The sequence below is a fragment of the Chroicocephalus ridibundus genome, chromosome 2 (genome assembly GCF_963924245.1).
Source record: "Chroicocephalus ridibundus chromosome 2, bChrRid1.1, whole genome shotgun sequence".
Classification (NCBI taxonomy): Eukaryota; Metazoa; Chordata; class Aves; order Charadriiformes; family Laridae; genus Chroicocephalus; species Chroicocephalus ridibundus.
In genome coordinates this window covers 126,177,886-126,238,833 of record NC_086285.1, presented here as the reverse complement: position 1 = coordinate 126,238,833, position 60,948 = coordinate 126,177,886, and the positions used below count along the sequence as shown (strand labels likewise).

The window sequence follows — 60,948 nt, the reverse complement described above, 5'->3', positions numbered from 1 at the left end:
CCTGTGTCTGAGGTCTAAGTGCAGTGGTCATATTACCAAGAAATCAAGTTTTACTGTGGTATGAAGAAAGATCAATTTTAAAGGAAAAAAATCTTATGGTGGAAGTATAATTAATCAGCGACACAGTAATGAAGATCCTCCTTGAGTTAAAAAGCACTAATAGAGGTAATGGCCAGGTATAATTTAAAGAACAGCGTATCCTCTACATGGAAAATACAGAGACCCTAGCAAAAAAAGACGTTAACTGTAGACATCTCCAGGCCAGCATCTACATTGGCTGTCGTGATCTGCCCAAACACAAAACTCCCTGACCTGTTTCTCTTTCCTCTGCCTTTCTTGCTTATACGTTAGCAGAATCACTCTTCAGAATAATTTCTAAATAGGAAGTGGTACGTCTATGCCCTTCATCACAGCATGACTGGAAAACTTCACTCAGCAGCCGAAGACAGCAGTTTTTTTTCTCATAAACATGGAAACTTAAGCCTGTAGTTTCTGAAATACTTGGTCTTTCGGTCTGAAAAGTTTCCTGCTCCGTTCGCCTGTAGAGACAAAGCCCAACGTACACAGGCCATGTTTTCACAACAAAAGAAGCAGCTGTGCGGGGTGCTGCACCCCACTGAGGTGTGCCTTCAGAAGAAGGCGCCCGGTGCAGCTCACGAGGTGAGGGAGAGGTGTGACACAACAGGCCGTCACGCCCGTGACGCCACACGACGTGGCACAGGCAGTCAGACCTCTCTACCAGGGGCCCAGGAACACCTGCCCGCTCTCCAGCTGTGGGGAAGAGCCGGCTTTCCCACATAAAATCATACACGTATGTAATGCGTACAAGAATACGTACTCTAAAGATGTACAGTCAATGAAACACGTACAGCCATGCGCACACACGACCTACAGAGGTGCCGGGGTGCCGCAGCTCCCGCCCTAACGGCCACCGCCTCCAACGGCCGCGCGCCCGCCCCGCCCACCGCGCGCCTCCCGCCGGCGGGCGGGGCGCTCCGGGGGTGAGTTGTCCCTCGGAGGCCGCCGTTGTGGTCAGGTGAACGGCGTCACGTGACGGCGGTGGCGAGGCTGCGGAGGGCGGTGGAGCGCAGCGCAGCGCAGGGCACCGCACCGCAGTGGCGGGGCCGGCCTTCGGGTGCGCGGGCTCTCCGGCCTTGCCGGGCTTCTCCCTCTCACAGCCCTCGGCCGCTGGCGTGCCCTTGGGGTGAGTGAGAGCCGCCCTCCACGGGGGCGGGCGGGTGGTCCCGGGGTGGGGGCCCTGCCGCCACGCGGCCTCTCACGGGGGCTCTGGCGGGCCCGGGGGCGGCGTGAAGGGCTCCGCGGCTTCCCCGAGGGATGGGGCGCCTCCGGGCCCCTCAGGAGGCGGCCGTGTCTGTGAGCCTGTGCAGGGAGTGGCAGGACAGGGGTCACGGTCCTTCCCCTCTGCCCCAGGCGCCTTGGGTTCTTTGGCTTGTCTGTGTGGCTTGGGTGCTGATGAAACCCTGTCACCCACCCTGCCCTCCTCTGCGCCTCAAGGGGTATTTAAATGGCGCTGTCTGGGTTCCGTCAGAGCTAGGAAACCTTCAGTGGTCTTTGAAAGCCGTAGTAAATGGTGCCGTCTTTGTGGGCACAGAAGTAGTTTCAAAGGCAGGACAGTGCTGCAGCTCTATTTGTTCAGGGTGGTTCCTTTTTTTTTTTTTTTTTTCTTTGAATCATATTTTCATTCAGTCAAATGAACGAGGTATGCTTGTTAGGGATGGGGCAGAACGTGCCAGTTTGCTCTCGCTTGCTTCTGTACAGGGAACTGAAAAAGTCCAGAAACAGGCTGCGTGGAGAGGCTTGATGCAGTTTAGGTTGTAAGGAATTCCTGCTCTGGCTGGGTCTCAAGCTTTTGCAAACACACTTCTTGTTTTGGCATCAAAGTCAGGTGGAGATTAAACCATAAAGGAAGGAGAAAGGAGAAGTGGTGAAGGTCACTGCTTATGGTAACATAGTATGTTCCGATTACGAGCTTTTGTATTAATTTTTAGTTTGCTTTCTGGATAGTGATAATTTGAATTTTCCTGTTAGGCTGTGTAATATTTTTTTAAATTTTTATAACTTGTGTTTCTCTTCTGAAATTGTAGTTTATGTGTTTCTAATGTCTAAATACTCTTAGACAAATACCTGGATAAAGTCAGTCCTAATGTGTGGGGGTGGCACTGAATTTTAACCCTGATGTGGAAGGAAGACAGCTTCTGTTATCTGTAGGGCTACTTTAACATTGCAGAAGAGTAGTTTTTATTCAAATAACTTTATTCGATTGCTCAAGAATTTAAGAGACTGGGAGTTATTTAGTAAAGGTATATATCTTCTATTTTATCAAACTTATTGGTTAAAGTTTAGCATGTAGGTTTGGCTTCTTGTTTCTTTTCAGAGAGGTCACATTTTAGATACTTTGTAAAACTGGTTTCTCAGAAAGTACTGAGTACAGTTTTAGAGAATTGGATACATGAAAGTAGATTTTCCTTTTTATTTCTTTAAAATAGTGGACAGATACTCTGCTCTTTAATAAGAGGTCTCAAATCTGACTTGGCATTTCTAGGTACACTTTAATTATCAATCGCGATGGATATCCGAGGTGCTGTAGATGCTGCTGTCCCAACAAACATCATTGCTGCCAAAGCTGCTGAAGTTCGGGCAAACAAAGTAAACTGGCAGTCGTATCTCCAGTAAGTAAAAACTTTCCACAATTTTTTTCTTTTTTTTTTTTCCTTCCCTCTTAAGTGTTAGACTTTTTGAGATTTTGTGTTACATTGGAACATTACATTACAGTGAGGAACATTCTGTCTTGGTCCCATGAAAATAGTTGGAAAAAGTCTATGTTAAATGGAAATGGTTGGGGAAAATTTTCTTATGACTTATTACAAGAAAGGGAACTCTACTTCTGTGAACTGAATAGCGTAATAACAAATTATATAAGTTTGCACAAAGGTATGGTAAGACTGTCTGTTTTTTTCTTGTCATCTTTCAAATGCCATTCTCAAACTTATCCTTATTGGATGAGTACTGATGTAAGAAAAGTTTGCAGTAAGAGTTGTCTTATATGTAGATACGTTAAATCTATTGCTGAAGAGTCGTCGTGTGAATACAGGTTGTACTAGCAAAACTTGACTGGTAGTCTAGGAAAATAAGCTGTACCTCAGCTAAAGCAAGAATAGTGCTGGAAAGCAACTGAAAGAAGTAAATCGGGGAGTAGGCCAAAACATCTTCAGTGTGGGAAGAGCTGTGCGTGCCATTTTAGATAAGGTCAGAGTTTACTTTGGAAAGTATATAATGGCACTGGGAATAGTGAGAGAAATGTTGTCCAGAGAGCATATAGGGACAAGCTGAGGAAAATAGATTTATGCATGAGGTAGGGGACAAGGAGAAGAAACAGACTTCTGTATTCTGAAGTGAAATGCAGGATTCTTGCATCCATGCATTCCTCGTGACAGGTACCTATGAAGAATACTGGCAAAGTGTAAATTAGTATTATCTCTTGAGGGTCCACGTATTACTTCAGCATTAGTAGCTTTGTAACTGAATTAGCAGAAATCTTGATGAGTCTAGAGGTACAAACCACGCAGATTCTGCTTTGTGATTATCAACGTTACACCACTTTGCAAAAGATTAGGTTTTTTCAGGTAACTGTGATACATAAATATATACTATATGCTAAAATAATGTTGCAAAACTGTACATACGCAAGCTGAGAAATGCTAACATGGTAGAATCTCATCAATAACTACCTGCGTTGCTCTGTGCTGTGTAGCTCAGTCTTGTCTATTCCATTCATTCAATTGTGTTTTTTTTTTTTTCTCTTTGTGATTGTATGTCTACATGGTAAACTGGATTGATGAACTGATCTGCTGAGGAGGCTTTTTTGTTCTAGCCTATTTTTTCATATGTATCGGTTCCGTGTTAAGTTTGCAGAGAGACATGACAGTGGCTTTGCAGGTGAAAGAAGCTGGTGTGGTAACTTGACAGCAGCAGCTACCAAGTATTTGTCAAGTAATCTAAATGGCTTTGGCTGTTACTGTGTGCCCTGTTATCCATCTGATAGGATGCATGTCCTGGGGAAGCCTGGGCAGCTGTTCCTGTGCTGTCTCAGTGGCAAGCGAACAGCTAGTTTGCAGTTATTTGGGATAAAAGTGGGAGTACAGATGTTCACTGTCAATCTAAGTGAATATCCCAGATAGTCTTTTTCACAGCATCTCCAGTGGTTCAGGCTATAAGGCTGGTGAGATTCATCTGTTGCTTTTGTTAATATAAGGGATGGTTCTGTTTGGCGAGGAGTTGTATTTTGAATGCATATGTGGTATTATTTGCTTGACTGTGCTTTATATGGTCTACCACTTATAATTTGCCTTCATTCTTGGGGTGTTCTCTCTGGTGCTGAAGAAGGATGAAGGAGTTTTGTTTATTGATCTGCCATGAAATTTCTGTGCAACTTTTCCTGACCAGGAGGCAGGGTTGAGGGTTCTTTTTCAGATTGTAGATGTAGAATTTGACTCTTTTGTTCTGGAATCCATGAAAGAAAAATGTACCAGTTATTTCCTCTCTTTGATGGGTTAGCCACGTTTTGTAGGCTACTGTATGTAGTACATCCGGCTAGTGTTTGTGACCCTGTTGTGAGACTGTTCAATGCGTGGTGCCCTCTGTATGTCAGTGACAGCGTGTCCTGTTTATTATTGCTCCAAAATGAATGTAATCTTTGTGTCTTGTATTTACTGATAACAGCCTGGCTGTCTGGCTAAGGTAGCTTCAAGGATGAACTTAAGTGGTGCCAAAGGGATTGTGGAGCATCATGAAAGCTGAGGAGTTTGCTTATCATTAGTTATTGGAAAATATTAGCACAACTTCTGGTGCTTCTAAAGAAGGAATAAAATTATACCTGTTTTTGGACATGTCTCTTTTACAACAGGCTTGTTTGGATGTGATGGTGTCTTTGAGGATTTGTTGAAAAGTCAGTTAGTGCAGCTATATTGACTCACTTCTGGAATGAAGCACATTATTAATGAGTGGAAACTGCTTGCTTCTGATGCACCTGTTAGAGGGAGGTCAGATGGTTTGTTCTGGTCTGTAGAGTAGAAGGAAGATGGGATGTTGATGATTTTGAAGGACGCTTCTCTTGCTTTCTTTTGAGCTCCTGTTCTGGCAGTCTGCATTTAGTTTGGTAAGCTTGCATATAAATACATGGAGGTGTACTTCAAGTCTTCAGACATTTTTACATTAGAGGGAGGATTTTTGTTTGTTTTTCCTAAACTAACACATCAACTCAAGCATGACATAACTTGTGTTCCTTGAACTATAGATAGTGTTTATGTAGTTGGGGTTGAAGAACTTCACAAGAAATTCTGATGAATTTTTCTTTTTTCAAATCTGGCTGTGACAGTTTTATATGTATAAAGATCCTTTAAAGATTGCATCATTCGCAACAGCATTGGAGTCTTGGTCACGCAAGAAGGCATTCTGAAGTTCTCTTCTGCTCTGTGTTCTGCAGTGCAAAAGTAAAATGGGTTGCTGATAGTTTGTCAGACCCTAGTAGCCTGAATTCTCTTGTAAAGTCAGTTCAAGCTAAAGATTAACTGGCGTATTGTTTATTCCATCTCTGAAGGTTGTAACTGTAAACTAAATGTCAAACTACACTAACACAGAACTGCTGACTTCTGATGTTTTCTATGTATACTGTTGGCAAGGAAGTGAAATATTTAGTTGTTACAAGTGTATGTAGTACTAGTTTGCCACTGTGTTCAGTGCTCACTTCAAAATTAGGCTGTGGAAAAAGACATTTTTTTTTTTAATGTTAAAATTTACGCTTTCTTTGTGTTGAATTCCAGCTAGGGTCAATGTCTGAGGGAGAAGAAAGTAACAAAACTTGGAACAGTGGAAGGTGGTGTGTAGGTCTAGCTACCTTCTGGAATCTAAGCATCGTTTAGGCCATTAGTTCTGTACAGACTTTCCTGCCTTTGGATCTTGAGGCTTGTAGTTTAGAGCTGTTGATGCCATCTGCTAGTTAGAAATATGGTGCATCGCTGTTGTGTACTGTGCAGTTGCTTTCAGCATTTTCTTCAGGGTGTCGGAATGCCTTTGGAGGGTGTGTTGGCTTGCTTGAAACAAGTTTGGTTTTGCTTTCTAAGGGTAGTAAATGAGTACTGTGAAAAACTGAACTCGTTTCAGAGTTTAACTTGCATCTTACTGCACTGTACGTTCTTTAGGTATACAGCATTTGACAATATTTCATATTTAATCAGGTGAGATAGCTGATGGCTAATTTCTACATGGTTTCCCATGTGTCTTCAAGTACTTTACATGTATTTTTGTAAATTCTGATGTTAAAACATCTATTTTAGTTTCCTGGAGGCAGGGGAACTTTCTAAAGTGGGGTTAAATATCTCGGACTTTAAAAAGCAAATCTTGTCTTAGAAGAAAGAGAGAAGTTTCCTAACTTGTTGTGTATGTTTGCGGTTCTTTTTTTGGTTGTTTTGTTTTGTTTTTTTAAATTTGGTCCGGTCTTGCAGAGTACATTCAGCCTGTTTTACTGTTTTAATTTTGCAACGTTAAAGCTGTTGAGCAATTGGATCAAATGAATGTCCTTTAGGCACATGCAAAGTAATATAGATAACGGGATAAAAGAAATTATGCCTTGACATGATGGCTTCATATGAACTTCATATTTGCTGCAGATGTAGTCAAATTTTTTTTTATTTAAAAAAAAAAACCCAAACAACAACTCCCCCCCCAGTTAAAAACCAACCAGACAAAACTCAACTAACCTCTGGAATGACTTTTGTTAAGTCATTCAAACAAAAAAAGGAACAAGAGCTGATGGAGGAAATGCATAATAAAAGGAAGGAATCACAAGTTTGTGAATCATCTTGAGAGAACAAGAGGTTTTAAAAACGGTTTTATGAATTCATGCTTTCTAAATCTTACATGGCTTCAGTTTACTGTCCTGTAGCTAGTGCTCTCAAAGGCAGGCCTTAGTATCAAGCACAGCACTTTAAAGTGTGGTTACAGGGCTCCTGGTCTGAACCTGATATATCCAGACAGCTGAAGCTCAAAGTGACTCTTATCTGTTGACAAAAGGCAGTATAGACACATCTGAAAAATAAAAAATTAAATGGCTGCTAGGAAGAGGGAGGGAGGGAAGCTTTGGTTATTTGCATTGTTTGCTTAAAGCTGCTGAGAAATTTCTGTCTCTTTGAAGAAGGGATAAGGAAAATGCGGTAATAGTGTCATGGTAGCCAGTACCTGCTGTCTGAGGCTGGTTTGCATTGTTGTTGGTTTTTTTTTTTTTGTATTGATTGCTAAGGTTTACTATATAATCAGTTATTTGAATTTTAAAATGAGATGAGTGGACATGGATGAATTTGAAATTAATAAAACTATTAATCAGATACATGAGATCCTTGATAAAATATTAACAACTCGTTTACAAAACTGTCAAATCCCTTGTACTCTTGTACGGGTTGGAAAGTGTCTTCGAATGGCACTTACAAAGCAATAAAGTGTAAACTCTGACTTCTTTTCTTCTCAAGGCAACATCAGTCCACACACTTCTTTCTTTTTCCCTGTGGTCTAATGTAAGATGAAAGCAAAATCTTGAAAGCTTTTTTTCTTTGACAGTTGGCATAGCTTTTGTAATAGCCTGGCTGTAAAGAAGCATATCTCTTCCTGGGCTCAGGCTTTTTCAAGCATTGAAGCTAAAAATTAAGGGTTCACCTTATGTCGTCTTTGAAGTGCGTCCTAAATGGCAATATTCTTATAAACATCCTGACCTGGTTACCTTATATCAGTATCATCCGGGAGTCCCTGGCTTGGCCAGTATTGATTGAAACATGAGAGGCTTCTAGTTACGGGTCGTTAAGTCCAGTATTTGCGGTGGATGAATTGTCCTCATCTTTCAACAACTACTCAAATCCACCCTTAATAGGCGAGAAAGAACACAAGTCAATCTAAAAAGCATGTGATAGCAGCATGGTCATCATTGGCTACTTACTTTTTCTTCTATAATTAGTTAAGTTTTAGTAGAAATTAGTTGAGGACTATCTCTTGCTTTATGAACCTTCCATCTAGTAAGTGTTAATTGCCTTTCCTCAGTGCACATAAGAGTATTTCATACAAAGCAGCTAGAATACAGGAATGTGGTACCCGACTACTTATGTTCTTTGCCTGAAAAGTTAATAGGTAAAAGATGACTCTGTGATGAGGTCATCTTCAAGACTTAACCATTTAAGTAAGAGGAAAGATAAGAACCCATTGTAGGTCTTACTATTTATGTTTCTGTGAGCCAGATGAGCCAATTAATAAAAGAAAAGTGAACATGTCCCATAAGTTTACAAGGATTTTAAAGGAACACCTCATCATGGATTGTCTGGAAACGGACCTGGAATGTGGAAAAGATGGATTAAAAGAATCTGTGCTACATAAATTTGCAAAGTGGAAGAGGCATTTGACTCAGTGGAAATGTGAGAGGAGATGAGTCTTGGAAATAACTGAAACAGAACGATGTCTAATACTTTCATCCCCTGTGACTTTTGTGTTGATGATGTGCACAATTTTCTTCTTTCATGAAGCACTCCTAGTATTAACCTCCTAAAGTCTTGGATGTTTTCAGGACTGCTTGATTTAAAATTAGTTTTTTTACCTGAAGAGTACCTGATTGTGCCATTTCAACAAATTTGTTATTTGTTGTGATAGTAAGCTTTATATTATAACGAAAAACCCCCAACATATTCTGCCAGCTGTTCAGCTGATTCAACAGCTTTCTGAAATAGCACTGATGATGGCAGTAACCCCTTGAGTATTAATGTTGCAGAGAAGATCAAGTAGAGATCTGTTAGCTTGTAAGTGTCCACAGCAGTTTACTATATCAAGCCCCCTTGCTGTATGTTTGGATGAGCTTACATGCATATCAGTTTTTAAACTACCAGGAAAAGCTGAGACTTTGTAATTAGTGAAAGCTAAAAATATATTAGGAACCAAGTTCTCTGTAGTCCTTAAAATTATCTTCAGTGCTTATGGCAAACTTAAAATAACAATTTTATTTTTCAGCACTTCTTTCAGCTAGGACTAGATTATTATGCATGTTATATATTATAATTTTGGCATAATGTGCTAGCTGTGTGTATTTCAGTTCTTACATCTGTTTCCACTGACCGTTGCCTTCAGCCTCTGGAAGTTCAAGAATTATTTAGAGAATGCTGTTTAGCAAAGGCAATGTGTAGGTAAGGCTTTAGAGAGATTATTCTGTCATTAGTTACAAATTCTTTGCATGTGAGACCTTTTGCAGAAAGGAGCTTTTTACGTTCTACTGTGGGATGTAGGATTTGTAGGGCGATACTGTTGAGATACCAAGTTGAAGAAAATAAGGCTTGTTCGGTGGGTTGACCTTGACCGGTTACCAGGTGCCCATGAGGCTGCTTTATTACTGTCCCGTCATCAAAAGACAGGGGAAGAAATATGACAAATAGTTCTTGGGTTGAGATAGGGACAGGGAGATCACTCAGCAATTACCATCATGGGCAAAACAGACTCTACTTGGGGAAATTAAATTAATTTATTGCCAATTAAACAGACTAGGATAATGAGAAATAAGAACCAACCTAAAAAACACCTTCCCCCCACCCCTCCCTTCTTCGCAGGCTCAACTTCACTCCTGACTGCTCTACCTCCTCACCCTGAGCAGTGCAGGGAATGGGGGTTGCTGTAAGTTCATAATGCTTTGTTTCTGCTACTGCTTCCTTCTCATGCTCTTCCTCTGCTCTAGCACAGGATCCCACCCACAGGTTACAGTCCTTCACGGACTGCACCAGTGTGGGTCCTGTTCCATGGGTGCAGTCCTTTAGGAACAGACTGCTTCAGTATAGGTCCCCCCATGGGGCCACAGGTCCTGCAAGAAAACCTGCTCTAGTGTGAGCTCCTCTCCACGGGGTCACAGCTCCTGCCAGGAGCCTTCTCTAGTTTGTTTTTCCCATGGGCAGCAGCTTCCTTTAGTGCATATGTACCTGCTTCAGCATGGGGTCTTCCACAGGCTGCAGTTGGATATCTGTTCCACCATTAACGTCCATGGGCTGCAGGGGGTCAACCTGCCTCACTGTGGTCTTCAGCATGGGCTGCAGGGGAATCTCTGCTATGGTGCCTGGAGCACCTCCTCCCCCTCCTTCACTGACTGCAGAGTTGTTCTTGCTTACCTTCCGGCTGCAGTTGCTGTTGCACAGCAACTTTTTCCCCTTCTTAAATGTGTTACACAGAGGTGCTAGCACTGTCGCTGAGTGGCTCAACCTTGGCCAGTGGTGGGTCTGTCTTGGAGCCAGCTGGCATCGGCTCTGTCGGACATGGGGGCTGCTTCTGGTGCCTTCTCATAGAATCTGCCCCTGCAGCCACCCCCCTACCCAGGTGTTGCCATGTAAACCTAATACAGTTTGAAAACTTACTGTTCATGTTGCTTATGGTTTTGTATTTTGCTTTTCAGAGGGCAGATGATTTCAGGTGAAGATTGTGAATTTATTCAAAGATTTGAACAGAAAAGAAATCCAGAAGAAAAACAGGAGTTGCTGCAAACAGAAGGCAATCAAGTAACTTTACTTTCTTTTAATAATCTGTCTTTTGAGGAGGATGGAAGGAAATTCTTCTACCAACTCTATTTTAATGTTGGCTGTATACAGTTAAGATGTTATGGAAGAAGTATAAAACTTGCTATTACATTTTTTTTCTATATGCAGGTTGGACATTCTTTTTAAAATCTATTAAATTATTACTAAATGTCATCTGACTTTGAAGGACTCTGTTGTGGGACAAGCTAGCTCAAGTCTTTCCTCACCCAGTTTACTTAATCATGCAGTTATACTTGAGTCACTTTTTTTGAGCTTTTTTTCCTTAGAGTTTATATGAGAGCTACTGCCTGCGAGGTTTCTGCTTAGCTAGGTGAACGATTATAACGTAGATCCAGCAACAGAGCCCACTGACTACTAAGGCAGATTCAGTTATTTAAACACAGGTGTCATTTTGGGCACTGTAAGATAAGAGACACCTGCACTGGACAGAGCTGATATAAGATTGATAAGTGACCTATGCCGTTTGACTTATGGAGTCTAGGCAAGATCCCCAAAGACACTTTAATGATATTTCAAGCAGTAGAATCTCAGCCTTGAAGCCTGAGATTCTATCAGACGATGTCAGACGTCAAGAGGATTGGTTGAGGCAGAGCGGAAGAGTAGGAGGTGCACTCAAGACACAAAACTTTCCAGCCCTTTTTTCTACTTTAATTTTAGGCTGTTCTGTTTCATTTCCCCCTCCCCCTGCTCCTCCTCCCCCCAAACTGTATTGTAGGACTGCTATGGAATGGACTGTAATTTGCATAATGGCAAAAGCATATATGGTGAACATTATATGCTACTACATAATTACAGTGTAGCAGCTCAAGAGTTCCATTTTTCTTTCAGTCTTAGTTGAATGGGGTGAAGGGGAAGGAGGAAGTGTAAAAAGTAGTGCTGTGACTGTTCCAGCCTATTGTATCTGTTTGTTCCTGAAATTGTAGAGTTGAGTTGTTCAGGAGGCAGAAAATAGCTCAAATATGAACAAAGATTTGCCTACAAGGTGTAGGAAGTGAACAGGTAAGAGTGACTTGTCTTCCCTCCTTCTGCTCAAGTTGCTGAAACTGTCTTATACCATGTCTAAATTTGTTGCTGTTTTGTTAGTTTACTTGGTGGTTCTCCTCGCTGCCATAAAAAGAGATACTGATGGAGATTTTTCTAATCAGTCTTTCAACAAAGCACCTTGCTGACTTACACTAGCGAGTGCTTGTTATTTCATTTGAAAGCCATAAAACAACTTGTAAAAAGGTAACGATCAATGTGACAGAAAATTTTCTTTGTAATATAATGTCAAATGTATTCATCTCTTGCTGCAGTTGAATAAGATGTTGGGTTGTTCAATGCTTATGTAAGACTTAACTGTGAATTAATGAGGTCCTGTTTTATATTATCAAAAGGCATGAAGATAATTTTTAATATTAATTTTAATGTCTCTCTTATTTTTCTAGTGTGCTAAAACATTTATAAACTTGATGACTCATATCTCCAAGGAACAGACGGTTCAGTACATTCTGACTATGGTTGATGATATGCTGCAAGTAGGTCAATAACCTGTCTTATTTTTAAGTCTTTAAACGCATGCTTGAATGTTTCCGTAGCCTAGTTCAGGTCTCTTCAGGTGTTTGTCATACTGTATTAAAAATATTCTTTTAAATTTTTAGATCTTGTCTTCAGAAGTTAAGTGTTAGGACTAAAGTTGTATGGTTATTAGTCTTATATAAATATGTTCATATTCTGGAAATAAAAAGTACCTGTATGCCTGTCTGTTGGCTCTCAACCATGTTTGATGCAAAACTTGGATTTAAGGGGATGATTTGTGACCTCTGCACTTTCCTGTTGTGTAGATAGGGTATGACTTCTGACTTGAAGTTGTTGAAGCTTTTCCTACAGAAGTGCCTATTTGACCACCCTCAGCAAGAAGGTGTAGTTTCTGCAGCTTCGGATTTCCAACTTAAGTTAGACTGTTTAGGACAGCATGTTCTGAAATTCTCCATGGTTTAATTATAAAACAGGAACTTCTGATTCAGTGAAATACATAGCTCTTTGTAGCTATGGGGTACAGTGACTTATAAGAGTAGGCTGTTAAATTTGGTGTCAGGACTGCTGTGCTGACTTGGATGAGTCAAGGGGAGACTTTACTAAATCAGATAATCTCGCTTTTGCATTTCTTCACTCTTGAAGACTAAGAGAAAGTGGTTGAAGTAATGATTTAACAAGATGGGTTGCGTCGTGTAAGGTTTTCACTTGGTATTCACATAGCATATCTGGCTGTTTGACAGTTTCTGTTCTGCTGTTTTATGTTATATTTAATGCAAGGTTACAGTGAAGTGTGTCTCATGATAACTTAATCATTTAGGATATTGCCCTAGGAGGTGAACCATGTGAGTTCTACTCCCAGCAATACCTATAACGTGGGGATTATGGTGTTCTTTCAGGTGCCTGTCTGCACATTAGAGCCATGAGTGAGTGCCCCGACTGCTAGAATAATAGCTGGTGGCAGCAGTTTCTTCATGCCCATCTGCAGCTTTGTCACTCTGACCCTCTCTTCTTTTCTTTAGATCTACTTTTTCTCAAATGTGACACAAACATTAAGAAGCAGAGAAGACAAAAGGGAAGCCTCAGTGTCATTCCTTGGTTAGGACACTAAGTTGGGAGTACCTTGTTTTGGTTTATGCATTTGATGACAAACTTTGTCTCAGTGTGAGAGAAGTCTGTTTATTATGGCTGCTTTTGTAAGGAATTGTTCTCCTTTTCTGTGTGAGACATGTTGATGCCCGCAGAGGTAATCATTTAGTTTGCCCTTCTTTGGAACTTTTTGTGGGTGTTAGTGGGTCTTGTGTTGCTTATGTGCTTTGGCATTAGCACATAGCCTATGGCTGCAATATGCGATAACCGATATAATCTCCTGTGCTGTGGAATTAATGCTCCACAGGTTTCACTGGCCCACTCTAGAACTAATGCAATTGTTTGAGGTGGTTGCAGAAAGTATTTTTAAGTAATCTCTTACTGCCTTATTAGTTCTGTCATATGTGTCTAGATGAACATGTTTTCTTGACTTTACGGTCATGCACTGACATTTCTGTATTCAGGGCCTTGCCCTGCCACAGAAGTGGCATATGTGGAATTCTTAACGTTAAACATGATGACTTTAAATTGTCCAGGCTTTATAGTGATACAGGAGAATAGAGATGTTTGTGCACAGTATATATTTGGTTTTGTTTGAAATTGGATGCCTTTTTCACTTTAGAAATTCTGTTTCAGTGTCTGAAAGGCTGCACTGGCTTTTGCAATGCTCTGTATGACTTGATTATTCAGGGATGTCTCACTGCTTGTAAAGAGGGCTTGTGTGCATGCGTCTGCCTGGCATCATCCCAGGGCTTCCTAACTCTCCGTGCCTCCACTAGGCAAGGCTGAAACAGGACTTCTGTTTTCTTCTGGTTGTGTTCAGATGGTACAACATGCTGTCAGTGATGCCTTATGGGGACTTAGTTGCATATTTTCAAGGTGTTAATTCGGAAAGCGGCATATAGGCCATTGACTCTGTGACTGTGAGCTTAGTGCAGGGTCTCTGCAGACTGCATGGACAGAAGAATCCACAGTAGTGGATATGAAGTCTCCTGTCTTTGTCCAAATAGTTTCAATTCAGTACATGCAAAGATTTTAAGCAAGAAATTGTTCAAGGGCATGGCCTGTCATGGTGCTACTGACTTTTTCAGTAAAACTGTTTTGAGCAAGGCTGTTCACTGCAGTTTCATAAAACAAACAGTATTTGAAAGCTACCTTTTATAGATGAAACTTCAGAAACTATCGCAGGTAACAGTATCCAACTTTTGTCACTGTTGATGATGACTGTCTGTGGTTCTTCTATTGTCTTTCTGTGGTTTTCTTGTGATGTTGTAAATATCATTATCAACTGTGTTGTGAGTACTCCAAAAGCCTACCTGGGTGTCTAGCATTATTCCAGCAGTTCTACTAATGGGTTTGATCATCGTTCTAAGAAAGACTTATTTCAGAGGCTGTCAGAAGTGAAATTAATCTGGTGATTGCCTTAGAAGAATGTGACCATATAGCTTATTTCTCAAGGTAGAGAGTGTTAGCATACTGGAATCCCTGAGGAAACATTTCTTAATCTATTCATATGATAAATACTTGTAACAGTTTCTCTGGATTAGTGACCCCTGCATGGTCTGTTACTTGTGAAATCTTTAAGAACCTGCACTGTAGTTGGCGCAGGTAGCGATACCACCCAAGTGAGTTTCATTATGCTTCTTCAGAATAAATTATTCAACTGTTGATGTGAGAGCTTCAGGATTTCCATTTTATCAGCATAGTCAGTAGCTGCCTAGGAAGGTGCAGCACTACATATTTCAGGGCTGTTGGCAGTTTTCCACTCCTTCCCTGCACCTTAACAGCAAACCAGGCTAGCCTTCTGATTGACAGCATGTTGAAGTTATTTCAGCTTTTTTGCTTCCAGACCTGCCTGTCTCCTCTTTAGTTATGTTTTAAACTGAACTAATTGATCTAGTTATTTTTGATCTTTTTAGCTAGACTCTGTGTGGCATATGTGTAGATGCTAACAGCAACTTATTTGATCAAACTGCCATTTTTCATCAAATTAGCCGTCAGAGTGGAGGCTCTCCAACAAGGCACAGATGATTTTTTTATTATTTATTTATTTCAAAGTTTGAACCACAAATTTTGAGAGGGTTTTTGAGTGCTATTTCACACATGACATATAGAACATTAATCATAGAATTGCCTATGTTGGAAGGGACCTTTTAGGTCATCTAATCTAACTATCAGCCTAACTCTGACAAAAACCATCACTAAACCATATCTCTAAGCACTATGTATACCCATCTTTTAAATACCTCCAGGGATGGGGACTCAACCACTTCCTGGGCAGCCTGTTCCAATGCTTAATAACCCTTTCAGTGTAAAAATTTTTCTGACTATCCAGTCTAAACCTCCCCTGGCGCAACTTGAGGCCTTTTCCTCTTTTTCTATCACTTGTTACTTGGGAGAAGACACCAACCCCCACCTCTCTACAACCTCCTTTCAGGTAGTTGTAGAGAGTGATAAGGTCTCCCCTCAGCCTCCTTTTCTCCAGGCTAAACAATCCCAGCTCCCTCAGACGTTCCTCATAAGATTTATTCTCCAGACCCTTCACCAGCTTTGTTACCCTTCTCTGGATGCGCTCCAGCACCTCAGTGTCTTTTTTGTGGTGAGGGGCCCAAAACTGGACACAGTACTCGAGGTGGGGCCTCACCAGTGCTGAGTACAGAGGCACGATCACTTCCCTACTCCTGCTGGCCACCCTGTTCCTGATACAGGCCAGGATGCTGTTGGCCTTCTTGGCCACCTGGGCACACTGCTGGCTCATATTCAGCCAGCTGTCGACCCACAGCCCCAGGTCCTCTAAGGGTTATGACTGTCAGATAACTAGTGACACCGGACCTTCCCGTCAGTGATCAGGACAGCAGTTCGCGGCCTATGTGGTGCAGTAACTTTGATCTTTTCAGTGAAGGGTTGCTTGCAACTCTGTTGCTTGGTAAGATGCCAGATGTTTGGATCATGGATACATTCAGATCGTCTTGTGCGTAATGAATTGTATTGCAGTGAACAGGCTTGCCTAGCTGATTCTTGGTCCATAAAATCAATAATAGAGTGCTGAATTGATGGAGGAAAGCCCTTTAGCTAGGGGAGTTTGAAAATTAAATTCATTGGGTAGTGGAGACTGAGATACTGTTCTCATGCGAGTTTCCCAATTATAGTGTTTAAAACAGTTCTCCCTGCCTTGATAGGAGTTGTATGCTTTGTTGTAATAGCTTAACTTCAATGGGGAGACATCTCTTTAGAATGAAGGCTTGGTGTCCACCAGACTAGAAATTATATGGAAATGCTGGGGAAAAGCAAGAATCTGGGTATTTGATTTTCTGAAAGACTGTCTATATTCTAAGCTATTAGGAAATGGCAGAGCTCCTCTTTCTCCTTCAGGTTTGCATGGCCTCTTTTCTGGTCTGCTTTAAGGAGAACCGTAACAGCTACTTTTCATGGTGGTTATTAGGTGAAATGCTTGAAGAAACTGTGTGTAGTGCTTGTTCAGGTACTTGTGGTCTCTTGTGGTTCAGCCTAGAAGCCCTGGAGAACAGACTTCTGGTGACTGTGTCCTCTCCTAGGTATACAGGTTGCCTGAAGTAACAGCTGAACCAGTTGCAGCCTCATCTGGGAGAGAAGAGCTCACTCCTCATTGAGAGGAATGGAGAGGCAGGACTATTTTGTGTCTCTGAAGTTTCACTTGTAGCACACACAGCCAAATTGAACAACAGGCTTTTGTGTGGAAGTAGCAATGTGTGGAGAACTTTGTATGGACTTTACTCAAGCATAATTGATTGCATGAAGAGTAGTGTTCCTCTGGAGAATGTCAGTATTTAGCTAGTCTTTCATTTCTCTCATTTTGCTTGCTTGATCAAAAGGGTACATCCAGTTTTACTCAAGTAGGTGTTGGAGTACTGAGATATAACTAGGGTTTCAAAGTTTATTTCCCCCTGCCCCAATCTCTAGCCTTAATGTTGGAATGCTGAAATGAACTGTATCCACAAGTAACAGTCAAAATGAAAAATTTCCATGGGCTGTTACAAGCCAGGGTGCACTCTGATAATGTATGCCAACATAATGAGGAGCAAATATCTGTTTTATGTTGAATGCTTTTACAAGTCTCTCATCTTTTTCCCTCTCCCCATTTTTACAGGAGAATCATCAGCGTGTTTGTATCTTCTTTGATTATGCAAAACGTGGTAAAAACACTGCATGGTCCTATTTTCTGCCAATGTTGAATCGACAAGATCTTTTCACTGTGCATATGGTAAGTCTTAAATGAACCTGTCTGTGAAGATGGTAAAGAAAAATGCTGGTTTTATTTTTCTTTAGGAGAATTTGGAGCTCGAAGCTAAACTACTGCCTGGACTGGAAAGTTTTCCTCGTGCAGTCTAGATGAGTCATTCTTAATAGAAGCTTCACTTGACCACATTTTAGAAAGAAAAGTTACATTGTTTATCCGCATTGTTTTTTCTGGGAGATTAGAGCGGGTTTTAAAGGCTCAGAAAAGCAGGAATTTTAGAATTATTTAAGCACAGTAAGAAATAACTAGAAAAATAACTTTTGTCACAACTGCCATGCTGTACAAATATTAGAATTCAAGTTCTTATCATGTGAAAGGGAAATAGCTTTACCTTGAACCTTATTTTCTCATATGCTCAAACTACTATAATGCCACTTGAAATCTGCTTAAAATGGTTTGTAAGCATACTGAGGAAGAAATAACTTCTGCTGTTGTAGTGGGTAGACCCTGACTGACAGGAAAACTCCCACCCAGTTGCTTGCACAGTCCCCCCCAGCAGGACTGGGAAGAGAATCAGGAGGCCAGAAGCAAGAAAACTCATGGGTCAAGATAAAGACAGTTTAATAAGTGAAGGGGAAAACAGGGAGGAGGGTAGGAACCCGAAATAAATCCAACAAGAAGTGATGCAAAAGCAATCACACACCAGTAGACTGACGCCTAGTCAATATATCTCTTTGGTCAGCTGTCCCGGCTGTGTCCTCACCCAGCCTCTTGGCCCCCCCATCGAGCTGACTTTACTGGAAGAGCGAGAAACAGAGAAGTCCTTGGTGTTTTGCAAGGACTGCTCAGCAACAGCTAAACCATTGGTGTGTTATCAACACTGTGTTTTGGTCACCAGTCTAAACCACAGCATCATATGGTCTGCTGTGTAGAAAGTTAAGTCTGTTCCAGCCAAACCCAGTATAATTATGTGCATTGTATGGTATCTGCTGTGCTTTGAGCCACTGGGTGCTGCTGGTGTATATGGAGTAAGTTTTTGGAATTCTTAATATTCTTCTGATACTGGGGATGAAAACTGGCCATTTCATCTCAGCAATTTTTTTTCCTTGGGGGTGTGGGGGGAAATATGGTTGTGTTATTGTAAATTCCTAATGAAGACCATAGTTTCCAGCAATAAGACTTGTATTATGGCTTGAAGAGGGTGAAAACCGCATGGCTATGAATTGTTCTTCACTGCATATGTTTATGCTGGCACGGTATGGTAGAATCAAATCAGGCCTGCGTTATGTTGTGGTGGTAGTACTGGTGCAAGGAATTCCGGGCAAGTCATGGTGTTTGACCTTAGGTGTGGGCAGTGTGACTGTGCTTGGGGCTGTGCTGTGACTTGAATAGCGAGCTGGCCTGTTCTCAAGAAAAATGTCAGGCTTGATTGTGGTGTGTGTGGTTTTTTTTGTTTTTAATATGACCTGATTCGTTGCATGGCCGTGGAATCAGGTTACTCGGTGCAGCTGGAGGAGGCGGCTGTTGAGGGTTTTTTGGTTGGGGGGTGTGTGTGGTTGTCTGCAAAATTGCAGTCTGAACAAACTCGGACAGTATTTACTTGTCAAGCATGCAGGCAAAGTGTAATTTTTAGACCCTTGCAGTGCAAACTAATTAGTTTCCCTGGAATGGTGGCTTTCAAATATGTAGTACAGAAATTTGTGTCCAGTATTTCTCTGCTCACAGATGTGTTATTCGGATATTGCTTTCTTTAGGTACTGCAAAAATATACCAATCGCTTTACAAGTCACACAGAACCTCATGTAACATGAATCCACTTTAAAACGCTAAACTTGTTCCCTTGTTATGACTTTTAGACTTTTTTTTGTGCATTTTTTTTTTAAAGCCCATGAGTGTTTTCAAAACAAAGTTTTACACTTGTGTTGTTTTTGTTGTGGTGGTTTTTTTCTTTTTTCTTTTTTTTTCCCCTCCTTACTATGCACACTGGAAGACTTTTGATACCACATCCTTGCATCTGCATATACAAATAAAAATACTTGTCCTCTTTGTCCAGGCTCAAATTCTGCTAGGCATGAATGGTCTCTCATTCAGGGGCCAGGTAGCAGTTTTAACCCAGGAGCACGGTAAACTAGAGATCTAATATCTCATGCTTTAAAGAGAAGGGATTTTATAGTGTTACTTGGTTGCGTTCAGAAGTGGATTTGATGCATTTCAGTGTAGAGATTGTTGTTCCAGACTCTTGTAATCCCTCTAGAAATCAGTGGTGGTGGTGCTGTACATCTGAATGCAGTATAGTGGAAAGGTGCCAGGAATAGTCATGGAGCTGTATGCAGGGAAACGAACCCCTCCTTCAGTAGTTTCTTGGTTAGATGGCCTCTTTATATATAAGCTGGCTCAAATATTTCTGCAATTAAGCTGCAGGCTGCAATGTAGAGTTACTTCAAACATAATTTGGAGAGACTGGCATAGAAATATAGTCTTGTTATATACATTCTTGTGCCGTAGGCATAATGAAAATTTTTAACTCCTGAACTTCATTCTTAAATTCTACCTTCCCTTTTGGTTTTCTGCTCCTCTTTTTCTGGGCTTCTCCCATCTTGAAGATGACTTGCTTCATTTGAAGTACAAAAAACTTTAATATGTTGCAATCACTTGTGTTGGCATATGCCGTAGTTGTGTAAAGTAAGCCTGCTCATGTATGTGTTACGCCATTAAGGGTCTTACTGTTGATGGATTTCTGACTTTAATGGTGTCCTACAGCAGTAGCCCATTGATAGCTCCCCTCCACTCCCTTCCAAGTTCTTTGTTGGTGTCTTGTGAACGTCATCAACTACAGGTATCGGATAACATTGTGAAAATACGCCAGTTCCTAGGAAGTAGAAGAAGCAGAAAGCTGAAGAAACAAAAGTACTAGGCATTAAGAGCCCCTTACATAGAAAACAGGTAGATTTCTGTAAGGGGTCATCTTTTACCTAAACTTGGTTTCCAGAGCTTATAGGACTTCTGGCTGAATTCTGAATGTTGCGTTTGAAAAATCTGTTTATTGCATTCTTTTTCAGGCAGCAAGAATTATTGCCAAACTGGCTGCTTGGGGGAGGGAACTTATGGAAGGCAGTGACTTGAATTACTATTTCAACTGGATTAAAACTCAACTGAGTTCACAGGTAAAAAGCTACTTCTGTTTAAAAATTACACTGACTTTGGAAACTTTTTCAAGAATGCACACGTAGATGTGCAAACAGGAGGTATATTTTCATTTTAAAAAAAGAAAAAAATTTTACTTTGTCATTTTTAAAGCTAAATATCCTTTTTTCAGGCACATAGTTTTTGACTTAATATTATATATTTTCTACTCTAGTCCTTGAAATGTAAATTAAAAATAAAATATAAGGCTTTTTGCCTTTTCTCTTGGTTAACATTGTTTTGTTTTCCTGTATTGTTTTGTTTCTCAGAGCTTTTTGCTGGGAAGAAAAAACACATGGCAGCAGAAGTGAATATAAAAACTTTTTTACAATTTACTGTAGTACAAAGATTTTATTTTTAGTGCTGTCTCTTGAAATTAAATGAAACCTGATTTATTTGGACAGTATTTTTATGGCATTAGCTCAGTATGAACTGCTTTCTGCTGGCTTGTCCGTCAAAGATGAATTATTCTTCTTAGTATTAGTTCTTGGAGACTTTCCCTTCAGCCCTTATTAAAACCCAGTGATTTGTCATTCTCTAAAGTAGTGTTGCAGCAGAAGTGGATTCCGGAGAGCAGAGAATCATTCAGTAGGTTTTGTAACAGTGTATTTTCCATAGTTTTCAAAACTGGGTTTATTAAAAAGGAGTTATATTTTTTTTCTCTGAAAGAAGAATCTTAAAGTTGGCATTCCGTTCAGAAAGATTAAAGAGAACAGTTTTCAAATTCTAAGGTGAAGACAGATGAAAGTCTTGAGTAAATATACACTTAAAAAAAATTAAATAAAATAAAACTTGATTTACCGGGATCAGCTCCAAGCATATTCTTTCAGACATGATGGTGTGTGTGGGAAATAAATACAATATATTATCATAATATATTGACCAGGAAAAGTATCTAATACATTCCTAATCTTTTTTTTCTACGACTAGAGTCATTGGAGAATTGAAAGAAACTTGGTAACAACTATTCTATAAGGATGAAGGACAGCTCTAATTTAAAACATTTTTTTTCTTTTTTTTTTTTTTTTTTTTTAGAAATTGCGTGGTACAGGGGGTTCTGTGGAAGCAGGAGCAGTCTCCACAAGTGATGTGAGTATATCTTTGCAATCTGTCAATTTGCTGTTTTGGGCAGCTGATATCCACTCCTCAGATTAAGGTGCAGAGTTGTTCTGGTGTCAGTAATAGAAAGTGCTTGGAATCAGAACTGTACAACAGCAGAGTGCCAGGTGATGGCGCCAAGAAACAAAAGTACTTTTAAAACAGTGATTTCAGAGAAAATCCTGGCAGTGGAAGTATATATTTTACAAGTTGGTTTGGGTTATTAAAACTGTAGATTTATTTAGCATCCTCTTTTTTAAAACTTGAAAAAATTATATGCAATTAATTTAATATTTGAACACTACTGTTTAGCACTGAACTTTCGGATTTGTGGAGGAAGCCTGAGATTGCCTCTCAACCTCTGTAGCATGAAATTAGGAGTGCTTTCAAAGCTGTGTGCTTTTCGTATTTGAATAGCTTGAATTAAGGGGAAAATGGATTGTCCTTTTTGCATTGGTATTTACTTATGTTGAATTTCATGTAGGTATAATGTCTGTTGAGTTTGGAGATAAACTGCGGCAGTATAGCAAACGCAAGTGATCACTTTAACTGTATTTTCTGTTTTGTTGTGGCACAATGAGGCATTTTATCATAACTTTTGAATGTGGAGTAGAATTCAGCTTGGTCTTTTGTTCCTTTTGCAACCTGAAAGTGTTTACAGTCTTTCAGAAGATTTAAATATGAACCTGGAATTTTTTTTCTTCTAAAAGTAGTTGTTGCTTTAAAGCATTAGCTTCCTGTAGTGCCTCTTAAATTACCACCTGATTGGGGTTTAAAACAGGAAAAGGTGAAAGACTGTTATGCGTGACCATGGATAGTTGGCAAAATTATGGCCTGAGCATAGAAGTTGGAGTATTTCAGTGTTTCATGTGCAGTTCTGCATGCCATACTGTTAGGTTTTTGATAGGCTGACATCCCTCGGTTATACTGCCTTAAAGAGTAAATAATTCTGCAGTGCACACCAGCACTCATTATAGAGCTGTGAGCTCTTCTGACTTGCTTAGAAGTCTGTATTCATTGTACTGTAGCACTGCATGGATGTGCTGGGCCATTGCAGGGTCCCAAAGCAGCTGAACTGATAGTGCCAATATGTTCTAGGATAATTAAGTTAGGTAAGTATTGTCTTGACTTCATTAGTGTTCTGATTTCAGATCTAGCTTGTGCAGGATTTCCAAGCAGGTCCTGACTAATTTATTTCAGAGTAAATTAGAGATGCAGTTTTAGCATTTTACACAGGAAATGAGGCCTGGGATCTATTATGAAATTTCAGTTATAATAGCATTGGAAGAGAATGCTTTTATGACAGACTCTTTAAAAAGAAGACACCAAGTTCAGTAGTAGACAGGTTGGTGATGCAGATAAATTATTATTCGGGGCGGGAGGGCCATGTGTTTGTAGCTGTTTTATTTGCATGGTGTATGAGAGTGAATATCTACCCAGGGAAATGAAATGTTGTGTATAGTGTTTTGGGCCTAGATGTTCAGACTCAGTTTTTACATAAAGGCCTTAACTTTGAGACACACAGAATGAATTAATCTTTATTTTAAATTCTGTTTATTGTCTCTTCTCTTTTCATATGGAATTGCCTAACTTCTTTACTCTATTAAATGTTTGAAAGGTTTGACCTTGTATTATCTGAGTATGTACCATATGACTTTCAAGACACTTAGTAAAGAAAAAGTCGTACAGGAAAAAAAAAAACAAACCAAACCACCCCAACATTTTTAGCAGCAGCACATCTGAGTATGACTGAAGATGATGCCAGAAGTTGAGGAAGAAGAGAGAAAAAATTGCCACTTCTGTTGTACCTTGGGATCTTTCTGTTGCTGTAGTGGGAGGGACAATGTGTTGACCAAAACCCATTTTTGAACTGCAGCCCATCTTATGTGTTACTGCACAGAAAATACATGCTTTTAGAGATTAAAAGCTGCTTAATGATTCTGGTTTTTGTGACTGTTTGTATAGGAGTCTGAATAAAAATAGAATTCAGTGGTGCATCTCTCGGTGTTTTCCTGATGGGAAAGTTTTAGTCTTAGTGTTCTTAGCACAGTATACTGTGCTAAGCTTTTAATGAAAAGAAGAAAAAATTAAAATCTAGAGCTAAACTTTGAGGATGATTTTGAATACTTGTTTTTCGAATGGTAATTTTTTTTGTATAAATATCCATCTCATTATGGATATGCATTATGATAAGCATGTTACTGTGTGGCACATGTGTGGGAAAATATACAATTATAATGACACCACTGCAGTTTTAAGTTGGAGAATGGGAGTAGGAAGAACCTGAGCTCAAGATTCTTCTTTCTACAATGACCACTAGCAAACTTCTTCAAGCTTGGTAACCAGTTTGCGGATTTATTTCCCAAAGTTTTCTCAATGGAATAACAATTGACTCTGTGGATGAAAGGGCTCTGGTACTATAATCAAACAGAAGACAAACTTCATTCATAGGTGCTGAAAGTTGGTATGTTCAAATGGCCTATAGAAGTCTGTTACGGTAATGTAAAATAGTATCACTTGCATAATGCTTTTCTATTCAGAGCTCCTCTCCATTTATATTTTGCTTCTCACCTTTTCTTGTGAGTAGCTTTTTTTGTTGTTGTTGTTTTTTTTTTTTTTTTTTTTAAACAGAGGGATATAAAGCATTATAAGAGTGAGCCTGTTTAACCTGGAAGTGATGCTGAAGACATGTGTGTTGCAGTATGCTAGTAAAGCCTAGTTTGGAAAACGGAACTTCAGCACTTACTACCTAACTCTGCTTTTACTTTTCACACAGAGTTCCCAGTATGTACAATGTGTTGCTGGATGTCTGCAGCTGATGCTCAGGGTCAATGAATATCGCTTTGCATGGGTAGAAGCAGATGGAGTAAATTGGTGAGCATTTATTTCAATTTATATGGATATACTTGCACTTAAAATAGCATGTTCCCTAGTGACCTCTTTTGCAATAGAACTCTCCTGCAAAAGACAGCTGCTCTGTTTGAGTACAAAACCTATTTGTTTTCAAATATTAACACAGGCAAATAGACAAATGAAACTTGCAGATCCAGGTACTGGTGTTGAGGCTTTAATGCTACTTTACTCTTCATGAGGAACCATTTAAATAAATATCTGAAGAGGAATACAGCCATTTGTCTTCAGCTGAAGATACTCTGGTTTTTATTTAATAGAACAAAGACTAATGAAATCAATTTCTGCTAATATTCCTTCTGTTCAATCTGAAAATATTAGTGAAAGGAGAACCAGGTTCTAGAGCTAAGCTCGATTTTTTTTTTTTCTTCTTTTTTTCCCCTACATATGGCTTCAAGTAGGTAATTCTTTTATCCAGATTCTCTTCTTGAGTAGCTCTGCATGAGGCTAGGATGTTGTCACTTATCTTATTTAAAAAATGCTTGTCTGTAATGATTTTTCTGCCATGCGTGCCTCTATTGGGGATGGTGGCTATATGATTTGAACTTTAAGAAAAAATACCTCTGTACTCTGAAATGGAGAAAAGTCAGTTGCCAGTGAAGTGAAAGTTCAAAAGTTGTTCACATGTGTCAAGATAACACTATTGAAGCAAACTTTTTCACCAAGGAAGCTTTTTAATAAACTATTGAAGTATTACAATAAGCCTGCATTTCAACAGGTTTGAATTTGTCTTAATTTTGATAGCAATGATCTTGAAATTGGGTTAACTTTTTTGTAATGGACCTGTAAATAGCTTATTAAATTTTCAAAACTTCAGCTGAACAAAGCTTCTGCATGACTTCTTCTAGGAGATCTTGTGATATTATTTCTTCTCTAGCAGTGCTTCGTATATCTGTGATGTGTTCTATCTACAAGCTGTTTTCTGAGAACTCACTTGTTAAATAATGACTACTTCAGCTCCTTTCAGACACTCCTGCGGAGAGACAAAATTAAGGAAACCAGTTCAATTTGTGTAGATTTTGTTTTGTCTGTTTAGTTCTCTTTCTTAACTCTGAAGGAGCCGCTGTGTGTTTCTCTATTTCTTCTAGAATGACAAATAATGCTCTAAGCATGCCAGTGTAAAAAGAGTCTCGGTGAGCCTGAAGATGGATACAGTACCACATCAGTTCATGTGGGAAAAGCTGCTTTATGGCTGTAAGGCTAAGGAGGAAATAACTATATCTTTAAAAAATGGCTTTCTGAACAAGCTGCTTGTACAGTGATAAATACTGGTGCAGGATACTGTGATGCAGGTGTTACATACTCATCCTCAGCAGCTCTTTCCAATAAGTTCCCGTTAACTATTTCTTTTAATGTTTCAGGGTAGATAAATGCAATCTGTGCAGTCATTACTTAAAAACTAAATATAAACTATGTTAATTTTTCAGTATCATGGGGGTCTTGAGCAACAAATGCGGCTTCCAGCTCCAGTATCAGATGATTTTCTGTGTTTGGCTGCTGGCATTTAGCCCTCAAATGTGTGAATATCTCCGTCGGTATAATATTGTTCCAGTGCTGTCAGATATTCTTCAGGAATCCGTCAAAGAGAAAGTAACTAGAATCATCCTTGCAGCATTTCGGGTAAGTGTCTGTTGACTGCAATTGCACTGCGCTTCCCTCTCAAATGAGTAGGTCTCAAATATTGCTGATGCACAGCTGTTTCTGCTAGACCGTATCAGTAAACTGGATTGAAAGCTTAATTCTCCTTTTTTTTTTGTGAACAGAGTTTTGCTACAGGCAATAGACATGCTGTTACAAGTAATAGACGTCTGCTATTCAATGTTGTCTTGAAATACAGTTCACTAAAAAAAAATATGTTAGCATAGGCACTAGTGACTTCCTTTCTTTAGTTCAAGTTTCTTTTTTTCTGCTGCTACTAGTGTAAAACACTGTAGGTACTAATATGTGTTAAATTTTGCCTTACAAAGCTTTAATAAAAAAATACTATATTAAACACACGTATTTGTCTGACTGACTGACTTAGAAATTATTTTTATCTACTAGTCCAAAAATCTTTTCTTGGTGGCTATGTCAACGTGAATGAGAATATCCATGTAAAAGTGATTAGTTGACTTATGGTGTCCACTTTACCTGAAGATCACTGGTCCTATTTAAGATAATGTGGAATAACTGAGCGCCGAGGTTTGTTTTCATTGTGAGAGTACCAGTTTGTCTTCATGGATGCTAATTGTGCATGTGCATACAGTTTTACATGCATGCTTGTCAAGTGTCTTGTATGTAATACAGCAATGCTATAACAACTTGTAGTCCTGTTTTAAAACAGGACTTGTATCCTCGGTAGGAGACGTAGATCTTGGAAACAGAGGAGACAAAAATGAAGCCAAGTTCTTTTAATAAATAAAGGCAAAGAAAGCATAAGTTGGTTCTGTTACAGGCTTTGGGGGAATGAACTTAGCTGTTTTCTTTCTCCAATGTTAAAGACATGTTGTCATGAAAATGTAGTTATAAATTGGCAGCCAGGAAATAATAGATTAGAAATTAGACATCAGAGCTGTGAGTACTGAAGCAAAATTAAAATAGGTAGCAGAGGCAAAATACCTTTTTTCCTGTGTGAGAGGCCACAGTATCAGATCATGGGGGGATGGGGTTGGGGAATAAATATGTGAATTGCATAAGGACTAGGCTTGGTGATTCCCCAAGTCATCCCTACTGCCTGTGCATTACTGAAGCTGTGCCACGAGTCTTGACAACTTGCATATGTCTTCTCTACTACTCAGTTTCTCCTAATTTGACCTGTTGCACCTCTTTGGCAAATTGCTTGCCTGAAGCATGTAATTGTAATGTAGTTTTTTCTCCATAAAGCAACAGTTACTGGGTACTTCTGTCTACTTTGAATTAATTACTTTCTCTCTTTACCCGTTAAAATGTTTTTTCTTCATTTTTCATACTTTTGTTGTCTTTTATGTCTGTTTCCTGCCTCTAACTCATTTTGTACCTTAAGATTTTTTTTTTAATCACTGAGTAGTTTACTGATACATTCTATTTAATCATATGTTCTTGTTTGTATTTTTCTAACATATCCTTTTGGTTTCACTGTAATAAGCTTGAATATCTCACTATGGTATGAGATGGGTAATAATATTTGGAGTAGCTTCCACATCCGTCTATAAGTCTCTTAACTGGAAGTTCTTTGGAAACTTTATCTACCTGCTCCTTGAACTTGTTAAATTTTGTCTTTTAAGGTTTATTATTTGTTGTTCTGCTCTCATTAGCATTTATAACTCTTAATTTAGCATTACTTTCTGTAAATTACCTTTTACTTCTCATTTCTCTTGCTGAAAAAGCAACTGGATTTTTTTGCACATCAAAGCTAATTGTATGTGGCCATTAAAAGCAGTAATATGTCTTATTTTCTGTATGCAAGTTTTAACACTTATTTGCAGTGTTCTGTCTTACTAATATGATATCTGATATTTTGGAAGCCTTAAGTGTAATGGTTCTGTGACATGAATGAAAGTGATGCAGTCAGATCCTTTCTATATGGTTTCATTGCTATTTCTGGTAGATGTTAAGGCTTATTTATACGAACACATGTTCTGTTTGTTGAGGACTTTGTCTTTTATATGGAATTCATGTTGTCAGCTTTATCAAAAAGTGCAGGTGGCTAGCTCAGATTGAACAACATAATTTGAAGCTGATTAAATTGAGTAGAAATGTAATGAATAAATGACATTGGAACTTGACTGTTACATTCTGTGCTTGTAATTCCAGTCTTACCAACAAGCTTCTGTTTGAATAAAAATGTCTAGTTGGAATATTCCCAAATTCAAAAGAAGCTGATGTAATCCAGATGGTAACTCTTGAGTTGGACAGATGACTTCAGGTTGTTTTTTGTTTGGTTGGTTTTTTTAAGGCTTACCTGCTTTATGCTATTGCTGCACAGAAAGCTAAAATGATGGTCCTACATAAAAGTAGTTCTTTATGTCAGGCTCTGGATTTGGGACATAAGCCTGCCCTTTGACTAGTCTTTGTAGTAAGCCCAATTTGATGTGGAAAATGATCAAAGCAGGTGAATGAATACTTTCTAGTATTGAAGGTATCATACCATCTAGGAGGAAAAAGGTCGAAGTGACCTAAACTTGAATGCAGTGGTGGTTATGCTTTTCAGCACATACAGTTGCGTTACTTCTACCTTGCAACACAGAGGGCTTTTTTTTTTTTTTCCCCTTTCTCTCTGTCTCTCTCTCTCTCTCTTTCTCCTCCCCTCCCCCCGCCCCGTAGTGACAGATACTAATACTCCTCTTGTGTGGTAAGGTCAGTCATAGGCAATTTGTACTACTAAACGTAGGTGTAAAGCCACTGTGTGGTAGACTGGTACTTTACTACTTTGGAGAGATTATTTTGGGAAGCTGTCAATTCTGTCACTTACTAAATTAAAAAGTGCCAATAAGAATGTCTTAAAAATACCACTTTCTTTCAAAGTAGTCTGTTCTTAAAACAAACAAAATAAATGAATTTTTACTTCCCTAGAATTTGTTAGAGAAATCTACTGAGAGAGAAACTCGCCAAGAATATGCTCTTGCCATGATTCAGTGTAAAGTTTTAAAGCAGCTAGAGAATTTGGATCAGCAGAAATATGATGATGAAGACATAAGTGAAGATATCAAATTTCTACTGGACAAACTTGGCGAGAGTGTGCAGGACCTTAGGTATGCTTTGCAGTGTGAACTTTAAAAAATTGCAATTATACGAACATTGGTAAAACTTTTTTCTTTTTTAATGCTAAATAATATACAGAATTATGATATGTAAATGCTAGTTGATAAGTTAGAGTGTATAGAGATGCTGGTTGTATATAAAAGTTTCCTATCCTAAGTGAATATTTACAGGCTGAATAGAAAATAAATTTCACTTTTGGATATGTGATATTTGTAACCGATATATTGTTAAAGGACTGAAGAGGGGTCTTATGGGAGTTTCAGTCTAAGCTGAAGACTTCCTGATTAGAAGACATTTTTGCTGTCCAAATTAACTCAAGTTTTTGCTAGTGTTTACCTAGTTCTTGCTCTTGTCCATAAATTGAACTGCATATTGTAGTTCATGTCAAAGGTTTAATTGGGTGAAAGGCAAGAACTGGGATCCTTGGTTGGGGAAGTTAAAACCTAGAAAACAGGCAAACCAACCAGTTCAATTTCAAAATGTGGTTGTGTGGCTTGTGTATTTCCCCTTTTTTCTTTTTTTTTTTTCCCCCTTCTTCAGGAGTTGTGTTTTGGGGTGGATGGAAGGGTATGTTTTTCTGTTGCCTTTTATGTCTTTCCTAATTTTTAAAGTGTTGAACTCTGAGACAGGGAACAGTTGTCATGCTGTGCAGAGAGCCGACTTCCAAATGTGTTGTGGCAAGTTGTGCTCTAGCTTTGTCTTCCTAGGAACAGTCTTGGGCATGTGGTTCAAACTCTGTTCATAGATGCTTAGCAGCCAATATTTCATTTAGGTCTTTTGTTTTGCAGCTCCTTTGATGAGTACAGTTCCGAGCTCAAGTCAGGACGACTGGAATGGAGTCCTGTACACAAGTCTGAGAAGTTTTGGCGGGAGAATGCTGTAAGACTAAATGAGAAGAATTATGAACTACTCAAGTAAGTTTTTTAAGTCTTGAATCACATAATTCTGTAATATTTTCTGTGTTTAACTGGACTTATATCTAATACAGATTTTAAATTTCAACATGAAGTAATGTCTAGAATGAAAGCAAGTCAGAACATCTTGCCATTTTTAGAACGTATGGTCCTTACTCAGTATGGTTCATTTTGTTCAAAAGCAGAATAGTTTATTTGCTCTTACTGGTCAAAATGTACTGATGATGGTGAGATAGAGGGAGTATCTCTAGCTTAACATGTATGCAAATTTGTGCTGTTGACTCCTTTCATGCTTTTACTTGAAAAACAGTTGTAATAATTGATGTAATTACAAATATTTTTACCATATCTTAGACTTAGTTTTGTGTTGTGTTACTGTTGATCTGAGTAATGAACTCCTGTCTTGCGTAATTGGGGCTTGAAAGTTGCGGTACCGTTCCATCCAAAATCTGACTTGCTGCAATACGTTGCAGCCTGTCTGTTTTGTCTTGGGGCTGTACTTGGTGTACGTACGTTGTTAGGTGAAGTGAAGTTGAAGCCCGTCTTTCCTTTTGGAGTCAGGAGTTTATTTGCTGGCTTCTGAAAGTATGTACTCAATAGTTGTTTAACTGCATTGTCATTAACTGGTAATACGTAGACTTCTTCCTGTTCAGTATTTGCTAGTAAGTGCCAGACCTAACACAAATCAGGAGGTCAAGTGGAGCATGTGAGATGTTTCAAGGCGTGGCAAGAGCAAGCTGATGCCAAACTTCATATGCGTTTCAGTCTGCCTTGAAACCTTACCAAAACAAGTCTGATAAATCCTTCCCTGAGGGCGTATTGCTAAATATGTATGATTATAGCCTTAAAAATTTTAGATGCTGCCAACTGCTACATGAAATTGATATTGAGGCTTAGTATTTCCTGTAACAATTGCAATGTTTTGCTATATTTGCTAGAACTCTTCTGGTTCTAGGTCTGTTAAGTATAAATGTATTGTACTTGTGCTGCCCCCAAGACAGTGATCTACTATAATTCGTCTAAAAACAAACAACCAAAAAAAAAACCCACAAAAAGCAACCCCCCTTCTCCGCCCACGGTGGTGGAGAGATTCTTGCACCTTAGAACTTCTCTTTTGCATTGTAAGATGTTTGACAGGCAATCCTTTCTTTCCTTCAAGCCACATAATTTTATTTTCCATTATCTGCCAGCTAACTTGTTTTCTAACTCTAATACACTTAAGCTTACTGTTAAACTTACTGTTTATTCCTGCCTGGCACCATTATTGATTTCTTAAGCAAGTGATGCTGGACTAGTATTTTGTTCAACAACATTTTACGGATCTTCAGTGTCTTCTGATCAGTGTTATGGTTCAAGTTTCTGCTCCTACTTTTTGTCCAAATTAGAAGTTCTTTTAAAAGGTGAAGTGCTTCATCTGTCAATTTCTGGCCTCTAGGGAGGTGGTGGCTCTAGTAATTTAATTTTATTAGAATGTTCTTTTTTTAATTCCAATAGAATTTTTAACCTACCTAACTATTTCAACTTGTTATGAACTTTCTGTGATTAGAACAAGTTTGTCATTTCAATAAGCGTAGATGAATCTAATTTTAGTGATCTGTGTATTTAACCTTTTAAACTTTTTATTAGTGCCTAACCTTAATATCTATATAATTTTTCCCCCCATTCTCACTGCTGGCTAGAGAACAGTGTTGCTGGTATCCATTTTCCACTAAAGCTGATTAAATTACTTAATTTAAAAATGCAGACAATATTAAGAGTTGAGAATCTGTTTTCTAATTCTTACAGCTCTGTATTTCTGGTCATGCTAACAAAATAACTAGTACATGAAATCAGAGTCAATTACAAGGTATAGCTTTCATCATTGCAGTCTTTGAGTTAGGACAGAACTGCTTTCTAGACCACAACAGTTGACTGAACAGGTGATGTTGTTGAGATAAAATTGATGGTCTTGAACTGAGGGAGGTTCATAGTTGCACAGACCAAAGAACATGGTGTGCCGCTTTGTTCTCAACTGCTAGTATGCCTTTTAACTTTTAAATGACTCTGTATAACAAAGTTCTGTATAAAATTCTGCCTGTTTTGTCTTTCTACCCTGCATTGAGCAAGGCTACTGTTGAGAGGTGAGGGGAGGAATAGGGTTGGTGAAAGGCTGGTAGATAATAGGCTTGTCATACCCCCCCCTGCTGTGTCACGAGCAACGTGGCCTTATCGTGTTCTGAATCCCACAGTGCAGGATGCTGAGTACAGGAGGCAGGAACAGCATGCAGGCATGACTGGGGTCTGTTGTATAACAGAAGCAGCAGCATCTGTTGACCTTGGGTAGGCTTTTGTGTTTGTGTCCCACCCCTGTCCTAGTCTGTAAATATTTATATGTTTGGTTCATACAGCAAATCTTGGACTCAAACCCTCAAAACTGTTGGTCTTGAAGCCAATGTATAAAAAAAAAAAGAAATATTTTGTAAACCTTGGTTTATAGGCATTTGTAGATGCGGCTCACTAAACTTACTCTATTGAATGCTTTTGATAATTCTGTTAATTAGGGCAGGATCTCCATTGTTTTAAATGCAACTGCACATTTGGAAAAAGTTCTATTCTAGCTTTGCTGTTTGGGTGACTTGTAAAGCACTTTTATGGTTACAGGATTTGTTATTTCAAGTTATTGGTGATTTAAAAAAAAAACAAACCAAAAACCAAACAAAAAAACAAGGACAAAGAAAACCCAAAACAAGACAAAAAGGCCCCCAGACCAAAACCTGGGACTTGATTGTTTCAAATCTTTTCCTAGAATCCTGACAAAACTTCTGGAGGTTTCTGATGACCCACAAGTGCTGGCTGTAGCTGCTCATGATGTGGGAGAATACGTACGACACTATCCCCGTGGAAAAAGGTAAGAAAAATGCCAATATGTTGGTACTCAAGAGACTAGCTAGAATATATACTTTGCCTGTGGCTTTTTTGCTTATTTATATTAAAATATGCTACATAGGGATAGCAGGTTATGCTTAAGTTTGATTCCCTGGGAAGGTGAGAAAACACAAACTAAATCAGATGAGCAAATACAAACTAGGTCTTTGACTTAATATATTGCAGTGCCCCTTGACAGTGAAGGGAGCCTATGCCTAAAGAAGTTTTGGATAAGTTGTTTAGACTAAAGCAGAAGACGTGCACGAGAAGAAATTAGAACTACCAAGAATTTAATCAACATAGCATTTTTAGCCTCTTATGACTATTGGACTATAATTAGTTGGCTTACAGTGGGGATGGACTATTTCAACAATGATTAAGTATTTTGTGGCTTAAGATTACTGAGACAAGATTTTTCTCACAAACAATTGCTATTGTAATTTCAGTGATGTTAGTACAGATTCAGTTATCTATCACTCTCTTAGCTACTCAAATCCACGTTTTGGTGAAAGTGTTAATGTTTATTGTAAACCTGAATTTCTGTCAAAATATACAGACAGACATTGCTATTCTTTCTTTCTTTGTTTTGTTTTAAAAACATGTGAGTAAAGATGTTTGTTTGCTGAGTAATTGCATCTTGCAGGTAGGAGACCACTGAAGCAGACAAAGGCCTTTGGTTTTTGCAGGAATCATGCTCATCAGTCACTCAAAGGGAAGTGACTTAATTTTTGTAGCAAAGCGGTGGTCTTTCTGGTTTCTGCATAGGGTTTAATGGAGATGATGAGGCTTGTTGGGAATTTCATGAACACGTCTTGTTCAGACTGCTGGCTTGACAGTAGCAGAATCACAAAGAACAGACAAACTTCATGCTGTGTATATGCTAGAAAGATTTGTTCACTCCAGAAAGATTCACAGCCCTTGTAGTCTTGTAAGCAACTTGAACTGAAGATGTTTTTAGAGTATTGGAACAAATTAACAGTTTTCTAGGTCCACTGAGAAGGGTCAGAGGTGTTCAGTGTGTACCACTTGTACTGAGCAGTGCTGTTTATTGGCTAATCATCTGCTGTGTCTTCCAAAAGAGATTTTTGACAACTGGTATTTGGAGGGGAGGCGAGATATCCTCCAGTAGGTGGAAACTTATACTGCTGCCTGCAAGTGGCAAATCCGAAGGAGTAACACGGGTTGCTCCTGCTTTGATCTGCCCTTTGTCTGAAACCATTTCATTAGGCATTTGCCATGATCTTTAGACATCCTGCACACATCTACCCAAATGTGGCATAATACTTGAGCTAGTGTAGCCATGCAGTTGCTGGACCAAAGCTATGAAGTCAGATGAGTGGATAAACAGGACCTGTATCTCCTAGTCTGTAGTTGGGAAAATGTACTGCTGGTGGGACCACAGCTCTGCTCAGCTCCCAGGCTTTTAAACCTATTCAGAAGCGTGTCAACGTTCAAAAGGAGTGATCATCAGCATCAGTGGTCCTAGATACTATTCTAACCCACATTCTTATATCAAATTCTAATACTTCAGCTGCTTTCTGCTTACAGACTTGGCTTATTTAGCTTTTGGTTCTGATGGATAAATTAAAATGCCCCAATCTTTCTTTTAAAGAATTTCCTTTGTAATCTGGTTTATCTTTACTAAGTATTACTTCAGCAATTTTAGGATTAAAAGCTTAAAATACCTAAGGACTGTGTGTGAGTTTCCATGTAATAGTCCTTTTTGTACCATGATCACTTCTGATATGTAGTCATTTACTGCTCCCACGCCTGGTTGGCATTTCACACTCTCATTGCATGACTCACTTTGAGAATGGATGCTATTCGTTGGTTTGGAAGAATAAGAGAATTCAGATGTCTTAAATATTTTTTGTTTCCTTTAAGTGTTTGTCCTCAACTCTTAACAGGATCATCCTTCACTCTCCAAAGGTTGCAGAGGCGAATTAGAACCTAAAACTTCCTGGTCTACCTGCTGCGCACAGCAGAGACCTGGAGTTACAATTCTGTCTAACCTTTCCCTTTTTCAGACAAAGTGTTTCATAGAATCATAGAATGATTAGGGTTGGAAGGGGCCTTAAAGATCACCTAGTTCCAACCCCCCTGCCCTCGGCAGGGACACTTCCCAGTAGACTAGTTTGTTAAACTAAATACTACATTTTTGCTTGGCTGTTCTCTAATGCTGTCATCTTGAATAACTTTAACTTGCCTTTAAAATTGCGCATTGTGGACCAAGTTCTCAAGGCAATAGCACCCTGGGATTCTAGTGAGGCTCACTAACATGCATTTTCTGACAATGTAACAGCATAAATAAAGTACAGTATTGGTGTTTCCTGTCATGGAAAATAAATGCAGGCTAAACATCAGCTTCCAGTAAAACTTCTAGTTGCCCCAAGGGTCACTGCTATGCGAGGTCAGCAATTTAAATCACCTGAATGCTGTGAATACAGGTTTTACGTTTTGCATGTACAAGAGATTGGCACCTAGAGCCATTCCCTTCTTTAGCTCACGATTCAGCAACAGCCTAATTGCATTCCCCTTTTCACCTTGGTCTGCTTTTAGATATGTAGTATGGATTTTTTATTAATATTTTCTGCTCTAACAGTCTAAACTGTTCTCATTTGTCTTCATCTTAGGTATCTTCTTTCTCCGTTTAAACGTGTCATGTTAAGATCTAACTCTTCAGCATCCAGAAACGTGTTTGAATTGTCACTGTTTTGGCTAGGTGCACTGTTCTTATAGGGAACAGACCCTGCGCAAGATGTGCACGTACCATAACTGGCCCAGTGGGCTCTATTAATGCTGTAAAGTAAGCAGAAGTTGAGGAGAGGGAAAAGAGAACTAACAGTAGTGTTTTGAGCAGGTTTGGAGTTTGAAGGAACAGGATTCACTGTGAACCTTCCTGTAACGAGTCAGTCCTGTAATGAGGAAAAAAAAATTGTGTTTCACAGTCTTTGTGTGCAGTGGTTTTATATTTAACTCATGATTAAAAAGGCGAGGCAGCCTAAGGCAAACATAAAGGGTTTTTTTTTGAATCTATTACATTAGTAATAACTTCTTGGTGAGGATTTTCCAGCTTGAAACAATTGCGCTTTTCTGAATGCGTTCCTGTTGTATGTAACATCCTTATATGTTCTAATGCTATTGGGGAAATAATATTCCCTATGGTCTCCAGGATGGTTTTGACAGAGTTATAAAATGAAATAGGAAATTCTCTTTTTCATCTCCACGCTATGTCTTTATACTGTTCTGCAGCTTTACAAAAACATATTGTGTTGTGCAGTAGTAATGCATTAATTGGGCCATGAAAAGAACAGTAATAAAAACAGACAGCTAATGAAAGCTTAGAATGGCAGGATAGCAGCAGGTTAAGAGTAATGCAAACGGTAGCCTCCTCACAGATTATGTTTAACTACTCAGTGACCTGTGAGAGAACAGATGTAAAAAAAAAAAAAACCAGAACATACGGAAGTCAGTGAGTAATCAGTTTATATATCCTTGCAAATTCTTTCCAAACTTTCTGTTATGACAGACCAAAATGCTGCATGTAGAGAGACATGGGAATGGTGATACTTTTTCAGGCTTTAAGTGTGTTTTGCTGTCCAGTTTTTGTGTGTGGTGTTTTTTGTTTTGTTTTGTTTTTTTTTTTTAAATTATATATACATGACGTGATACGAGGTTTCATCAGTATTTCGTGAGGGATTTGGTATAGCTATTAAAAAGCTATCGCTGACTACTATGGTGAAGTTTGTAATGAAAGATACTGTTTTTCTGTAAATGGTAACTTAGCTGCGTCTTGTGCAAGAGTAGCTGTGGCTCTAGTACAGTTTGAATGGCAAAAAGCACGACCAAGTGGCTGGTTTAATAGGTGTTGGTGTGATTACAAGCATTTTTCACTGTGGGATTGGGGCTTTAATCTTGCAAAAAATGGAGTGACCTGGTTATTATCAGTTTATGGAGGGGAGGGCACTACCTCCTCCTAAATGATAATTGATCATGCTGTACCCTGCTAACCCTCTCAAGCCAATATTGAGTTCTTTACCAAACTGTGTAAAGCAAATAACCCTCTCTGAAAAGCACTCCTTTCTTGACGGTTGTTTAGTTCAAAATTTATGGAAGTAGGTAGTGGGTAGTAAACAGGGGAGTCCAGTACAAACACTTTCTGATGTTGTGAATTTAAAAAAAAAAATAAATAAAAAAATTCATTAGGTAGTATGAGAGATCTGCATTTGTAAGACGTCAAATAAGATGTATATGTTAGGAAATAGGTACTTTCAATAAAACAAATATTCTGTGACTTAACCTTTTAATGCCTTGAATGTGAAGTGGTTGGATAGGATAGCTACCCAGAAGCTGAAGTAATGTCAAAAAAACTCCTCCCCTCCTCTCTTTCAGAGTGATCGAACAACTTGGTGGTAAACAGCTGGTAATGAACCACATGCATCATGAAGACCAGCAAGTTCGCTATAATGCACTACTGGCTGTGCAGAAGCTGATGGTTCATAACTGGTATGTGAAGATTATTTAACATACTACTAACAGTAAGAAATATTGGGCTGTGGAGAGAGGATTCAAGACAGTAGATTATTTTTTTTTTTAAGGGCAAATAACACTTTAATGTGGTAAGACTCCAGTTCTTAAATGATAGAGCAATATGATGCTGATGTGTAAGTTCTTAGCTAGGTTTTGTGTATATTTTTATTGCAGTTGAATTGAGTAGCTTGACCTTACGTGACTGAATGTCACATGAGTAATTCACTCAATGTATTTTATCTTATTTGAACTGCTTTATATTTAATACAAGCTGTAATTTAGGCTTGCAAAACTAGTCTTCAAAATGTTAAGGATGTGTGCAAGTGTTTTAGCAAGCTTGCTTAATCTCAGCTGAAGTAATCAGTAGCTTGATGTAGTTGTAAGAGTTGATGTTTCACGTATTTAATTGACAGTTGCTTTGCAGACTGCATGCCTGACCGTTCTTTTGCATTGCTCTAGTCCTTTCCCCCACTCTATACTGTTATTTTTCTGTTGCTGTTTTAAGGGATGCAAGTATAATTTTTCTTGAGCTCCTGGAGTAGCAGAAGCTTATGGACTGGTTGATTAGATGTAGTTGAAAATTGTTCGCTGGTGTCTCTTTCATCAGTTGCTGAGAATAGCATTTCAAATGAGGTTTTTCTTTCATTGTTTGTTGACTAGTTCTCTAATTATTTCTCTAATAAAGTTCCAAAAACCCTGAAGTCCTGGTGTGTTCTGCCACAGAACTTGCTGGTGGGTGACGTTGCCTTTCCAACAGAGCACAGGACCTTTATAGTTAAGCATTGAAGGGCTGAAGTTGTGAAAAACCTCAGTGTTCACATGACAACTTTGTATAACTTGCCAAACTAATTAGGTATGCTAAGCATAAAGCATGGAGACTTAAAAATACTGATTAGGAATTCTTAATCTGACTATTAATTATGATTTCACTGAAGTTTATATTTCTAATTCGGCATTGCCTTAGAGTAAGATAAAATGCAACAGTACATCTGAATACTTTGTAACATAGATGTTGAGATACAAACAACTAATTTAATTTGGAATTTAAAGCAACCTTTTATTTCTGAAAAGCTTGGTGCTTGGAAGTACCTATAGCTTTTTGTAATTTTTTTTGCTTCTGACAGATTCTGATCTTTTTAAAATGCTGAGTAGTAGTGATGCTAAGAGTGTAAAACTTGTAGGGGAACAAGGGCCTTAAGAACTCATTCTTAAAGATTTAAGTTGTCTAGTTGCTGTAGAAGACAGACTAGCAAGCTAATAAAAAAAAATCTCCTGTCCCCTCTCCCTGCAGTGTATCTTCTGTAAAACAAAGCTAGTTTCCCCCCTTTTCTTCCAAAGAATACAGGTTTTGACTCTCATGCATATCATAATGTTAATTTTATCCTGCTTCCTCCCTCTCTCATACTGTGGAAACCTTCTATAGCAGAGAAAAACTTACATGTTTAAATAACCTACTATGAAAAATCCAGAGTTAACATTCTCCATCTGTAAGGAGGACTTCAGACTTGAATTTCTGAATGTGTGGCGATGGAGACTAAACGTGTGGTCATGTGCAGCCTAATTTGTGGGCAGTATTGTATGTTGTGCTCTGCCCTGCTTCTCAGTTTGGTGATGTACTTCTTTTCTCACAGTGCTGTTCTGATATATTTGAAGCATTCTGAGTATTATAAACTGGCTATAGCTAAATCAAGTTTGCAATGTGGAAGGCTTAGTTACTGAATTTATACTTTATGCAGGGGAGACAGGTCTCATTTCATGTGTGTTCTGATGTCTTGAAAATGCGGTAATAAAAATATAAAACTCCAGTCTTTCTCCTGCACAAACCTCACTGGTAGTAAAAGTTTTCCTGGATGCCTAACTTCTCTTTTTCTCATTTTCAACTTAAGTGTACTAATTTTAAAAACATCACATCTGGTCTTCTAGATTTGTCTTGGTTTTTTAATGTCATGAACATTTCTGTGCCTGCTTTTCACAGTTTGTGAACCTTTAGACGTGAGACAGAGAGAGATTGCAATTACATCTAGTTTCAGATATTTAGAGGTGTCAATAAAAAGGATCTGTTTAAGTTACTGCCATTTTCAGATTCATATTGTCATCTTCAGAGAATATGTTCTTGTTTAATTCTTACTGGAACAAACCTCTGGGACACATTGTCCTTGGCTCATATTTGCCAAAGTAGTGTTCCCCCCTGGAATGGACATCAGGTAGCTTGAGCTAAGGAAATGACGTATCATTTGTATGTGGGAAGCTCGATCTGTCTTTGTATAGATCTGGCGTTTGAGGTGTGTCAGGAGCTCTTCCGTTTCATAGCTTGTGTGGGGAGAAGAGAAAGCAGAGTCCCCTGACTGCTGCACTGTGCAGTTCAAGTACCTACTTATTTAGCTTTGCTTTACTATAAGATGGATTACTCAGCAACTTCATGGTTTTGCTTAACTTGCGCTTCAGAGCTGGGGAAACAATAAGCATTTTCCCCCTTTGTTTTTGTTTTTTTCCTTGAATTTAATTGACATGGAACAACTCTCCATTACTATCTGTGACACAGGCATGACAGAGGTAGTCAGGCTTTTCCTTGATCTGGAGGCTAACCAAGAGAAGGATAAGAAAATAAGGGCTTGCTCTGCTGGGTTGAGGTGCCTGAAGCAGCAGAGTAAGGAAAACTTGTGGTACCTGAACCAAGGGAGAGTCATGGGGCAGCTGAAGTAGCATTCTGCTTAAAATACAGTTGTGTTGTTAGACTGCTAATAACTCAACTTGGAGACAGTTAACTCCTAAGTAATAGTTCATTACAGTAATAGTTCATTACAGGCTGCTCAACTGGCTTTTCCTTAGGGGTTTTTAAGTCAGGGATAAATGGGGGGAATCAGACTGTCAGGCATTTCGTTTAATGGTAAAACTAGGTTGGCAAAAGCAGTTACTGCTGTCAGCTTTTCAGATGAGGTAAGTTCAGGTGAAATATTCCAGCTACATTTGCATATTAAATGATCATGCGCATGATGAAGCAGGGAGTGAAGGTATCGTTTTAGCATCACTTAATATCTTTAAATGGTAATTTATCCTGTGTTTTAATCTCACTTGAACTAACTATATTACTCGTGGCACCCCATGCTGATGTTATTGGCAGATAGGGGAGTTTGGCATGGCAACGATGGTGCATGTTTTTTTGTATGTCCTGTTTAATTTGTGTTTTAACTATGTATGAGAAACATCATCTTCTTATTCTTTGTCTTTGCTGTTCAGTGGCAATACCCACCTTGACCGTTTTAATATTAGGAAATGGTTTTGGGAACGTAATGCTGGTTGGAGCAATGTTTTTAATGATGCAGACTTTAAAAGAATCAAATCACTAAGTTCTACACTGACAGCACTTACATATCACTTTAAAGAAACCCAATATGTTAATCTCTACAGATAAAGCATGTGCCTTTGTGCTTCACAGTACAAAATTTTACTGAACTTCCGGGCTGGCATGGTGTGACTCAAAGCACCTACGGTTAGAAGCCCAAGTACCTTATATGAATCATAGAATGGTTTGGGTTGGAAGAGGCCTTAAAGATCATCTAGTTCCAACCCCCCTGCCATGGGCAGGGACACCTCCCACTAGACCAGGCTGCTCAAAGCCCCATCCAGCCTGGCCTTGAACACTTCCAGGGATGGGGTATCCACAACTTCCCTGGGCAACATGTTCCACCCTCGGAGTAAGGAATTTCTTCCTGATATCTAATCTAAGTCTCCCCTCTTTCAGTTTGAAACTGTTACCCGCCTCGTCCTATCACTATGCTCCCTGATAAAGAGTCCCTCCCCATCTTTCCTTTAGGCCCCCTTCAGGTACTGGACGGCTGCTATAAGGTCTCCCTGGAGCCTTCTCTTCTCGAGGCTGAACAACCCCAACTCTCAGCCTGTCCTCATAGGAGAGGTGCTCCAGCCCTCTGATCATCTTCGTGGCCCTCCCCTAGACCCGTTCCAGGAGGTCCATGTCCTTGTGCTGAGAATCCCCTCTCTCAACCTGCTGGCCACAGTGCTCTTGATGCAGCGCAGGATACAGTTGGTTTTCTGGGCTGCAAGCGCACATTGCTGGCTCATGTTGAGCGTCTCATCCACCAACACTCCCAAGTCCTTCTCCTCAGGGCTGCTCTCAATCCATTCTCCACCCAGCCTGTATTTGTGCTTGGGATTGCCTCAGCCCAAGTGCAGCACCTTGCGCTTGGCCTTGTTGAACTTCATGAGGTTCACATGGGCCCACCTCTCAAGCCTGTCAAGGTCCCTCTGGATGGCATCCCTTCCCTCCAGCATGTCAAACCACCACAGAGCTTGATGTTGCTGTCAGACTTGCTGATGGTGCACTCCATCCCACCGTCTGTGCCTCCGTTGTATGAACAATGGAGAGAAGCAGATTGTTTTTCAGGGCAGTGCAGAGCAGCTTCAGTGTCTGAAGTTGAGCAGTGGGAATAATCTTCCGTCTTTTAAGATTTGTGAATGTATAGTCTCCTGGCTTCATTCTAAAGGGGTTAATTCCAACCTTCTATTAGTTCACTAAAATAAGAGCTTGATGAAGAGCTAGGTGAATTCTAGATGTTCTGCATTTAATATGTAATTTATGACCCTACTGGTAATCTAGAACACAGTGCATTAGTTTCCACCACTTGTTTGTCTTCTAGCTGGTTTACGGCCAGGGAAGTTTGCTCATGACTCAATGTAGTAAGTGCAGCATATTACTTTTTTTTTTTTCTTGCTCTGTTAGCAGCAGTGCTGTTGGGAGTTGGAGACCATAGGTCAGAGGAGATGTTGTTAAAACATCCAGTTTAGCTGAGATGTGCACAGGTGGATCATGTGTCCTCTTTGTTCATGCAAATGTAAAGTAAAAAGCAGTGGTTTTACCTCTATAGGTCAAAAGTTCTTCAGTATTCATAGAAGAGCTGCTGACACCAGGGTGGATCTCGCTGCAAACTTGTTTATTTTTCCGATGGCTGAGTCAGGGTCATGGCAGAACTTGTGGCATCTTTTGGCATTTGCTCCCACTGACTGAACTACTGGTCTGTGTTGCTCCGTATTTCTGCTTGTGCCTTAGTAGTAAGGTGCTGTAGGGGTTGCATCTCTGGGTTCAGGTATGATGCCTCATCTCCCCAGGGTCCTTTGAACTGTGCAGGCTCTGAGCTATAAACCTTCTTTAAATAGGCAGACTTTTAAAATAAATTGCTATTCAATTAATTGATACCAACATGGAGAGTATGAGTATGTTGCAGGATGCTAAACAATGGGAGTTAGGATGCGTCATCGATGCATGATCAAGTATGGTATTGGAAGTAAAATTAATAAAGGGCATACTGAATGAAGCAATAAATGCAGATAAGCTTTGAATATGCAAACAGATGCATATGGCTTTCACAGTGCACATTCCAGACAAAATTACTTGCTTTCCATCTTTTAAAATGACTGGTAAAGCAGAGAGATGTTAAAAAATATGAAACTGCCTAGGATTTTCAGTATGCTGTATTTAGAACCTGTTGTTCATCTATAGAGTTAGCATGGAATATTCAGCATTTGTCACTCTTCTTCTTTGGTGTAAACTTTGTTCTCTGAAGCTCATGTGTCTCCTAAGATAGCTTCTGTGTGCTGCTTGCTTTCCGTAGTGAGAAGTGAAGGTGTAATGACAGTTAACTGGCAGCCATGAAGTTTGCTGCGCTGCCCCCCCCCCCTTTTTTTTTCCCCCCCATCCCAGTGCTCAGATGTGTAATGCTTAATATAGTAGGCATAAATCTAGGAAACAATGCCTACATGATAATGCAATCCACTGTATGTATTTACCCTGTTTCTTAGCTTTCATCATCAATACAATTCCTTTTTAGTAGTTAACAGAAGTTAACTAACTGAAAAGTCTGAGAAGATATATTGTGTTCCTGATAAAAAAATACATATTTTTTTTTAAGAGGACAGTTCCTAGCTAGAATGAGACAAGTTAGGCAAAAATCTAATTAGTTGTAGGCACGCTTGATATCTAGTATGAGTGCTCCATCTCTTTATTTGAACATAAATATATATTCTTGTAAAGCTTCATTCCATACAAGTAGGGACTGTGGCTTGTATTGTGTGTATGCTCTCTGGGATTTCACACTCGGATCGTGTTCTCTGTCATGAGATCTACACTGTTTTTAAAACACACTTTAATATTTCTGGAGCTTCTGTTAGTGTGGAGCAAATATTTTGCAAGTATCAAACATCCTGCTCAGTTTGCATTTTCTTTTTTCAAATAAATTGTTCATTTTCATGTGCTATGCTGAAAAAGTATGTCACCAAAGAAGTAACTTCATGGTAGTTTCACTTCTGATTAGCGTTACTTTAGAGATTGGATTTCCTGAAAGTAAAAGTCAGTTAAACTTGATCTATATCAGTCATTCTGAAATATTCTGTGCAAACTTAAAAGCTCTTAAGTATTGAAAGCATTTTGTTTCCTGTTCATTGTGGCAACTAAATCTTCTGATTCAGTATAAAACCACTTTTAAACCAAGTTGCATGGTTCAGTTAAGTTAGAATCATAGAATTGCCTAGGTTGGAAGGGACCTTTTAGATCATCTAATCCAACCATCAGCGTAACTCTGACAAAAACCATCACCAAACCATATCTCTAAGCACTATGTCTACCCATCTTTTAAATACCTCCAGGGATGGGGACTCTGCCACTTCCCGGACAGCCTGTTCAAATGCTTAATAACCCTTTCAGTGCATAAATTTTTCCCAATATCCAGTCTAAACCCCCCACCCCACCCCCCCGGCACTACTTGAGGCAGTTTCCTCTTGTCCGATCGCCTGTTACTTGGGAGAAGAGACCAACCCCCACCTTGCTACAACCTCCTTTCAGGTAGTTGTAGAGAGTGATAAGGTCTCCCCTCAGCTTCCTTTTCTCCAGGCTAAACAATCCCAGCCCCTGCAGACTCCTCATGAGATTTTTTTTTTTTTTTTTTTTTTTTTTTTTTTTTTCTCCAGACCCCTCACCAGCTTTGTTGCCCTTCTCTGGACCTGCTCCAGCACCTCAGTGCCTTTTTTGTGGTGAGGGGCCCAAAACTGGACACAGTACTCGAGGTGGGGCCTCACCAGTGCCGAGTACAGGGGGAAGATCACTTCCCTACTCCTGCTGGCCACCCTGTTCCTGATACAGGCCAGGGTGCTGTTGGCCTTCTTGGCCACGTGGGCACACTGCTGGCTCATATTCAGCTGGCAGTCAACTAACACCCCCAAGTTGATTCTCAGAATGCCTCTGTCTCAGTGTTAGCTCATAACGCATCTTATAAGTGAAAAATGACTTATAACTTGTCTCCATAATAGAAAAGGCATATAGACTTTCATGGATTTTTCTTTTAAAATCTAATAAAAATCTTTGAGTAACAGCCTTGTAATAGGAACTCATTGATCTGCTGTTTCTTTATAGCTTGCATGTAAAATTGTGAACCAGAAGACTAGAATTAATCTTCCCCAAAATGGACAAAACCCCTCTGAAGGGAAACTGCTGAATGAAAAGGAGGTTCTTGCAGTGTCTCTTTGTCAACAAATCCAGGTTCTTATAACCATAGTAGAAACACAACATACAGATGTCAGATCTCTCCAATCTATTCCATCTGCTGCATGTCCTTTGAACTTGTTTCAGAGAATCATAGAATGGTTTGGGTTGGAAGGGACCTTAAAGATCACCTACTCCCAACCCCCCCTGCCATGGGCAGGGACACCTCCCACTAGACCAGGCTGCTCAAAGCCCCATCCAGCCTGGCCTTGAACACCTCCAGGGATGGGGCATCCACAACTTCCCTGGGCAACCTGTTCCAGTACCTCACCACCCTCAGAGCAAAAAATTTCTTCTTAATATCTAATCTAAATTGTATCTTTACGATTTGTCTTTAACAATGTATGTTGGCAATGTCTTTTGAGTTGCTTAAGTCATGTGGCAGACTTTTTATTGTAGTTTTATTATGCGTCTGTACTCTTGCATAAAGGGAAGAATTGCCTTAGAACGAGCTCTTCATTTCCACTTTCAAAAGCGTGTGACTGTAGGTTTATCTTTAGATAGAGAAAAATAAAATCAATACTTTGATATTGTTCTTTGTCAAAGGAAAGTATTCTGCCTTTTGGGAGACTAAATCTGCTAAAACAAACTAGAAATTACAGATGTTCAAGGTGGTCAAATTTTTTTGGGGTAACATAATTCTTTAATAAATTGAATTTGAGAAAGATTTTAGGTAAATGTTGTTAGCAAAGAGAGAATAGGAAAATTCCATCCTTCCTTTCTTCTTTGCTTCGTCTACCTCTCTTCCCTTGCCTGCCAAAAAGAATTTTCCGTTTTCCTTAAAGGACAGGTAAATCTAACTGCACTAGAATTTGGAGTATAACACTAAAAGTAGTAGTTCTTAAACTGCAAGGCTTGTTTCTTTTAGCATGTGACCTCTAGAAATCTGTTGAAACCTTAAAACTTTCCCTGTCTATCATAGTTGGTTTGTTGTTGACAATGGTCCTTTGCTCAATCTGAAAATTAGTATAGAATTTTCAGTTAAGGTCTTGTGCTAGTTTGCAATTATCTCCTTATTTAATTCTTGCTGAATTTGATGGCTTGCAGGTTGGATCAGTTTCTTGTGCCTTTTCCTAAATGACCTTTAAGTTTTTGTTGCAATTACTGTGGCACTTAAGTATATCTCAGCTTGAGGGTGTCAGTGTATCTCATATGCCAGCACAGCCAATTAAATTAAACTGAACAAAGTAACAAATTGGAATAAGGATTTGAGATGAAACAAAGTTGTGTATTCACCTCCAAGTTTCCTTTTCTTCTTGGAAAAAGCATTTTGGATACTGCAGAAAATGTGTGTCCAAAGGTTAAGCCTGAAAAAGGGGAAATTGCTAGTGTGAAAGGAATCTCACTTAGTTATTCTAATATGAATGAAAAGATGAATTTGCAAATGAAAATTACTTATGCCTCACTGTCAGACTTCCGAATGACCAAAGAAGTGAGAAAATGTGGTGTTTGAAGTTTTGTTGATCTGAGCTGTAGTTGAGAAATGGAGGACTTGATATTTACTCTCAGAAATGATATACTAAACTTGCTTGTTTTTGGTGCTTTTCTGCAGTGTAGTGGTAATATTTTGAGCACCTGTAAATTTATACTGCATCAGTTGTTTCATGTTTGAATGCAATTAACTGTAAATGCAAGCTTATCTGGACCAGCTTTGTAATAAGGATAGTTTTATGTTGAAGGAAGTCATAAGGGGGCTAAAACTGACCTTTATAAAGGCCTTTCTGTTCTAGTGTGAGGAAGATGGTCAAAGTGGAACTTCTGGTTCTAAACTTTGCAAGACTTGCAAATTTGAACTTCCTAGGTACTTGGGCCTTTGCTTAATGAACTTTACATCTTGATTACTAATGCTGGAGGACAAATTTGCATTCTTGCTCTTTGTTGTATGGTTTCTAGTGCTGATTCCAAGTTACTGCTACTAGGAACTGTTGCAAGGTACCTTAAAAATATCCATGGAGTTCACCTCTACAATCCCAGTATGGGGAGTATACCAAAATGACGTGCTTAATTTTAAGTCTATTTATGTGGGAGAGCACAGACTCTTCCAGATGCTTATTGACTTGAGGAAACACCATTAAGCATGTGGTAACTTTCCTTCCCTTTCTGGAAAGCAGTTAAGAAATAAAGCATTATATAGAGAGATGCTTAATACTGCTGGACTACTGGTGCATAGAGTTTCATTTCCCTTCATCCCCTTAAATGATTTAGAAGAAAAATGAGCCTTATATAATGGCTGGACCGCTGGTGTATTTATATTGAGAAAATGTTTACTACTTCTGACTGGCTTTTGAAATATTATATACAATAATACAATGCCTACTCAAGGTAAAAGGCAGCTTTCTAGTGGAAAGAATTGGTGACTGAATTTGTTGTTGGCCAGGACAGTATTTTGCTCCTTTTCCACAACTTTGTACTTGAATTTTGTACACCTTGTAGAATGCATATTGAGTGACACCCTGCATATCTGCTTGGCCCGGTTAGAAGGGAAGAATGGTCTTTCTTGTAAGATTGTGTATTGAAAGACAATGGGTATGTAGGCCCCAAAGCTCAGCTATGTCGAATAAATGATAGCAGGATGTGTTTTGTCTTAGTCTCCAATATGAACTGATCAGGCCTGCATGAATCTCTGCCAGTAATGGCGACGCTTGTATGTTGTATACTCTTGCTTCTGAGTTTAGCCACCTTAGAAACTTGATATACTTGCAAAAGACCAACCACAATGCCTTTGTTACAGTAAAGGTGGTCGTCATCTTCACTTATGAAGGAAAGACTAACAAAATAAGTTTAAAATAAGGAAAAGTGGTCCAATTAATGGGTTTATAGCTTGTAATTTTAAAAATGAAGTCTAATACCTCATTACTTTCCATTGTAGCATGCATCTCTAATCTGTCAGATACTGTTTTGAATATTTTCTGCAGTGATTTGTTATCTTGGTGACAAGATCTATCCTTCTTTCATCATACATGCTCTTACAGTGCAATGTGTTGAATGCTTGCATTCTTAAAGGTAGTTTTAATTTTGCGGGGTAAACAGTAATTCTAAAATCCCAGGTTTTCTTGTAAGATTTAACTAAATAACAGTGCAGGATAAATAAAAAAAATCTTAGATGCTTGGTTTGTAATAGCATAATGATGGACATCTGCATCCAATTTATGTGTGAAGACTGAATCTGACAGTACTACTTAACCTTCTGCTATGATGAAATACCAGGATTTAAAAAACATACTTGAGTCATCTTGTCCTTTTAGTACGTATATTAACAGAGGGAGAACAGGAGCCTACTGAAGCTACTCTTAGTAATTTGGGTTTTAGTGGAAGATGGGATGGAGAAGTGAGCGAAGGCCTGGCAGAATAACCTATCAGACTTCTCTCCTAAGGCTGCATGTGAAAGCTTCATGTTGAGAAGGTCGGTCCCTCCTGTCAGTCTTTTACCAATCCCGCTCATCATCCGATACAGACCATGCAAGAACTTGTCCTTGGTTAACCAGTGGTACTCAGTTGGAAACCATAACCAAAAAGAAAATTAACTGTTACTTGTAGCAGCAGGTGGGACAAGTTTTTTGCATTTCAGTGGCCCTTGGTGGTGGCTGAAGAAGCGATGAGGTAGGGACAGCGTGGGCTTTTCACCTGGGTTTGCAGCGTGGCAGCATAGAGCAGTAACTGCCGATACTCATTTCTGTGTGGGGAAACAGGATAAGAGCTTTTCCTTGTCCCTGGACTTGAACCTCACACCTGCAAATGAATGACCAAAATAAAAGGTTCTGTAGAGAAGGTACTGTCCCATCTACTGTGTATCCTTACAAGTTTAATGTGTCTGTTAATGCAGTAAGTACCTACAAAATATGCTACTGCTCTGCCGTCTCGGAGATTTTTGCTGAATACACTGTATTATGGTTAGACTTTAGTAAGCCTTGAGCATGCATCTGAACCAGTGTAAGCTATGTGATAGTTGTACTGTTACGGATTGTTAGCTTGATTGATTTTCCTACTTCTAAGTAATTGCATAGGAATTTCACATTCAAAATGGTTCATGTGCGCTTTAAGAATAAATAACTTCGCAGGCTTGTGAGCACAGCTGTGTATGCAGCAAGTGGCAGTTGCTTTCAAGGCTGGATGTTAGGCAAGAAACACTAGAATCAGTACATGCATACGGGCATGAAAAACAGAAAAAAAGCTGTTTGTGTTTTTTTGGATGGTTGTCAAATCTTGTTTATTTTGGTGGAACAATTTTGAGTCCTGCAAAACCACAAGAGAGCAGCTCCTTTCCTTCTTTGCCATCAGGAGCCTCTACTTTGAGGGTGGTAACCTACCTATTATGTTCGAGTCATACCTATTGAGTATAGACCAAGCATTAAAATACTGTGATCCTGCAGCAACCCCCGATAAAGCTGTGAAGGAAGGCGCTAAACCATAACGTATAGCTCAGCATATAAACTATATGTTATTTTCATTGCTAGTTAAGTTTGAAGTTAACATTATAGAAACTTTGCTTTTCTAGATACTTAACTATAAAACTGAGAGAAGTTCTGTTGGGCGGTACAGTTGTGATGCTAAACTTCATTGTGCAATAGGAATTGTGATGCATAGGGAATAGCTGTTCAACAGGATGCTAAGCTGAAAACTAGTTTTTGAAATGTGCAGTAAGAACTGTGGGTTTGTTTTTTTTTTTTTAAATAAAGCAAAAGTGCATACTCTTGAGTTATGGTGTTTTTTTTAAAAAAGGTTTCATTCTGAACATCATTTCTCTGAACGGCTTCTAATGTTTAACCTGAGTAGGTTGCAATACCTGTGGAGTGAGACAAACTGTGCTGCTAAGTGTATGATCAACAATGGAAAAACGCCTACGTTTCACAGGTCCTAAACCCTCTCTCTCAGATGATACAGTGGTACAATTCTTGAAGTTTATTTTCTGTAACAAGCAACAACCCAGATATTACTAAAGACCTCTTTCAGCTTATTGGTGTTTCTGTGAAGTGTTGGGCTTTTATAGGAAACAGTGAAAGATGGGAACGTACCTTGAACATATAGTTTTTCAGTCAGTGTCTATTTTGCTGGCCTATGGGTTAAATTGCCAGTATGTCCATCAGTATTACTTGTGCTCATGCAGCTGGGTTATAGGAAGAGATCCTTTCAAATACTTTGACACAGTTTCTAAAATGTATATTCAGCAAGCAAAATCTGTGGGCTTTGTGGGTATTCTGTAACAGTTGCCAGGACTTCTAAATATTATGACTCGGCTTTTTCTTTTTCCAAACAGTTTTGTTGGAACCTCATTTTCAGAGGGATAGATGGTGGCTACCTAAAGCTTAGGTACTCTCATAGTAGCTCCAGTTGACTGTAAAATATTAGTAGACATTATTTCAAGGAATAATTCTAAACTTAAGGCTTTTTCCTCTTTTCTCTACTTCAGACTTCCCACCACTATCCTACTCCCCGCATTCCAGAATGTTTCTCAATGTATTTTTTTGTTCTATTTCAGGGAATACCTTGGAAAGCAGTTGCAGTCAGAACAACCTCAAACAGCCACCGCACGGAGCTGAACACTTCCATCAGTTCATATTTATAACTACAACATGTTTGTCTTTAAATTACTGTCAAGGAAACGCTGAAATCACATGTTCTTTGCCTGATACTAGTGCATAAACTTTCCAGCTCTTCTCCAGTGTTGTTGGCTTAGTAAAAATTTGTTTGTTCAATTAGTTCTGATGATTATGGCTATTAGCTTCCTGTTGTATTCTGAATGTATATGAGGAAATGTGGCTAATATATTGCATTTGTTTCATGTATTTATTCTCATAATAAAGAATGTTATTAAAGGATATTAATTCCATGTTATAATTAGCCTAGAAAAAATGTTCTTTTCTTTTAGTGGCTTATCAGTGTTGTCACTTTCCAAGAAAAGCAAGCAGTCCCTATATGTCTCCAGACAAATTAATAAAGCTTTGACGTGGCGTTCTGTGGGAAATGCAATAGCCTGAAAAATGCTGATTATCGGTACTAAGATATATACCAGGTCTTGAAACAGTGTTAAAAATGTGTGCAAATGCGTGGGGTTTTTTGCGGGGTGTGGGACTTCTCTCTTGTTAGAGACTACATTAAAAAGTCTGGACATGAGAAAAGGAAAAGAAAATGAACACTCCTCTAATGAAAACTGATACACTTAAGATTATTAGTTGAGCTGTAAAACATCAATGTTAAGGCTGTAGACAGAATTCTGTGATCAGAGATCAAGTTGGTTTGTTTTTTTTTTTAATAACAAATGTGTAGTAACTGATGAACTTGGAATTTCATGAAGTGTTTTCGTTGTTGAAAATACTTGTAAATGTTAGGGTTCTGGTGTCATTCTAGAATGCATTGTACTTTCTTGATAGCCAAATTATTTGGCTTAGTATAAATTTTTTCTGTGTTTTGTAGCTCCTGATAGTAAAAAAGATGTAAGCATCAATAAATCAAAGGTGGTATTGGATTGGCATGTGAAAACAATCTTGTTGCATGTATAGGAGCGTGGCTTCAGGCACTTACAACACTAAGCAGTTAACATTCTTCTGATTCATTTTTAGAATGAAAAGAAAATATGAGAGGACATGGTTTATTCTTTTCAGTAGTCTTGTGTTGTGCAAGTGTCTGAGGAGCTTTAGGGTACTTTGTCATCAAGTAAAAAAAAAATCGGGGAAAACTTTTCTTACCCAGTCTGGACTTTCATCATATATAACTAAAATTTGACCACTGTTGCAATGGAGAGAGAAAAGGCCTTTAGGGGATGACAGTTTGATCATTTCTTGGCCTGCTTAACTAAAATAGGAGTGTGTAAATTAATGACTGTTGCTTACTTATACATATAGGAGGATAGATGCTGAAGCCTGAAAGGAATTAAACGGACTTTACTTGGAGTGAGGGTTATCTGAATGGATCTTAGCCCAGCCCTGCATGTTCCCACAGTGATGAGGGATGCTGGTGGTGTGGAAAGCTGTTGGGAGGACAAGGTGCACCTACACTGCCATTTTTATCTTGGATGGGTTGAGTGCTCTTGAAATAAATTGGAGTCTTCCCAACTTTTCACACTTCAGTTTGCATCACATGATGGTGTCAGTGCATAAATGAGGTGATTTGCTGATAAACTGCAGGATGCGTCCTGTGTTTCTTGGCTACTTGGCAAGTGCTCAGCCCACCGGACCAGGTAAGATTTTCTTTGAAGTATGGACCTTTGAAATGCATTCGGAGTGAAAACTGGATTCTTAGCGCCAAATGTTGTGCCCTACAAGTCACATTCTCATGTCATGCTTCTTGCTGATGTAAACATAGCCTAAGACTTACCTTGAAGGGGCTGTAAAAGGTTGGTCCCACGGTTATGGCTGTAATGTTGGGCACAAGAACCATGACAGGGCATTAATGGGGAGGCAACCACTTGTACTTTTTGCAAGCTAGAAATAACCAAGCTATTCACAGCGTGAAACAAAATTGCTTACAGGGGTTGTCCTCAAACATCTAAATGTGGTCATACATTATACAAGTAAATTCTCCTCTCTGTTGCCTTGCTAGTATTACTCTGTGCATAGTTTAATTCTTTATTATGTGGTCTGTTTCTAAGCTACGCGATACCTGGTGTTCTCCTCCATTTAGTTAGAAATCTGGAGACAGAAAAAGGTATGTAAAGAAATGATGGTGATGTTTCACTTATATCAGTGTGCAATTTTGATACTCTGGTGTCTGTGGAACCTGAAAGCCATGACACTTCTAGCCCCTGGCGGTAACATTTAGGTGGCTCAAGGGTTGTGATCTCAGGGGGTTTGTGCCAACAACTGTACAGTTAGAAGCCTGGGAACTCAGTGGGGTGGGGTTATGAAGGATCTGTCTGTGCAGCTGGTAATTTGGACTGTGAAGTTGCTGGAGCTGAGATTTCTGCAGGAGTCAAAGTGCTCGCTGTGTCCCTAGAGGTCCTAGGGAGTCTCGGCATAGAAGGGAGCTGCGAACCAGTTCCCATCTCCCATCCTATGGCAGGTATCTGTAGGTGCTGGAAGGCCTTGGATCCATGATCCCAAGAGAGAAAATGGGGCAAAGCTGTCCTTGGAACCTTTAACCTTTGAAATCAGGAAACTCAAACAAACCTTTTTGTTGAATTTTAACCAATTCATAAAACTTCTACTGCATCTAGTTTTTGTCTGACAAGTTATAATTAGCTGTAGCTACTGAGCACTATTTGTACTGTTCATCTGTTTGCGTTAGCTCACTTAACCTGCTCAGCCTCATTCTCCCAAAATCTGGCATGGGGCAGGTAGGCAGATGCCATGGTGGCAGATTGAACGCCTCAGGGCGTGTGATGGCAGTGTGGGCAGAGCTCGGTGTTAGGAAAAGAAGTGTGTGCCAGCAGCTTGCTTCCTTCCCTCTGGTGACATGAAGATTGAGAGATGACTGGAGATTAGCTGCCATGATGATTAACTTCCTTCTAAAGCAAGGAGATAGTTACCTTTTTCCAAATTAAGGTAATCAGTCTTTATGAAATTTTTTCTCAATTTTCCTAATTCTTGTTTTCACTCTTATATTGCACCCAGGAATAAATGGAGTTTAATTGTCCTGTAATGGAAGTAACTGAGTCTTTGAGATCTTTATAAGCTGGCTAAAGTTTTCCATTTGAGGTTTCTTTTGCTTTTCATGATACGTCTGCTTAAGTGATTTCCTTTAAACTTTGGTCTTGGTCTGAAATCTAAATGAAAATAAATTTGAATAAGTTTGCAAGATGCAGCAACTGTGGAAAGAATTTAAACCTGTCACAATTCAATGCAGGAGGGATGGAGGGGAAACATGACGAAGAACAGTTCTGACCTCTGGAACTAAGGCTTAGTCATATGCTTGGTGCATGTTTGTTATTCCCACAAGCCACTTGAGATCTTCAGGCCTGCAGCTGGATGGAGAGGAGGCCTGATCTTGGTCTTGGCCAGTGTGGGCTACTCTGCTAGAAAGAAACCAGGGCTGAGCAGGAGATGAGCCACCCGGCCCCTGGATGTACCATGTTTCATCGAACCTCTCTTCAGTAGCTCATCGGAGCTGCAAAACTGCCTTTGTGTACCTGCGTGATCAAATGAAGATCGTCAACAATTTCTAATACTCAATCTGCTGGGTCAATATTTTTTTCTGGTGAATATGATGGTGAATTCTGATGAATATGGTTTTAGATGTGGTGTTAGGGGATATGGCGTAGGGGAGAACTTTGTAAAGTGGGGTTGATGGTTGGACTCGATGATCCCAAGGGTCTTTCCAACCTAAATGATTCCATGATTCCATGATGTGCTAGCTTTAGCCTAGGAAGTGACAGGGTCTGAGGAAATCCTGTTGGCTTATGTCTATCCAAAAGCTTTTGTTTTTTCCTTTGTCAGCTTCTGCAGAGTCGTCGTGAGTTGTCTTTCTAGAACCACGTGCTGTGTCAAAGTCGAGAAATGGAGCTAGTGCTCTTGCGCTGATCAGGTGTGTTATTAACTTGGTTTTATTTGCTTCCTCTTAGACTCCAAAATGATTATTCAAAAAATGCTAGGTGTAGCATTTAGGGAGTTACAGTTACCTGGGAACTCTTCTTACCTTGGGATATACATATTTCATTGGTGCAGGCGGTTCTGAGATGCATCAGCCATCGCTGCACGCAAATTATGTGCTAAAAACTGTCAGCATCCTTTGTTTAAGAATATTTTTCATGACCTGCCCCTTGTCTTACTGCTGCTTGTGCGGTAAGTTACTGTACAGTAAGGAGCATAATAAAACCAGAAATGGAATAATGGCTGACTGTTATGCAAAGTGTCTTGTTTCTGTTACTTGGTTGTATCCGAGAACATTTCTGTGCTATGGGAACTTAGTTTTTCTTGGGGGAAAACTTGGAAAAAAAAAAAAAAGCCCTCTTCATATAAAACTGGGCAGTGGGACAATAATTATTATTATTTTTTTCTTCTGATAATCTTACAGATTTTCCCAGAAGTGCCCAGTTTGTCCCTCTGCTGCAGAAGGGAATAATTAAGTTTTTCATGAGTCATCTTTGGGGCTGTTATGTGCATATTTATGATAAAATTTTTTCAAGGTTCTGCAGTCAGTTTGCCTTGTCTGGATTCTGTGTAGAGACGAATCTGTTAAGCTGAAAATTTAACTTAAATAACTTTTTCAGTGTCGTCATAAGCTGTTTTAAAAAGGCCACGCACATCCAACTCTGCCAAAAAATGGGCAAAGAAATTGGGTACCCAGTTGTGGTGACGACAGTTAAAACCAATTGATTTGGAAATCACAGAACTCCTACAGTATCAGATTATTTTGTAGCAAGAAAACATGACGAATTGCAAACTTGAAGGTCTTTGTTCTTTAGATAACTTTCATGGAAAGGAAGTGTGCAAAACAAGCCTGTTCTGTCAGGTTCAGGTGGCTAAAATATAGCTTTGGATTGTGAGTCTGCCAGTGTGGGGATCACAGTGAGCAGTTTGGGTGTGGATGCATGCAAACACAGGGCAAGGGACTTCGGTCATCAAATAAAAAGATGAAATAATTTTGACATGACATTTACTGAGTTGAAAAATAACCTTTAGAAACGTTCTTTTTTGCTTTTAAGATTTTTTTTTTCAGTTGCAACTTTTTTTTATTTGCTATAGGATATTTTAATCTCGAAGTATTTACAAAGAATCGTTTTGTATTTGGCTTCCCCATCCTAGCGCACTAGAACTGAGCTGATCCTTTCCTGCCCAAATATACAGGCATGAGACCACTGGTGAGACCCTGAAATTCATCTTGTATGTCTTCAGTTGGAGAAATTCTCCTTGCAAAGTGCACAAATTGTTCCCTCTGTTGTATTCCTGAATGTTACTCCTCTCTTAGATGGCACTAAGAACCGAAATACTAATTCTGTCTATGTTACATTCTGGTCCCTCTTAGAATTGGAAGTATTTCCCAGTTTAAATGCATTGTGGTACTACATCAAGCAGATGATGGATGAGATGTAGAAAAAGGGAAACATTTTAGAAAAACTTAGTTATCTTTCTCTGCTGAGAAAGGGTTATTTATGCCTCTTCTGTCTTGTTTTATTTTACCTGTTTTCCTTACATATTCCGATTCAAATTCTGTCAAATACTATTTCTAAAGGAAGAGTCAGGATTTTTAACCTATTGATATCAATCTAGCAAGCCTGTTTAAGTCCAGATCATTTCTCTTTTTTTTTCCTTTTCCGCTTACAGGCATTAAATCTCCTAAATTTTATCACCCCTGATTTAATATGCATTGTCCTGATTTCCCCCCCCCCAAAGAAATCTCAAATGGGATGAAACCTTCCCCTAAAGAGAATGCATTAAGCTCCCTAGATTTTGTTTCTATGGAAGTTTCCATTTCCTTACTTTAATTTTATTAGTCTACGTGAATAGCCTTTAGCCTGGAACAAAGCTGAGCCTGTACTTCAGGGCTCTGAGTGCCCTGCAGGGACTTGGCACTGTAACTTCTTTACAAGAGCCTGTTTGTCCTGTCATGCCTCTTTGCCCTTTCTGGAGATGAAAGGGATTCTGTTGAAGGTTCCTGGAATCTTCCTTTTTTTTTCTTGTGCCATTGTTTCCTAATCCAGTATAGCAATTGATAATTTTGATAAGAATCTTATGATGCAACTCAGTGTGGAGGACAAGTGGTGGATTATTCCACTGAGCCACCGAGATCTTTTTCATCCTGTTCTCCATCCCGTGTCCCTGCTCCCAACACACAGTCTGAATTTCCTATTAGGTGGTTCATTGCATGAGAAAAAAAGTCTTCAGTCATGGACAGTTGCATCTCTTGCACATGGATGAACCTCTGGTCTTCTCTGGCTTTCCTTTCTTTTATGTAGTCTTTGTTTGGTGCCTTTTTTTCCCCCCATCCCTTCTTTCCGCCTCATTCTTCTTTGTCCTGCAGTGTTGCAAGGCTGTTTTGTTTTTTTTTTCTCCTTCACCTGATGCCTCTTTAGTCTCATAATTAAAGACCATTTTTGTCAGGTGTTTTTATTTAACCCGTAGATACTGAATTAACTGTTCTCTATTTCCTCAAATTTGCGTGTGAACTCCATTTCCAGATCCAACTGTAGTCTTCAGCTACTCAAAGCTGTATGCAGCGAAAAACTCTTGTGTGTGCCCGTGCAAAACTATTAAGCAGAACTCTTACAGCCATCTTCACTGGGTCTTTTTCAGTGCGGCCTCAGTTGCCATCACTATCCATTCCCCCTCTCCCTCTCCCTCTCCCTCTCCCTCTCCCTCTCCCTCTCCCTCTCCCTCTCCCTCTCCCTCTCCCTCTCCCTCTCCCTCTCCCTCTCCCTCTCCCTCTCCCTCTCCCTCTCCCTCTCCCTCTCCCTCTCCCTCTCCCTCTCCCTCTCCCTCTCCCTCTCCCTCTCCCTCTCCCTCTCCCTCTCCCTCTCCCTCTCCCTCTCCCTCTCCCTCTCCCTCTCCCTCTCCCTCTCTTTTATTTTTTGAGGAGTAAAGACCATTCATTCCTTGTTTTGTAAAGCCACTTGCCAATTTTTATGTTGTTTATGCAAATGTGGATCTCTAAGTTTGTGTTTTGAGGAGGTGGAGATGTTTTTTCTACAGCAACGGGGGTGCAAACACATCTCGCGCTGGCTGTGAGACTCCGGCTTCAGGTTAGCGTAGTTTAAATATTGTCTCTTCTGTTGCTTAAGTGTTGTAGACAGATACAGCAAATCACAATTTGGGTTAAAAAAGCCAATTCATACTATGGAGTAATCCTAGATCACCAGAGACAATAAATACAATACTTGAAATCAATAGATTTTTAAAATATTCCTCTCCACCCCAAGATGACTTGAGAAACAGATGTTGGAAAATTATGATTCTGAAGAGCACGTTCTTGAAGACCTTTTTCATGTAGTGCTTGTCATAAAAGTATTTTATATCCACTCTGGTCATATCTCACAAGATCCAGGCTCTGCAGTATCAGCAGCATGATACTTGAAATTTAATTTGTGCGCCGTGGACTCCATAGCCTGACAGAATTAGGTAATGTATACTCAATTTAAATTAAAATTCTGAAATAAAGCAATAATAAAAAAAAGTAATACAAAGGTAACTTTTTTTTTCTCGTCAGTGCCCTTTTAACCATAAATCAGTACTAGTGAAGCGTAAACCACTTCTGGAGAAACAGTCTCAAACAGTCCATTGCAGCTTGCGTAGGTGATGCTAATACCTTACACGAGAGCAAGTTAAATCTTGGTCTTTGTCAAAATAGGCCGTGCCATCTACTCCTCCCTCTGCTCAGTGTCTCAAGCCATATTTCATTTGAAATGCCTGTGGTGCAACATCTCTAGCTGTTTGCTTCTCCCCCGTGCCCAATCTGAATTCCACAGAAGTAATTGAATTGGGGACATTCGTCAGGTAAATGGATTCCAAAAGAGATCAGTAAACGGAGGATGATTTCTCAAGCCGCGTTTCAGCTGTCAACGCCTTGCGTGGCCTCGCATGGGTTGTAAAAGAATTGATATAGATGCCTTCCCCCGCCCCGCCTCTGTGGACGGACAGCTACGACCTTGCTTATTTTAAAAGAAACCAACAACTAGAACCCCTTAAGAACATACACCGAGGCTTCAGCGTAGTGCACGCGTAGCAGTTGATTCACCATTCTCCTGAACGCGGCTAACCCTGCTTCCATGCCGTGTCTTGAGACAAATGCTGACTCCTAGGGCAGTGAAGAATTTCTTGCTCTTCCCACTTAACGTTTTGCCTTTCTGGGAGGCTGGCGAAGCAGCAGAAGGGGTTGCATGGCTTGTGCTGAATATATTTCCTTGCTGCCAACTTGTTTCCTTCTGTAAGCAGACCTACAGCTTCATTTTTCTCTTTTCCACTGCAGCCACAGGAAAACCTGCTCCCCCCGAGGCATAAACAGCAGGCAAGCCAGGAGAAGTAATATTTCCTCCTGGGGTAGTTATGGCTAAACAGCTCCATGCAGCTTTTCCAGGGGTGAGAGAGTTGTTTGTACTTCCTTTAAAGCTGCTTTTTCTTAATCTCGATTATATTTTTCCTGTTATGTGAAGCTGTTAGAAATGGCAGATAAAACTTGTCATTTTATGAAGCGGTAGGCAAGCTATTTCCTACCTGAAGTGCCTGGGGAGCAAATGAAATAGGGCCAGACCTGATCAGATGATGCTTCTGAGAGTTACTCAATGGGGTTATAATAGTCTCATGGCTTTCTACCTTGAGGCTGACGCGTGCGCCGTGCCTGAGAGGACACGATGCACCTCTACGGGAGCAAGAGCAGCTGGTTGGGTTGCGCAGGTAAAAATACCCAGCAGCAAAGAATCTGTGCAACTCAAGGGCGCTGCTGGGCTTCCATAGCCTGGTCGGGGAGTTGCGGCAGGGAGACGTGTGGCTGAAGGGGCTTCGGGAATAACCCAGGTCCACGGGGTGGTGAGGTTTGGGCACCGGGAGGTGGTCCTGGGGGGAAACATGCAGCTGCCTCTCATTTCTGCTTGGACTTCTGTTTTGGTAAGTTCACCTCTCCTAAAGCCCCAACATCTTGGTTGAATTCCTGGTATTGGTCTTTGACAAGTTAAGCTGATGCCTTACATACCTGAAGTAGTATATATAGTCATTTCTGGTTTACTTCCAGAGGGGCTCCTCACTGATGACCAAAGGCTAAACCCTTAATGTTTTCATTGACTTTTCTGAGCTTTTAGAAACTCTTCTGCCAGACCAGGTAGCAACTCATCTGTCTCTTTAAAGTACCTTTTGGCTACAGGATTTTGAATACAGCAATTGCTGTGGAAAGGCCTTTACAACAGGGTCTGCATAAAACTTCTCTAAATCTTTGGGAATTTGCTTATAGTAAACATTACTTCGGCAAAAATACTTACTCTTCTCCTAACATTTTTGAAAATGAGTGACTGGTAAATACGAAGGGGTGACAAAAGTAGAGGACAGATGGTGCTTTTTCTCACCACAACTTCGCAGTAAAGGAGTTAAAGGTTGCAATACTATCAGGAGCTCCTGTCTAGCATAAATAACAGTGACACCGCTTAATTAAACCAGTGCTTGGGAATGCTATTTAATCACCACTATTGCAGCCCAGGATTTGTGATAAGCCAAAGAGGCTAAACAAAAGCAATCTGTGTTCTGATGCAATTTGTTATGAAAATAGTTGGTTATACACCATGCAGACAGAGCGGGCTCCACAGCTAATTTGCCATGTCGCCTCCCTTCCGAGACATGGCATCCAGAGATAACTGTTTTGTATTAAACAAGAAGATTTTCATGAGAAAGGGACTGCTTTTTTAGCAGACGCCATGAGCAGTGCAGGGCTTTCCTTGGTAACCCCGTACTGCCCAGACCACTACGGCAGCCGGAGCAGGGCACCAGTGAGGGACCTGCTATTTAGCTGCACTGGTGGATTGCCCTAGAATGAAAGTTATTCTTGATTTCGTCCCTTTTAAAGGCTAATTAAGTGATCTGGTTTCCCTGGGCAGATCTTTGCAGAGACCTCTCCTGAACCAAAGGGTTCCGGCCGGTGCAAGTGTCTGTGCACCAGGTGATGCTGCAGCAGGGAATGGAGGAGGTTTGCACTGGGAGAGGCGAGGGCTCTGAAGCAAAGCCATTCCCCTGTTCCCCCGTGAATTTTTCCTAGGGCTTAACCCGTATTCTTCAAAGGCTGTGAATCCTTGAATTTGTGGAAGCAGAGCACTGTCTCATGATTATAGGAAAGACTCAGCAAAGGCCTGGCTTG

General features: G+C 39.6%; 1 protein-coding gene across 1 annotated transcript; it reads left to right on the top strand.

Moving 5' to 3' along the window:
* The first annotated feature begins 1,025 nt into the window (after positions 1-1,025).
* ATP6V1H (ATPase H+ transporting V1 subunit H) lies at positions 1,026-51,062 on the top strand. The gene is made up of 14 exons (XM_063326864.1): positions 1,026-1,204; positions 2,564-2,690; positions 10,478-10,580; positions 12,047-12,136; positions 17,350-17,463; positions 20,499-20,603; positions 21,658-21,711; positions 24,497-24,594; positions 26,058-26,250; positions 29,161-29,339; positions 30,138-30,263; positions 33,049-33,150; positions 37,560-37,673; positions 50,723-51,062. Exons 2-14 carry the CDS (start codon positions 2,587-2,589, stop codon positions 50,781-50,783), a joined length of 1,443 nt encoding a protein of 480 aa, XP_063182934.1. The 5' UTR covers positions 1,026-1,204; positions 2,564-2,586; the 3' UTR covers positions 50,784-51,062.
* The last annotated feature ends 9,886 nt before the right edge of the window (positions 51,063-60,948 follow it).

Excerpts from the sequence above, each read along its gene's own strand:
- ATP6V1H (XM_063326864.1), top strand. The coding sequence starts at position 2,587 with ATGGATATCCGAGGTGCTGTAGATGCTGCTGTCCCAACAAACATCATT. Across the intron at positions 20,604-21,657 it reads AAACTCAACTGAGTTCACAG|AAATTGCGTGGTACAGGGGG; the intron begins GTAAAAAGCTAC and ends TTTTTTTTTTAG. Across the intron at positions 24,595-26,057 it reads GAAGCAGATGGAGTAAATTG|TATCATGGGGGTCTTGAGCA; the intron begins GTGAGCATTTAT and ends TTAATTTTTCAG.